This window comes from Natator depressus, chromosome 15 (genome assembly GCF_965152275.1).
Source record: "Natator depressus isolate rNatDep1 chromosome 15, rNatDep2.hap1, whole genome shotgun sequence".
Classification (NCBI taxonomy): Eukaryota; Metazoa; Chordata; order Testudines; family Cheloniidae; genus Natator; species Natator depressus.
In genome coordinates, this window is record NC_134248.1 from 4,143,294 (window position 1) to 4,213,550 (window position 70,257).

Sequence of the window (70,257 nt, forward strand, 5' to 3'; positions counted from 1 at the left end):
GTTCTTCGTGGGGAAGGTATGCAATTTGCTCCAGATGGCTAGCACGATTTATTACCTCATTAGTATTAACAGGTATGTATACACAGCATTCTGTTCCAATTAGAGCACAGGTCCTTCCTTTGGCTGCCAGTATTATATCTAATGCCCGACGGTTTTGGAGGGCCACTTGTCGGACCACTCCTGCTTCTTTGGCTAGAGCTTTTAAGCTCTCTCCTGTTTCATTGGCCATGATCTCAACCACTGCTTGTAACCTTAAAAGCCTTTTTGCATGGTGGATTACCCCCCCTACTGGGACTAAAGAAATGCCAACAGCTTCTTCCCAAGTTAGGGGACTTATGTTATCCACATACCATTTAGCATCTGGCAAGTCCCTCCTTTTTCGCCTGAAATTACGGAGGCGATTTCGTGGGAGGGATTGAAGCACCCGGAATTGTGGGAAAAGCTGAGCAGGATAACAGATACCTGACCAATTTGCTGGTAACACAGTGTAAGCATTTTCCCCACAAACCCAATGATGTCCCATTAAAGCTGGGAAGGGTTGACTGCAACCCTTTGACATGTAAGAATTTACGAAGGAGGAATAGTATCCCCCAAAGGGCACAGGATGATTTTCACTGGGAGAAGAGGTAGCATTCACACGACATTTGTAGATGGTGCTGTTTTTCTCAGGGAGGCTGTAGGGGGAGCAAGAGATTGAATCTTTGGTTTGATCCCAGGTTGAGAGGAAGTTTATCTTTCCATACCCGGTTCGCCATTCTCCAACCTTGTTTGAATAGTCCCATACACCATGGGACACGATGTATTGGAGACAGCTGCTCCTCCCTAGATTCAGCCCTGTCCCATTACACACCCAGCACCAGTGGCCCTTTCCTTTCACCACACTTATAAGTTTAGGAACATATGTTTTTTCCAGCCCCCAAGTGTCATTTTCCTTCCATGTCCTTTTAAGTGGATAGGGTTCTCCAGCAAGCTCTGAGGAATTCAAAGGGATTGCCATGGTGGGGATACTAGCTTGTGAGTGAGCTGGGATGTGGCTGCAGACCCAGCAATTAGAAATATTCAGGATCTGGGCTACCTGCACCTGTTGTTGGATGAAAGAATTGTCACTGTCACTCTGGATTCCCCAGACCCTCAGGACACAGTAGCTGAGGATTAAGCTTCTCAAAGGACACATGTTGGAAGCAGGACCCTTTCTGGTTCCGACAACCCCTTTTGAGGGAACCGCAGTCACGGTTTTATGTCCACCAGGCAGCAGGCGCTAGGCTCACTACTGCTTCTTGTTTGTTGGGTCCTGCTGTCTGCTTACCCTCTGCTTCTGGCAACCCTTACGAGAGCGCAGATTGTAAGGTATTGCAGGCTGTTCCTCTTTGTCTTCTGGGGTTGAAGCTGGTTCTGTGTGGTCTTGCAGAGGTGCTTGGTCCCCTTGAGGTGGCGCTGGCTTACACTGTGAGGCGTGGATCCATGCAGCGATGCCGGATAATTTCACTGCTGTCTGGGTGGTGAGCAGTACCTGGTATGGACCCTTCCACCGGGGTTCCAAGGCGTGCTTCCGAAGGTGGTGCCGCAGGTAGACCCAATCGCCAGGCTCAAGAGTGTGACAGGCAGCAGAGGTGGGTTCCCTCGGCCAAGCTGCTCGCACCTGCGAATGGAAGGAGCTCACAGCTTGCATTAACCCTTTGCAGTACTGGAGGAGTGTGCTGTGAGTTAGGTTTAGGTCTGGGGCTGGGGTAATAGTAGCCATTGTTCGCATAGGGCATCCCATGATGATTTCAAATGGACTCAATTTGTGTCTCTGGGATGGGGATGACCCAATTTCCATAAGGGCCAGTGGTAAAGCAGCTGGCCAGTTAAACCCTGTGGAACTACAGATTTTTGCCAGCTTATTTTTAAGCACACCATTTCGCCGTTCAACTGCCCCTGCACTCCGTGGATGGTAAGGGCAGTGCGACAGGTGGGTGACATGTAATACCTGGTTTAGATGTTGAACAATTTTTCCAGTAAAATGTGTTCCCCGGTCACTAGACAAAGTGGCAGGAATTCCCTTGGTAGGAATAATGTGGTTTAACAGACATTTTGCAACGGACAATGAATCAGCTTTGCGACAGGGAAAGGCTTCAATCCAACCCGAAAACAGACATATTAGAACTAAAATGAATTCATATTTCTGACACTTTGGCATTTGTACAAAATCAAGTTGCCAGTGTAGGAAAGGTGCTTGAGGCAAACCCCGGAACCCTTGTGTTACTTTTACAGATTTGCCTACATTGTGGCTTTGACAAGTAACACAAGCGGCACAGTGGCGGGTTGCAAAGGAGCTGAAATGGGGAGCCCACCACCCCGCCTTACTCATAGCAGAGACCATCCCCTCCTTGCCGACATGCGAAACACCATGTAGCAGGGCGGCTAGAGACAGGTAGAGTGAGAGGGGGGCTACAAAGGTACCGGTGGGCGATCGCCAAAGGGAATCAGAATGCAAAGAGCAACCCAAAGCACTCCAGGAGTCTTTCTCTGTTTCTGGGGCAGAATCCTGGAGCTGAGCGAGATGAGACAGGGATGGTGGTGTTACAGAAACAGAGAGGGGACCAAGAAATGCTTCTGGTGAAGGTTTTATAGTGGCGGCATGTTTTGCAGCAGCATCAGCAAGTGCATTACCTTTTGCCACCTCGGTGTCTGCCGCTGAGTGGCCAGTACACTTAACAATTGCCAAGGCAGACGGTAGTAAAACTGCATACAGGAGGGCGGCAATGTAGGGGCCATTCTTGATAGGGGTACCAGTAGAGGTAAGAAAACCTCGAGCCTGCCAGAGGGTGCCAAAGTCATGCACAACCCCAAAGGCATACCGAGAATCAGTAAAAATAGTGGCTGAGAGCCCCTCGGCTAGAAAGCAGGCACGGGTTAGAGCAATCAGTTCAGCCACCTGGGCAGAGGTCACAGAGGGTAAGGGCGCAGCTTCTATGGTCTCAGAGAGAGAGATCACTTACAGTCAGGACACATTCTCCAGTAGGGGACAGAGGTAATAAGGGAGCTAAAACTTTGTGAGGTTCCCCAGCATTCCGTCATTGTTGGGGTGAAAAATAGGGTTGGGGATCAGCTGGAGGAACCAGCGGGGGGGTTCACTTGATTTCCCATACAATTATTAGGTCGTCTTGGACACTCTTTTTTTTCCAGTGTCCAGGCTGTTTACAGTAGTTACAAACCCCAGATAATCCAGCCCCCCCGCCCCCTTCCGCAACCCCGTCCCTGTCCCCGGTGTGGTCTGCTTAGTCCTGAATAATGCTGTATCTGCAGAGCCATTAACTTTTGGGAGGACTGTTCCTCCTTTCCTTTTAAAGTGCGGTGGCAATGCTCTGCTACTGCCAGCAATTTGTCCATGGTTTCAGTCTCCCATCCCACACTTATTTGTTTTAACATGCTGCCTGTGGCAGGGAGAAGACCATCAACAAATGCATGTGCCAAGGCTCCCTGCCCATTTACATCGGGCTCTTGTACTCCTGAATGTTGTAGGAAAATATCAGTTAGCCGAGACCTATAGTCGCCTGGGCTTTCTCCTTGCCCTTGCTTACAGCAACGTATTGCTGTCCAGTTTGTTTTAGGAGACCACACTTTGGGAATGGCTTGATGCAGGCGCTTCCAAAGAGCCATACACCGGTCTCTGTATGCTGAATCTGGGCCAGTACTTTTTATGGTTGAGTGGCGTGCCTCAGCTGGCCAGTCTGCGGCAGCCAACCATTTTTCATAATAACTGGCAGGAGCTAACAATTTACACAGTTGGAGGAGATCTGTCTCAGAGGGTTCATAGGTTTCACAGATTAACAGAAACTCCTCAGCAAATTTGACAGAGTTTTCCTGTGGTTTGGGAAAACTTTTAACTATAGATAAAAGTTCCGTATGAGTCCAGGGCTTATAATCCCATATGGACTCACTTTCTCCCATCTTAAGGACTCGTAAGGGTGCCACAACAGTTTGATCAGAGTCTCTCATTAACCTCCCATCAGGTTCTCTTTTCCAAGAAGAGATGTCAAGAGAATCTTTGCAGTCTGCTTTGGATTTCTTCTTCATAATATTTTGCAGAGCTGCGAGGCCAATGAGGGTATCTTCTTCACTTTCATTATCTGTAGTCACTGAAGATTTTTCCTTTTCTGATTTCTTATTTGCGCAGGAGTATGGTGGGGGTCAGGTTTGATCCGGATCATTGCACAGGACTGGGCAAAGGGGAGCGCTCGGACTAGTGGTGGGAGAGACTGCATCCAATTGAACTGTTAGTTTTTTGATAGAATTTTTAAGAGAGGTGAGTTTTGACTCAGTCCATCTACGATTTGCCTCTTCCCACCACTGCATGAAGCAGTCTACTTCTCCTCTCTCCAATTTGGTTTTTGGGAGGACGAGTTTGCTTTTTAAAGCGTCCACTCGATCCTTGTCCCAAGAACCTAACAGTGGCCACTGTAATTTGGGGTTCTCTAGAGCTAATTTGGACCATTTTTCAAGAAACCTACAAGAGTCCGGACTCCTCCTAAAAATACATAAAATAAGCTGGAGTTCCCTTAGGGAACTGTTCTACCTTAGACTTCTGATTACCCATCCAGGAGGACTTCACACAGCACTCACACAAGAAGGAAATTCGGGCTCAGCAGAGCGGTACCCAGTGCAACACACAGAAAGGAGCCCACAGGCTACTGCCTCAACTGCCCTTGCTTTCACACCAGGGGTTATACCCAAGACGTGGTGCGGCTGCAGCTGTGCAGATTCCACTTATTCAGACCGTGGGGACGGGGACCCCTTGGTCAGCCAGTCTCCGGACAGAGATGGCTCCCAGATTCACACACACACCACGGGGAAGACGGATAGACACAAAGACAAGACAGTCCTCAAACCGGTTAAAGCACAAAAATAATAATTACCTGAGACGTCTGATTCCAGAAGCTGGATCCAAAGACCCCTACCCGAACAGAGTGGGAACCAACAAGTTCAATGGCGTAGACTGCGCTGCTGCTGTGTACCTTTCTGTCTTGTGGAGGATCGCTTGGACTAAGCGTCCAGGCGCCGGCTGCCACGATCGTCCTGCTAGGCAGTCAGGGATCACACAGCCTCAGTGAAGTCGCTTGCCATCTCGGTGGGACCTCCAAATTGTCAAAGTTTGACTCAGACTCACAATTTATCAGACCACTCTGTTTTATTAGCAAAGCTGCTCTGCTAATACATTTAGAAGTGAGCCCCCCGAGTGGGGCTTGTGTCTCTTAATTTATACAGTTTTTTGGAGAACAAGTTACAGAGAAGTTACAGACAAAAGAAGAAAAAGATTTTAGTCACCACCCTTCGAGATCCCTGAGACCAGTCACGTATCTTCAATTACCTGCCACCCTTAACAATCTCCTTTAACAGCTTCCAGTTAACTTAACTAATTGCCCTTCACACCTTCCATTCTGATGCCTGCTTCTTAGATGTGCTGGCTCTATCTTAATTGCTTCTCTATTCAAAAGCTAACTGTCCCTACGTGTGCTCCCTCAGATACTTTGTAACATGTTTTGGCATGCCCTCTCATATACAATGTATCCAGCATGTCCCCTTATACAACGTTATACTTATACAATGTTATACTTCCACACACTATAGAATTAGAATTTATAATCCCTATTCCATGATGAGATACTTTTAATTAAGATAGGTTTTTCCCTCAAAAATCCGATTTAAATAAAAATCTGATTTTTTGATTGTTTTTTAAAAGTCATTGATTTTTATCCACCCTGACAGCGGGGCACGGTGCGGGAGAAGGATTGGTCTCCAGCTGGAGTGAGGCAGGGGCCAGGGGCAAGAGCACAGTGGGACATGGGGTGGAGGATTAGTCCCTGCTGACTGGAGCAAGACAGGGGCCGGGGGCAAAAGTACAGCGGGGCGGGAGCTAGGGTTGGTCCCTGGAGCACGGGAGGGGTCGGAGGTAAACTGCAAGCGCAGCAGGGCTGGGGAGGGGGTAACAAGGATCCCCCCTGCCCCTGCCCACATAGAGTGGGTACCTATCTTCTCCCTGGTTCTAGCCCATTCTCTTAGTCTCTCTCTGCGCTGAGATGAGGGTGGGGGTGCACTGAGCACAGGGCTGGGGGTGCAGGGTCTGGAAGGGAGTTAGGGGGCAGGAGCAGGCTGGGGTGCAGGGTCTGGCCAGGAGCTAGGGTGAGGGAGGGGGCTCAGTGTTGGGGCAGGAGGTTGGGGTGTGGAGTGCTTACCTGGGGCACCTCCCATTTGGTGCTTAGGTTGGGGGTGGGGATGTGGGGGGGGGTGCAGGAGTCAGGACTGGGGGCTGGGTGTGTGTGAGGGGGGTGCAGGAGTCAGGGCATGGGGTGTGGGGGCGCTGGGGATGTGTGGGGGGTGCAGGAGTCAGGGCAGGGGGCTGAGGGTGTATGAGGGGGGTGCAGGAGTCAGGACAGAGGGCTGGGGGTGTGGGCTGGGGTTGTGGGTGTGCTCCCTGCCCTGAGCAGCTCACAGCAGGGGGCTGGAAGGGTATGCCCCGATTCCACCCCCTTCCCCAAGGCCCCGGCCCCGCCCCTTCTCCACTTCCTCCCCCGAGCAGCGAGCGCTGCGGCTCTGCTCCTCCCACTCTCTTGCACTGGCAAACAGCAGTTCGGCAGCAGGGGAATCACAGGGAGGGGGAAGGGCAGGGGCAGGAACGCAGCATGCTGGGGGAAGAGGTGGGGGAGGAGCTTGGCTGCCGACGGAGCCTGCCCTGCTGCAGCAGGAGCCTGCAGGACCAAGCTCCTGCCTGCGGCCCCGCAGGAGAGAGCGGGGGGCGGAGAAGAGCAGGCCAGGCTGGGGTGCCTTTGCAGCGTGGGCCCAGTACCATGGTAAATCTGGTACTGACAGAAGAACTGGTTTAGCAGAGCAGTTGTCTTCCCAGGAGGCCACATACTAGGGGCTTTTGGTCATGTGTTGACGCTGGCAGGATGTCACCTGACAGAGGTGAGTAAAATTTATACACAGGGAGGAGCTGATCTTCCTGGGGTCTTTGGTTCCTCACTAGCTCAAGAGCAGAGGGAGCAGCCACCCAACATGGAGAAGCCTGATGAGGCAGGGGAAACCCTACCTGCCTTCCTTCCTGAGCCCAGGTGGCCCCCAAGACTTCTAAGAGAGGGGTGAGCTAGGGAGTGGCATTGTGGGTAGGATAGTTGGTGTGTCGAAGTGATTTGTACTCTTTGTGCTTTATCTGTTGCGTATAAAACAGCAATTGTGTTAGGTGCTTGTCCAAGTGTCTGTGTATTTGCTTCATAACTGCTTGTGTGCCGCTGAGAGAGAGAGAAAGTGTAAACCAGAAGCTTGCCGCCTTGGGGTGGAGTTCTGGGAAGAGGGTGTGTTTAAGTACAGGGGAGTGTGAATGGTCAACACTGAGGCCAGGGGCGAGGCAGCTGGAGAGCAGGATCCAGTTCTGAGAAGGGAGCGTTAGACGGCAGATCTGCATGGCAGCAGCATGCCTACGGACCCCAAGACTGGGGCAGTGGCTGGACTCTGTTCAGGCTCTGGAGGCTTAAAACACCCCGGGATTCAGGGAGAGAGGCTTGGATTCCCTCACAGCAGAGCAGGGAGTGACTGGAAGCGGCAGCCCAATCAGAGCTGTGACAGAAGGTAACACAGGCGTGTGGCATTGATACCAGGTTATCTTGGGATTCCCTAGGACAAAGTGAGGCTACGTGAGGCTTCTCGGTGTGAGGGTACCCCCACAGAGCATCCAGGGGTTACACTTTAGATGTAGGAGGGACAGACTCTGCTAACATTAATTTTAGGATGATTTTCTTACTGTAAACCAAACACAAGAGGGGTAGATATGTTTTCTGTGAAAGCTCTCCGGGGGAGACAGCCAGGCCTTAAAGGCCACAGGACAAACCCATCAAGGTGCAGCAAAGCAGCCATTAAAACACTCGGACAATAGCCCCAACCATCACCAGTGGCCTAGCCCAGTACCGCTCCGAGCTGGATGGGCTGGGTTTGGAGAGGAGCCAGCAGGATCTCTCCAGAGACGAAGGAGGACTGTGAAATAGGAAATGGAGTCTCTCCTTGGGTAAAAGGCCGTTTGCTCTACTGACGAGTGACACTCTGAAAGGCATGGGGATGGTCCCACACAGGAGGGTGGGTGCTGAAAGACTGCTGGGCCAGACCAAGGAGGTCAGCTCTAGCCTAGATTCTCTGGGGCAGGACATGGACAGAAGGCTAATCTGTCAGCTGGATCATGTCAGAACTTTCCTTGTCTTCCTCCTTTTCTGCAACGAAACAGGAAAATCACTCTTCTAAAATTTCAGCTAACATTTGGATAGGAGAAAAAATGATTTATGTTTATTTAGAAATGTTCCTCTCTTTCATTCCAAATACAGCTTGTTTAACTGAGAGATCTGCTGTATGTTTGGAAAGATTCAACCCGTTCTTCTGTCTCTGAGGAGAAAACATGCAGAAACCTTGCACAAAGGGGTCTACAAGGTACTGATGGCCAGGAGCCTAAGACCCCTATTTTGTCTAGAGGGTAGAGGACAGAAGGATCTGCTCCCCCAGACTGTGAGTAGGACGAGAGCAGGTAGATCCCAAGAAGAAATGCTGAGAGACCAAGGAAGAGTGAGGTAGAGGTGGCCTAAAGGACACAGTGATGAAAAGCTCCTCGTATCAAACCAGCTTTATGTTGCTGCGTAAGTAACAAAGGTAAGACTATGTTCACACCCCAGACTGGCAGTGGCAGGAGCACAGGTAGCTGTTAGCGGGATCTCCAGGCCCTAGCTGGATTGCTCCAAGTCCTGTACAAGGTAAGGGTCAGTCTCTTTGAGACTCTGGTAGAGTTCTTCTTGGGCCTGAGCTCCTTTCCTCTCAACCAGCTGCAGTAAGGCATCATTCATCACCTTTCGTCTGTTCCGCATACTAAGCAGCTCCTCCTCTTCATCACTGTTCATTGCCTCTATGTCCCGTAAGCGCGCCAGGATGGGATAGATCACTCCCATTCGATTACGGAGCTCCTCCCGGTGCTTCTTCACAAAGGACACGCCTCGAGCTAAAGGAGACACCAGCCCTGCATTACTCTGCTGGGTACGGGAGGTACAACACTGGGTTATTACAGTCCCACTAAATGACCCCATGTCACTGTGGGGTGCAACAGCTTGCCCTGTACTGTAGGGGTGTTCTACTCAAAGTGTGTGGTCAGTTGCATGAAGTCCTTCATGTTGGAATAGGGGGGTTTGTAAAGACCCATCCACGCTAACACCTGCAAGGGGCTGAGGCTCTGATGCAACAGCCCGCACTGCTACACATTCCAGATCATCCCACCAGCCTGTCCCGGGGGTATAGCGAGGGATAAGGAGATGACACTAAGGAAAGGAAAGGAAAGCTTGGGATGGACCTCAGGAGCACAGCTCTCAACAGTGACGTACAGAGGGATCCCTTTGTGAGGAAGGGGTGGAATCTGGGAGTCACTGCAGTGGACAAAGGCAAACGAGAAGGTCTTTCTCCATGTCTAATGTCTATGCTTCAAGCAGGAGGACCGGGCGTGTTAGAGAAGAAATGGAATCCAACTAAAGCTTGTCAACATTTTTCAAACTTTTTTCCAAGTGGTTTTTTTTTTAAATACAAATTCAGTTTTTATTCTGAAATTGTCCGCTTTTTTTTCAACAACCTCCTTCCCCCTTGAAATTAACAATCCAAAGAGTTTTCCCTCTTTGGTATTTTACTCATCCCCTCCCCACCCCCTGCCTTCCCTTCACTCAGCACCTATTTCTAATTTTGCCACTGAAAAACGTGTGGGGGGAGGGGAGGGAGAGGAAGGGGTAATACTGGACAGCTTTAAAGTTTGGGGTTTCCAGGTTGAAGAAAATCAGAAAATTTTCATGTAAATGTTTGAAGAAAACCCCTAGAATTAATTGTTTTTTCATTGAACAAACTGTATTCTGACCAGCTTGAGACTGAGGAAACTGAAAGCTCTGTTAAAATAATACTGACCTGTGAGTGTTTGGGAGGATGCTGCAGGAATTTTAACGTCCCCTAAAAGAGAAAGGGAAGGGATCAGTCAAACATCCTGTCACTTCTCTCATTAGCAGGAGGGTCCAGCAACATTAAAGACCATCAGAGGCTAAGGGCAATCAGAGAAGCTCTGCATTCCCAGAGACCTTCTCCTCCTGTGCTAGCAGGTGTCTCAGCCTTCTCTAAAGTTATACTGGAGTGTCTCCACCTCACAAGGAATCTTGAAATACTTGGTTAATTTCCTGAAGATAATTTCTGAAATCTCCAGAGGAGCCATGATCAAAGATCCTAAAAGTACATTTAAACCACAGGACTTTTTTCAGTGGATTAAGATTTTTGCCATGGATAATGAAGATGGCAGAGCTGAGACACCTGATTTAATGTACATCTCCTGCCTCTGTCTGCCCCCAACACACCTAACTTCGATACCTGGGAAGTTATCTTGATTGAACAACCAGTTTGCACCTAAAGGATAATAGGGTTATAAGGGACAGCCAGCATGGATTTGCCAAGAACAAAGCATGCCAAACCAACCTAGTTTCCTTCTTTGACAGGGTAACTGACTTACTGGATAGAGGGGAAGCAGCAGATATGCCATATCTTGATTTTAATAAGGCTTTTAACACAGTCCCTCATGACATTCTCATAAGCAAATCAGGGAAATGCGGTCTAAATTAAATTACTATAAAGTGAGTGCACAAGTGGTTGAAAGATGATACTCAAAGAGTAATTATCAATGGTTTGCTGCCAAACTGGGAGGGCGTATCTAGTGGGGTTATACAGGCGTCAGTCCTGGGACTAGTCAATATTTTCATTCATGACTTGTATAATGGATGGGAGAGTATGCTTATAACATTTGCAGATGACACCAAGCTGGGATGGGTTGCAAGAACTTTGGAGGACAGATTTAGAATTCAGAACCACTTTGACAAACTGGAGAATTGGTCTGAAATCAACAAAATGAAATTCAATAAAAACAAGTGCAAAGTACTCCACGTAGGAAGCAAAAATGAAATGAGACCTATATAATGGGGAATAACTGGCTAGGTGGTAGGACTGCTGAAAAGCATCTGGGGTTATAGTGGATTGCAAATTGAATATGAGGCAACAATGGGATGCAGTGCCAGTTGCAAAAAAGGCTAATAGCGTTCTGGGATGTATTAACATGAATGTTGTAGCACTGATGAGGCCTCGGCCGGAGCACTGTGTCCAGTTCTGGGCACCACACTTGAAGAAAGATGTGGGCAAATTGGAGAGAGTCCAGAGGAGAGCAACAAAAATGATAAAGGTTTAGAAAACTTCACCTGTGAGGGAAGGTTAAAAACTGGGCCTGGTTAGTCTGGAGAAAAGACGACCGATGGGGTAACCTGATAACAGTCTTCAGATATGTGAAGGGCTGTTACAAAGAGCACAGGGATCAATTGTTCTCCATGTCCGCTGAAGGTAGGACAAGAAGTAATTGGCTTATTCTGCAGCAAGGGAGATTTAGGTTAGACATTAGGAAAAACTTTCTAACTATAAGGGTAGCTAAGCTGTGGAACAGGCTTCCAAGGAAGGTTGTGGAATCCCCATCATTGGAGGCCATTAGGAACAGGTTGGACAAACACCTGTCAGGGATGGTCTAGGTTTACTTGGGCCTGCCTCAGCACAGGGAGCTGCACTTGATGACCTCTCAAGGTCCCTTCCAACCCGACATTTCAGCGATTCTATGAGTTTCAGTCACCATGACCAGCTGCCCAGAAGTTCTGCTTCAATGTCTTACATGTGATCCTACCTGGCCTCACAAACGTCTTCCAAACCAATTTCCCATCTTTTCTGTCTTTCATGTGAAGCTTGATTTCCTTCTCCATATCCGTCATGTAGAGCTCAATATATGACTGCTGGTCTGCAGGGCTTCTATAGCAAAGCTCCAGTTGCTGAGTAAAGATAAAATGACTTATGAGAGTCTCCCACCTCCGCCAAGAGCAGGAGTGAACGATGCTCATTGTTTGCTGTGTCCATTGTGGTCTCTTGGCTTATACTTAGATTGGAAGCTCTTTGGGGCAGGTCCATCTTTTTGTTCTGAGTTTGTACAGCACCTGGCATAAGAGGGTCCTGGGTGACAACTGGGTCTCCTAGGCACTACCACTATACAACTAATGCATAATAATAATTAATTGTTCAGCTTGTTTTGATGCCTCAGTGGAAGTAGAGGACAATCCTACTTACGTCAGGTGTTATCTTTAGCTCTGATGTACCAGACACCTCATACTGAGATCCAAAGTACAGCGCATTGGTCTGAGGAGGTTTGGGAATGTGCTTTGACTCCCACTTCGTTTCTTCTTCTTCAATGGCCTGTAAATTTCAAGCATTGTCATTTCTGAGAGACACAAACAGGAACCCCTGACAAACAGCTCTGCCTTCATTCAGAGCATCTTGAGTCGGAGAGGGAAAAGGCCTGTTGGGTCAACTTGTCCATTCCCCAGCCAAAGCAGGCACCTTCCCTACACTACGTTCTGCTGGGATCTGGTCCAGCCCAGTCAAAAATAACGCAGGTTATGGGGCTGTCACCATTTCCCGGCTGGGAACCTCTTTGAGAGCCTACCAGACCTCACTCTCAGGATGTGTTTCCTCAGACAAACCTGATCACCACTGAAAAGATGGAGGCCTCTGCTTCTGCTTAAAAATACGATGTGATCAAGTAAGGAAAGACTCTCACAATACATACAGACAAGGGAGCAGAGAGAAGGTTGCAAACCGCAATCTTAATTCTGGCATTCTCCAATTAGTGTATGATTGACTTTGCAACCTTAACATTGTTCTTTTAATGTGTGTGTATTTTCCATCGTGATTATAGGCTATAGGATCTACAGACAATGTGGGGGTAGCTCCTGGGGTTCTTACAGTGATCATGTGGTCGCAGCCACTGTAGCTAATGTTGAGTTCTAGCTGCCAACCTAATCCCCTCATTCCCTCACTCAGAGTTTTCATTTTAACCTGGACTCTCCCGTGCCCCAAGGTGACATTTTGTAAAGAAGATTTTTCACTGTTCGGAAGCTCAGTTATACATGGAATATCCCAGGGTGGGGAATGAGGCTCTGGAGAGAACAGCACCTCTTAGTGGGTGCTGGGAGGACCTGGCCTTTAGCTTCAGGAATCACTATGCTGCTGCGTGGTGTGGATATCACCACGATATCACCATGGTCGAACGTATCTTTCTCCAAAGCACGCCGAGCTGGGAGAAGCTGGGATTCTCCAGGACAACACGGAAGACATGGATTCTCGCTGGAGTTTCCAGGGTCATGTGGCCAGCTTCAAAATGGGCGATTTTGCATGAACTTAAATCCCCTCCGTCTGCAGATGGGATAGCGAGGAGAATGAGATGGAAACACCCTGAGCTGGCAGCACCTGTACAATGACTTACACCAACACACAACAGCCATCCCAGACGCCTTACAAGTATAATCAACCGCAGGCTGTGCGCAGCCCTGCCATCGAATCGGGTGCAGAGAGACAGATGGAGTGAGGAGAAGGGGAAGGGAAGCAACAAGAGGGAGGGGGAGGAAGAACAGACTGTGAGAAAGCCAGGTGAGGGCTGGGAGAAGGGTACCCAGGGAAGGGGTCACTCAGGAGGCTTAAGAGACAGGAGAGATAACAAAAGCACAACAAAAAGGAAACCAAACTATTTGCCCCCTGAATAGGAGAGAGAAGGGGAAGCTGTGGGTCTGGGCACAGGGGCAGAGGCAGGGCATGGCCAGCGAGGAGAGATCAGGAGAGCTGGAGGAAGGAAGCACGGAAACAGCTGGGAGCGCTCCTGGATATCACACAGAAGAGTTCCCCTGAAGGAAACCACCGGCCCAGGGAGTGATGGCGGGAAATGAAGCTTGCGAGATCCAGACAGGAAAATGGAGAGGTGGAAGGCCAGGGAAGGGAGAACCAGGGACAGGGACACAATGGCCTGAATCCATTGGCCTGAATGGACACAGAACCCCGGGGGTCTGCCACAGGCTCCCCCCATCCCCCTCCTCTGCTGCCCCAGGGGGTCCTTGCACTCCTGTGTGACGGGCACTTGTCTGACACTCAGGTGTTGGAGGATCTACCCACCATCCCCTGCAGGGGAGCCACACTCTCGTCAGGGTGCGGGATCTACACCCAAACTGGGCCGGACTGTGCTTGGCCCTGCACAGCGAGGAAGAGGAGAGAGAGGCAGCCAGGAGCCTTCCTCTCGGCTGCCTGCTCCCCAGAGCAGGGCCAGGCAGAGTCCCTGCTTGTGCTTCTGTTTCTCACAGACCAGGGTGACAAGCGCTGGCAGCGCAGACGGACCTCCCCCCACCCTAGGGGACCACTGGAGGATGTGCCTCAAAACCCACACTCGCCAGTGGAGCCGAACTGGAGCAGGAGCCAGGAAGGGAGCGGAGGGCACAGTGCAGAGGCCCCCTGCAGCCCGCACTCCCCCAGTGCTCCAGGAGCTGCTGCTGGAGCTAGACCCCCCCAGCCCCACTGGCTGCAGACTGTGGTTCAAAGCCACCATCAGCCCCTGACTCCAGCATCTAGCCCAGTGACGCCCCGTTTCTGCCCTACCTGCAAGGCACAGGAAGTGGGGGAGGTGCACGGCTCGCACCGTGTCGGGCTTGGCCCTGATGTGGAACAGGGGGCCGGCGACCATCCACTCCTGCCTGGCAGATGGGCTCAGACTCTCCGCCCAGGAGCCGTATTCATACTCGATGGTCACTGCTGTGCTCACCTCAAAGCCAAGCCCCGTTTCGGAGCAGTGGAAGGAGCCAGCACTGGGGATGCGAGCTCTGGGGGGTACAATGAAAACGCAGAGGTCAGGCTTGGACAGGGCTTCTAGGGCCACATCCTGCAGCACCCTGGAGCTCCTACCTGTAGACAGTCTTGTTCTCCTCTGTGCCTGGAACAATCTCTGGCGTTACCTCTGGAAGGATCTGAAAGACAGCAAGTTCCAGTAACTAGGGACTTCATAACGGTTACTTCTTGTGACAAGAGGACTCTGCCAGTTACGGTAACGCACCGAGTTCCCTGTCCCATCGCTGCAGAGCCTGGCAATGTGTTAACCAGCTGGATTCTGCTTGTCCCAGAAGCCCCATGTGACATTTCTCTGCTGCTAGATGCTCCCAGGCTGGCGGCTGGCTCAACAAGCGGGGAGGGTCTCACAGCCCAGGCTGAAGTCCCAGCCCAAACATCTGCACTGCTATTTTTAGCCCCGAAGCCCGAGCCCCATGAGCCCGAGTCAGCTGACCTTGCTCTGAGAGTCGGTGCCGTGGGTTTTTGATCACAGTGTAGATGTATCCTTAGGATGTAACAATTCATGATACTGGCAGAACAAAGCTCAGACTGAAAATGGAATAGAATTGCAAGGTAGAAGAGTTGCAGCCGTGTTAGTCTGTATTCGCAAAAAGAAAAGGAGGACTTGTGGCACCCTAGAGACTAACCAATTTATTTGAGCATAAACTTTCGTGAGCTACAGCTCACTTCGTCGGAAAGCTTATGCTCAAATAAATTGGTTAGTCTCTAAGGTGCCACAAGTACTCCTTTTCTTTAAGGTAGAAGAGGTGTCCAACAATCCAGCCTGAGTGAGGCCTGAGCATAATCTAGGGCAGGTAAATGTTAGATGGACACTGGAAGGGCTGATGGGGAATTGGAGAAGAATTACCGAAGACAACAACCAAGAAGAAATCCTTGAAGATGCTCGAAAGCAGGAAGCCTGTGAAAGTCCAGTGAGTCACCAAAGTATCAGGAAGTTGGAGCAATGTTGGACGTTGGAACAGTAAGAGAAACCATGGAGAAATTGAATGAATTCCTTGCATCACCCTTCTCCAGAGGGTTTTATCTGAGAGTTCTGAAGGAATAGAAGAAAAAATTGGCCAAGCTACTAACAAAAATATGGGATCTATTATTTATTAATACACAGGAAACTTGGTTGTGAAACAAAGGAACAGCTCCACAACCTCGAAAAAAGGGGGCCGAGCGTATCATTTCCTTGCTGTTGTGGGTTTATGTCAGGTGTGTTATGTGCGTAGCAGACTTCAAAGCTTCACAATCAAGATTTTTATGTATTAATTTCCTAGGTTGTTGCAGTATTTGAACAGGGGTAAGGGGGAGACTTCTGGAGACGGTTTCAACCAATGGATGGATGGATGCATAGATGGGTGCCAGAGCTGTGCCACGGAAGTTCAGCAGCTGCTGCTGAAGATGGTGAAAATATTGAATAGCTGCTCCTTAAGCGCCATGTGTTCTGTGCACTGAATAAGGCAGAGGTTCGGTGGAAAGAATAGCATGTGATCATGGAATTGAAGACTGTATCATAATGGACATGCACAAGGGGGGTGAATTACGTTTGCACAGACAACCTTACTTCTGGCATTTCCTAAGTAGCTCCAAAGGCCGAGGTGCTAGAGCTGTTCAAAGAAAAGGTCGCCAGAATTTTTTAACATTGGCAAATCAACATATATTCCCCTAGCCTTGTTCTCGGATATGGCTGAACCGTTAAAAAAAAGAATTCAGCCTGAGGCAAACACAGGGGATGGAAAATTTCAGACCAAACGGTTAAGGTTTGGCACATTTCTAAGCTGTAACGGGGTGTTACAATGGGAAGTTTTAGGCAACCTTAATACTGGATTGAGTTATCAGCCCTGCCTATCGCACTGATTGCTATAGAGAAGCTAGATCAGGAATTTCTGTTCTCTCTGTCTCATAACACAAGAAGAAGGGACATTCAATGAAGTTAAAATGTAGCAAATTCAAGGGTGATAAAAGGAAAGACTTTTTCACACAATGAGTGGTTAGCTTGTGAAACTCCCTGGAACAGGAAGTCACTGAGAACAAAAACTTAACGGGATTCAAATATGGAGTGCACATTTATATGGCTATCAAGAATATCCAGAGCTGTCATAATGAATGACAACAAAACCAAAAAAACTTCAAAAACAGACTCCAGGGAGAGACTGCTGAATTGGAATTAATTTGCAAATTGGATACAATTAACTTAGGCTTGAATAGAGACTGGAAATGGTTGAGTCATTATACAAAGTAAAACTATTTCCCCTTGTTTATTCCTCCCCCACCCCCAGTGTTCCTCAGACGTTCTTGTTAACTCCTGGAAATGTGCTGGAAATGGCCCACCTTGATTATCACTTCAAAAGGTTTTCTCTCCTCCCACCCCACTCTCCTGCTGGTAATAGCTCATCTTAAGTGATCACTCTCCTTACAATGTGTATGATAAACACCCATTTTTTTCATGGTCTGTGTGTATATAAATCTCCTCACTGTATTTTCCACTTTATGCATCCGATGAAGTGAGCTGTAGCTCACAAAAGCTTATGCTCAAATAAATTGGTTAGTCTCTAAGGTGCCACAAGTCCTCCTTTTCTTTTTGCGAATACAGACTAACACGGCTGCTCCTCTGAAACCTAACGAAAATCTTGTCTGCTCTGTCGGTCCCAGGATATTAGAGAGATAAGGTGGGAGAGGTAATATCTTTTATTGGACCAACTTCTGTTGGTGAGAAAGACAAGTTTCAAGCTACACAACTCTTCTTCACGTCTGGGACAAGAACTCAGAGATAACAGCTAAAAAGAAAGTGGAACAGATTGATTAGCATAAGTACTTAGCACATATTGTAAGGGACCATTCCAGGTGGAGTGACCCGTCAACACCTATGCAGTCATAGGACAAAAGAGGGGGGTTAATGGGTTACAAATTGTTGTAATGAGCCATAAAGCCAGTGTCTCTGTTCGGTCCATGATTTTTAGCTTGTTTCAAAGTACTCAATTTAAGCTCCCAAGTTCCTCTTTTGAAAGGGTCGTGCAGGTTTCCTTTGAGGATGAGGACTGAGAGGTCAGCTATGGAACATTCGCTTTGTGAAAAGTGTTTGCCCACAGGTCATGTGGTGTTTTTGTCTTTTATCATTTCATCACTCGATCATCATCATTTTATCAAGACTACCCCTCACTGGAGCTGAATTGTCTGTACTCTAACCAAAATGACTAGTTAAGGAGGCCAACCAACAACTCTCCGACACCATAAAGAAGACCCCACACCAAAATTTACCCAGGAATTTGAAGATATAATCAAACTCTTCTCCTAACAACTTGAAGAGAAACTCTACAAACTTATCCCCCAAGAACCCACCCCAGGACCTTCTACGAGCTTCCCAAGATACACAAACAAGCAGGGGCAGCAAGTTATATGGGTCTGTGGTGCCCGTGCTCCAGCAATATTCAGGGCCCAGGGGCCCGGGTCCACCAATGTTCGGGGCCGGGTCTCTCCCCCAGCCCCGCCTGTCACCCTCGGAACCTCCCCCAGCCCCACCTCCTGCCCCGTGCACCTGTCCCGGAGCGTCCCTGCCTGCGCCCTGGGCAGCGGGCAGCTGCCCTGCCACTGCGCTCCCTCGCTGGCCACTGCCACGGCCAGCTACAAAAGGGAGTGACTCCAGAGGCAGGCTGTGGAGGTTGGGTGGAGGTTCAGAGGAGCCTTGGTCTTGCTTAGAGCAGGGAGTGGGACTAGATGACCTCCTGAGGTCCCTTCCAACCCTGAGATTCCAGGATTCTGTGAGAGAGTGAGTGACTGCAGCAGCTCAGGGAGCCCCAGGTGGCTGCTCAGCTGCTCTGGGCTTTTTCTGTCCCTTCGTCTCCTCCGCTTTTCTTTTCTTTTGCTAGTTTCCCTTGTGTGTGGCTATAGCCAGGGCACTCTGACACCCCCCACCCCACGCTTTCTCCTCCCCATCTCCACTTCGGGGGGGAGAAACAGGCTGTTTTCCTGTCTCCTCGCTGCAAACAACTTCACCGCTTCTCCTCCCCCCCCCACCCCCACTGAGCCACCTGCTTTCCCCTCTGTCTCCCTGGGTGCAATGTGGCTTCCTGCTACCCCATGGCCAGCCGGACTCCTCGCTGCACCTCCCGCACATGAGTGGCTCCTTTCAGGGCTTTTCCCGGGGTGCAGCGTGACGTCTCTCCCCGCCCCCAACTCTCTCCGGAGTTGAGGGTGTGGAAAGGTTTGTTGATTGTCAGTTTTCCCTCTGAACTCTTGTCACGCTTGTTTTTGAATGAGGGTTTCTTGCTCCGGGGAAGTGTAACCCCTGGACCTGAGAGGGGCCCTTGGAGCACGTGCAGTGACAGTGGTGCGGGTTGAGTGTCCTGCTGGAGGGAGAGGGGGGCTCTTCCCCCAGAGCTCGCTGCTGCTGGTGGGGAGAGGGCTGGGGGGAGTCCTCTTCTCTGGCCCCAGCCCCGGGACAGCCTGCCTGCACCCCAAACTCCTCATCCCTGGACCAACCCCACAACCCTCACGCATGCACCCCAACCCTCTGCCCTAGCCCTGAGCCCCTCCCACACCCCAAAACCCTCATCCCCAGCCCCACCCCACAGCCTGCACCCCCAGCCAGAGCCCTCACTCCCCTGCACCCCAACCCTCTGCCCCAGCCCTGAGCCCCCTCCTGAACCCCTCATCCCCGGCCCTACCCTGCAGACCTCATCCCCACACCCCAACCCTCTGCCCTAGCCCTGAGCCTCTCCCACACCCCAAATCGCTCATCCCCAGCCAGCGCCCTCATCCCCCCCCCCACTCCAACCCTCTGCCCTAGCCCTGAGCCCCCTCCTGAAACCCTCATCCCTGGCCCTCCCTGCAACCCTCACCTCTGCACCCCAACCCTCTGCCCTAGCCCTGAGCCTCTCCCACACCCCAAACCGCTCATCCCCACCCCCAGCCAGAGCCCTCATCCCCCCACACCCCAACCCTCTGCCCTAGCCCTGAACCCCCTCCCAGACCCCAAACCCCTCATCCCCAGCCCCACCCCAGAGCCCTCACCACCAGCCAGAGCCCTCATCCCCCCCCCACAACTCCACATTGTGCAATATAGGGAAACTGTTAAACACTTACTGTTTCCAGTCCATTTTTACATTATTTTAAAAAATATATATCGGCTTACAAGGCAGGTGTTGGGGGTGGAGGGGTGGAACTTGGACCCGTTCTGGGCACCACCAAAAATTATACAAACCCGCTGCCCTGCAAACAAGGGAATCCAGGCAGACCCATCATATCTGGCCACGGCACTCTTACTCTTCGGGGGGCTGGGGCACATGACTTACGAGGAAAGGCTGAGGGAACTGGGCTTGTTTAGTCTGCAGAAGAGAAGAGTGAGGGGGGATTTGATAGCAGCCTTCAACTACCTGAAGGGGGGTTCCAAAGAGGATGGAGCTCGGCTCTTCTCAGTGGTGGCAGATGACAGAACAAGGAGTAATGGTCTCAAGTTGCAATGGGGGAGGTCTAGGTTGGATATTAGGAAACACTATTTCACTAGGAGGGTGGTGAAGCACTGGAATGCGTTACCTAGGGAGGTGGTGGAATCTCCATCCTTAGAGGTTTTTAAGGCCCGCCTTGACAAAGCCCTGGCTGGGATGATTTAGTTGGGGATTGGTTCTGCTTTGAGCAGGGGGTTGGACTAGATGACCTCCTGAGGTCTCTTCCAACCCTAATCTTCTATGATTCTGTGAAAGAATATCAGGACTCAGAGGAGTCAACCTCAAACCACTCACCACACAAAGAGCCAGCTTCCTCCAGGACACAACCGACTTCCTCCACAAACTCAGCAACATTAACAGTCTCCCTCAGAACAGCAGCCTTGCCACCATGGAAGTCACTTCCCTATAAACCAACAGCCCTTGGAATGACAGCCTAGCTGCCTGCCTCAAATTTCTACATGACAATGGACAGCCCTCAGAGATCCACCCCAAACACATCACCAGATTCATCCATTTCATCCTCCCCCAGAACAATTTTACATTCCACAGCAAACACTGTACAAACCATGGGAACAGCCATGGTGTGAGGATGGCTCCCCAATATGCCAATCTCTTCATGCATTTCTGGACAAATGCATCACAGAACCAATGATAGACCTGAGACACATCAATGATATTTTCATCCTCTGGTCAGACAACTTAAACTCCCTAATAGATTTCCACCACAACTTCAACAACCACCACCCCTCCATTAAACTCTCTCTGGAACAACTCCACACCAGCATCATCTTCCTGGACATCACGATCAGCTTCAGCAATGGAACCCTACAGACAACTGTATACCCCCGGATCACTGCACCTACCTTCATAGATCCGGTAATCAGCTGCAACACACCAAGATATGTGTTATCTACAGCAGGCATTCAGATACCACAGAATATGAGCCGAGGAGAAAGTCTGGGATATACACCTTAATACACTCAAAAGCACCTTCACCAAAGAAGCACACTCCGCCAGAGGAACCATGATCAAAGATCCTAAAAGTGCATTTAAACCACAGGACTTTGTTCAGTGGATTAAGATTTTTGCCATGGATAATGAAGATTATCCCCCAAAAGTGTCCCCCCACAGCTCCTGCCTCCCAGACCCTGGGGTGAGGGCTTAGGGCCCCACACAGCCCCCCTGCAGGGGGGCTGCATAGGGCACTCAAATGGCTAGGGATGGCCCTGCCTATGACCCCACACTGAAAACCATGCGGGGTATCATCAAATAACGACAACTCATACTTGATGGGGACCCCATCCTGAAAGAAATCTTTCCGGAACCCCTACTTCTAGCCTTCAAACCACCCCCCCACTTCTCCAGGCTCATCCGCAGAAGCAAGTTCCCCACAGACCAGGACACGCCATCTCAAAGTGGCAACAGACCCTGCCAGAACAACAGCTGCAAAACCTGTAGACATCTCCACTGCTTCAATGATCAACACCCCACACAACACACCTTTCAAGATCCATACGATTGGCATGTGTAGGATCCAACATGTGGTGTACCTCATCCAGTGCACTAAATACCCCAATAACAGCTATGTGGGTGACACCAGACAATCACTGCACTCTGGAGAGAACTTACACAGGAAAATGATAAAAGACAAAAACCTCCTCTCACCTGTGGGATCACTCTATATCTGATCTATCCGTCCTCATCCTCAAAGGAAACCTGCACAACACTTTCAAAAGACGAGCCTGAGAGCTTAAATTCATTACTCTGCTGGACACTAAAAATCATGGACTGAACAGACACTGGATTTATGGCTCATTACAACAATCTGTAACCCACTAAAACCCCCACTTTTATCCAATCACTGCGGAGGTGTTAAAGGGCCACTCCACCTTGAAGGATCCCTTACAATAGGTGCTAAATACTTATGGCTAAACAATCTATTCCACCTTCTTTTTAACTGTTACCCTGCTCTGAGTTCTTTGCCCAGACCTGAAGAAGAGCTCTGTGCGTAGCTTGATAGCTTGTCTCTCTGACCAGCAGAAGCTGGTCCAATAAAAGATATTACCTCCCTCACCGTGTCTTTCGAATAAAAATATTGGCAGGGATATTAAACCTTGTGCTTCAGGGCTTAGACCAATCTCTCACTGTTAGGGACCAGGATGCGTCCTAATGTGGGGGCAGATTACCCCACAACTGCCTCCTGTGGGGTTCTTCCTCCTTCCTCGGGAGCACCCGGCAGTGGCCATGCTCAGAGACAGGATCACTCAGGTCTGATCCAGGTTGGCAATTCCTGTTCTCCTGACCTCTATTATTGTCACATTTCCTTTGTGTCCCGCAGTGGGAACTGTTAAACTAACTGACATGTCTTTGACTGTGAGAAAACAGCCCCTTACCACTCCAAAACACCTGTTGCATTTTCCCTTTAACACGACAGAGTATCGAAACGAAGCCACTGCTCTTCTTGCTCGTCCTAGAGAGGGAACACAGATAACATCACATATTGAAAACTGTGTCTGTCGGGTGATATTTGTGTTTCTAGAGCCAGTATAAGGCCGTGGCGTTCACACGCTGGGCGCTGGAGCTCAGCACAGCACAGGACTCCCCACCCTGAGCTGGCAGAATTTCCTTAGAACAGGTTTTACATGCAGAGTGGGGTGTCTGTTAGGACAGACTGGGGTTGCAGCCACTCGGCTCCCCCACAACCAGTGCGCCTGCCCCACTCCCCATGAGCTCGTTCTGCTGGGAGAGGCTGGAGTCGGATTTGGGCTGGGATGCTCTGGGTCGATGCCCCAGTCCCTTCCCTTGTGGTGGAATCTTGTGCTTCAAAATCAAACTTTTCATTTAAAATAGAAAATCAAGCCTCTAGCACCCGTGGTTACAAAGATCAACTTCAAAACATGGCCCAGGTGAACCCAATGCTGTGATGTCTGCCTGAATCTGCCGACAGCCTGAAACAACAGCTCTGAGAGGGGCAGGAGTTCCATGTTCACATTCACAGGAAGGGGGGCAAACGGTGAAGCTCTCAAGATGACAATTTAAAGGGTTGACACCAATAACCATTTCACAGCTCAGGAGGGGAGAGGGACAAGCATACAAGGAAGAGCTGCACAAACTATACGACTGGAAGACCATTTTAGTCTCACAGCTGGGTGGGTTTTGGTTGTGGGAAGCGGTGCTGGAAAGCGGGGGGTCATGGCCCCCTCCTTTTAAAAATGAGAAGGTCATGCCCCCCTTTTTAACATGGGCTTGTAGTTTGGCTGGGCAATACCACCCACTTCCTCCCAAACTACGCCATGTTAAAAAGTGGGGGGACATGTCCCCCTGATACCACCCAGTTCCAGCACCTGTTGCCCCCCCCCCCACTTCTACAAAGATTCTGGTGCTCTTGGTTGTGGGTGGAGGATGGTAGACTATCACAGTCTACCCTCACCTCGCAATGAACCCTGAAGGTAGCAGGGGGCTCCCCACAGCCAGTGTTTCTACCACCCTTCTGTCTGGGAGAGGCTGGGACTGGAGTACCTGGGGGCTCCCTCACAGCCAAAGCTTCTGCAGCACCTCCTACTGGGAGAGCCTGGTACTGCAATCATAGGAGGCTGCTCTGCAGATCCTGTCATATTCTCTTGCTAGCATTTCATTGTTTTCTCTGGAGGTTTTATTTCTGCATCGCCCAATTATAATTTCTTGAGGCCCCTTACGTGTTTGTTCCTCAAGTTCTGCTTTGTCTGGAGATGACGAATGTGGCTGGGCTTCCTCTCTGCCTTGTGCAGTTCCAGCAGGAAAGTTGCGGACTGGAATGACAGGGAAACCACGATCACTTGAGATCATGTTCTGGGAAATAACCCAACACAGACTGGACACCCAGAGAGCAGTTTGCACCCTAGCACCCAGCGTTTCTGTTGGTAACGCCAGTGCCATCCCTGATCCCACCCCATAACTCCTCTGCCCTCCCACAGCTTAACATTGTATTGCCTTTCTGCTGCACTAACGCCACCGTCAGGGCTTGGTCTAGGATGCTGTCTCCATTTGATAGATGGGGAAGCGAGTAGAGGTGAGACGCAGTGACACACCGAAGGCCATACTGCAATTCACTGGCAGAGTGGGGAAGAGAGCCCATTTCTTGACTCTGTATTCAGTCCTCTAGATTAGAACACAGCCAGGCTTCCTCAATCTGTCCCTGCAGACCCAGGATCCAGCCTGTTGCTCTCTGCCTGAGCAGCTGTTTTAAAGGGAAAACATTTCAAGTGGAAAAATACAGCGGCTCTTCTTACCTGGAAAACCACCACCACCGCGCACTGCAAAACAAACATCAGAGAGTGAGATAAGGACCCTCAGCCCCCTGAGGAGAAGTATCCCCCTCCCACCTTTTCCCCACTGTCCCAGTCCTGCTCTCAGCCCCTTTAGAAAGAAGCCTTTTGCTGTCATATTATGTCCCAGATGGCTGTCCCCCTCTCCTCCACTGAATGGTGCTGGGGCTCTGCTATTTCTAGCCTGCTGGGACAGGAGGGTGAGACCCGTAAAATTATTACCCTGCAGATTTGCTGCTCTGTTACTGGATAGAAAGACTATGGGGTGGGCTGCTGCGTGTTAGATGTGAAAATAGTATCTAAGCTCCTCCTACTAGAGAACAAACCCCGCCCTTCCCTTGGTAGAACTCGAGTGTCTATTCAATCCCACCGTCTCCTTATACCTCAGCAGTATAATCCATTGGCTCTTCATTCAGCAATCCTGGTTATGCTTTCTTTTGGTTCAGCTGATCCGTCCTCTTTGTAAAGGCCGTCACCAGCCCCTCATAAGGACAACATCACCCAGCTTCCCCCTGTGACACTGCACCTCACATCTGAGATTTCCTGGGATTTCAAACTAACATGTAAACAATGGCGTCGGCTTGCAAAAAGCAGAATCATTCATAGACATGTGACTTGCCCAGGTGGCTACAGACTCCACCTTGTCGCTGTGATGTTGCACAAGAGAGAGACTATAAAAGGCCCTGGAAACCCCTCCATTTTGTCTTAAATCCTACTTTATACAGAGTAAAACGGATTTATTTGGGGTTTGGATCCCATTGGGAACTGGGTATCTGGGTGTTGGAGACAGGAGCACTTCTTAAGCCATTTTCAGTTAAGTCTGCAGCTTTTGGGGGACGTGGTTCAGACCTGGGTCTGTGTTTGCAGCAGGCTAGCGTGTCTGGCTCAACAAGACAGGGTACTGAAGTCCCAAGCTGCCAGGGAAAGCGGGCTCAGAGGTAGTCTCAGCACATCAGGTGGCAGTCCCAAGGGGGTTTCTGTGATCTAACCGGTTGCACCCCCCAGCCCCCAATCATTCACTCTCCTGGCCACCTGTAGCGGGCCAGTTAGCCCGCTCCTGGGGGGGGAAAAAAAAAAAAAAAAAAAAAAGGGTACGCTGATTGGGAAAGCAGCCACAGCTGGGGCTATGCCCCAATCAGGCCACAGCTAGCCCTCTAAAAGGGCTGGAAGAGTCTCTCTCCAGCCTTGACAGGAGAAGGACTAGGCTGACTAGGAGCAGGGCAGGGCAGGGCAGGGCAAAGGCCAGAAGATCTGGGGAGCTCCAGCCTGGCTAAAGGCCAAACAGGTACTGGGGTTGCAGAGGCTGTAGCCAGGGGTTAGGAGGAGGCAGCTGGTCTGACCCCCACCTCCTTGCCAATGATGAATGGCCTTTTACAGACTGCAGTCTGCCCCAGTGAGTGGGGGCTAGATAATGACTGGCAGTAGCCACTGAGGCAAGGTGGGGATTGAGGGTTGGGGGTTCCCCTGGGAGGGTACTGAGGAGGGCAGAACTCCAGGGTAAGGGGCACCGGGGTCTGGGAGGGACACTGGGGCCTGAGGTAGTTGAACCACCGGCCAGCAGAGGGCGCTCGGAGCTGGACTCGAGCTAATTCCCAGGATAACCAGCAGGAGGTGCCGCAGTGGTGAGTCTTCACTTTGCTACATCGCCCCATCCAGCCCCATCTCCTGCACTCTTTTCCCATCCTCGCCCAGCACTTACCGCTCAGTACCAAACGGACAGTGCCGTGATTGGTCACCCCTTGGTGCTGCAGACTCCCGGCATCTTTCAGCTGTTTGCTTCCGAATATCAGTCTCATCTGGTCAACAGTGCCATTGAAAATATCATTTTCAATCAGCTTCCTCTTCAGATCCGCCCCGGTGTCATCCCAGCAAACATCCAGGGCACTCGTTGTGCCAGTTAACTCTTTAATAAAGATTGTGCCGTGTGCCCCGCCCACGGCTGCAGAGCTCTGGGTGGGTCTGGGCTCCATAATGTCTGAGCCCTGCGTTATGGAGAGATGCACAGACCCGGAGAGTGGATTCCTCAGAGCCCCCCGCTCCTTTCTCTGGATTTAGGGATCTTCTCTGCCCCCAGCAGAGCCCCAACTCCCAGGGACTCTGCCTGAAGCAAGCCGTAGGCCGGCCGGCCTGCCTTTCCCTCCACGCCCCAGCTCAGCTCTCAGCCGCTTCCGGAGAAACTGAAACTCCCAGCTGGCCAGGAGCCCAGGCCTCGGAGCCTGGCGGGTGTTTCTGCAGCTGCGCTGCCCAGGGCTGCCAGGGGGATTGTGGCTTCAAACAAAACCCGGGGCTGCTGGCATTTTCTCCTGTGTTGCACAGCCCCCGTTTTTGTAATCTGCCCCACATAGGCCCCTCTTCATTCCCCACTTCTCATGTTAACCCTCCCTGATGTCTTGCCTCTGCTCCTCTCTCCTGCTTCCTAGAGGTTGTTGGGTTCTCTTTTCTCTCCCTGCTCTCTCCCTCTCCTCTCCTCTCCTCTCCTCTGGCCTGCAGAGGCTGAGAAGTAATTTCCTTCCTCTTCCCCCTCCCTGAAATCCCCCCCTCAGTTCTGGTCCCCTTTCTCCTCCCCTCACCAATGTTCCCCCCCGTTCCCCCTTCATCTCCCCCAGGTCTTACCTTTGTTCTCATTTCCTCTCCCTCCTTCCACTGTTGTCTCATCACTGGCCCGACGGCAATGTCCAGTGTTATAGCAGCGTGTGGGCTGAAGGATATTGGAGTGCCGGGCGTGGGACGATGTTAATCTCTTATATTGGACCAGCTCCCGTTGGTGCGAGAGACAAGCTTTCGAGATCACAGATTCAGGGCTGGGAAAGGTACTCAGGGGGTCACAGCTAAACACAAGTTCAGAGAGTTCAGGGGAAGGGACCTTTCCCCTTTTGCTCCTCTCCCGCGTTGGGCCAACTGAGGGACCCCTCCTCCACCCTGTGCAGCTGGGAGGCTGAGCTCTCAGGGCCACTGATAAGGAGACAGTGGGGGGCCCTGGGGGAGGGGCAGCTGCAGGAGCCTGGCTGCCTGTACCAGCTACCCGCCAGCTCCTGTGATCAGGACCCTGGCTGCACTCAGGCACGCCAGGCCCAGAGGCTTCTCTTTAATTACCTTCGTGATCCCAATACCATAAGGGCGTTCGCAGTGCAGCGGCTGCAGTGCCCTATAGAGAGCCAGTGCCGCTGGAGCCCGGGCTCCTGAGGGAGCTTGCAGCACTTGCAGTGATAGTGAGGGGGGAAACAAACATCTGTCTAAAACATCAATTAAATTTAACCTGTGGCTGCAAACAGTAAAATGCCTTAATAATATCTAGGTGGTGTTTGCAGGGTGTCCCTGCAGGGCAGAGTTAAGGCTGTCAGGCTGCATTTCCAGTGTTTAACACATTTGGATTCCTTTAAGTTCCACCTTGACTCTGAATTTCCATGTTTATAAGGCTTGTTTGCAGATAATTGCAACATCTCTGTAAGATATTTTCCCTTAAATTGCTAACATGCTCTCAGCCTTTATTGCATTTTAACATTATTTTTCTCTAGGATTAGGGGAAATGCTTCAAAAGTAACAATGCACATAAATACACCAATTGCACTAAGGTTTCTCCAAGCTTGAGAGACTTCTCTAAGCTGACAGCCCCCCGGCCCCCAGAAATCCAGGGTTCTGTCTGCCATTTGGGAACAAAATGACAAACAGTATATTTAAATCAGGAAAATGCACCTCCCCTGCTTTAAATGAATCTAGACAATTGTGGGGCCCGTAATTCCAGGACCATTATCTCAGCAGCCTGTCCAGAGAGGACCCATAACTCTACCTCTCTATTTAATATCACTTCCTTGATTCCAACACCCCATAGCCCCTGGGGCTACATGACTGAAAGACCTGAAGTTGCAGGGCATCTGGAGGGGACCTAAAAGTCTGAGGTTTGGGCAGGTCTGGCTCCCAATAGCGCTTCACCCAAACACTGAGACAACATGTGGATGGTTTTCCCTGCCCTTTGGGGCATTTCTATTGATGATGCTGTGGCCCTTTAAGGCCACCATACTGCTGTAATTTGGAAATCCAGGTGGAGGATCCTCTGTGCATGTGTTGAGGCTGGCAGGATGTCACCTGACAGAGGTGAGTAAAATTTATACACAGGGAGGAGCTGATCTTCCTGGGGTCTTTGGTTCCTCACTAGCTCAAGAGGAGAGGGAGCAGCCACACAACATGGAGAACTCTGAGGCGGGGGACACCCTACCTGCCTTCCTTCCTGAGCCCAGGTGGCCCCCAAGACTTCTAAGGGAAGGGTGAGCTAGGGAGGAGCATTGTGGGTAGGATAGTTGGTGTGTCGAAGTGATTTGTACTCTTTGTGCTTTATCTGTTGGGTATAAAACAGCAATTGTGTTAGGTGCTTGTCCAAGTGTCTGTGTGTTTGCTTCACAACTGCTTGTGTGCTGCTGAGAGAGAGTGTAAACCAGAAGCTTCTCGCCTTGGGGTGGAGTTCTGGGAAGAGGGTGTGTTTAAGTACAGGGGAGTGTGACGGGTCAACACTGAGGCCAGGGGCGAGGCAGCTGGAGAGCAGGATCCAGTTCTGAGAAGGGAGTGTTAGACGGCAGATCTGCATGGCAGCAGCATGCCTACGGACCCCAAGACTGGGGCAGTGGCTGGACTCTGTTCAGGCTCTGGAGGCTTAAAACACCCCGGGATTCAGGGAGAGAGGCTTGGATTCCCTCACAGCAGAGCAGGGAGTGACTGGAAGCGGCAGCCCAATCAGAGCTGTGACAGAAGGTAACACAGGCGTGTGGCATTGATACCAGGTTATCTTGGGATTCCCTAGGACAAGAAAGCCCTGCCCTCTACAAGGTGGGGCTTCTCGGTATGAGGGTACCCCCACAGAGCATCCAGGGGTTACACTTTAGATGTAGGAGGGACAGACTCTGCTAACATTAATTTTAGGATGATTTTCTTACTGTAAACCAAACACAAGAGGGGTAGATATGTTTTTTGTGAAAGCTCTCCGGGGGAGACAGCCAGGCCTTAAAGGCCACAGGACAAACCCATCAAGGTGCAGCAAAGCAGCCATTAAAACACTCAGACAATAGCCCCAACAATCACCAGTGGCCTAGCCCAGTACCCCTCCAAGCTGGATGGGCTGGGTTTGGAGAGGAGCCAGCAGGATCTCTCCAGAGACAAAGGAGGACTGTGAAATAGGAAATGGAGTCTCTCCTTGGGTAAAAGGCCGTTTGCTCTACTGACGAGTGACACTCTGAAAGGCATGGGGATGGTCCCACACAGGAGGGTGGGTGCTGAAAGACTGCTGGGCCAGACCAAGGAGGTCAGCTCTAGCCTAGATTCTCTGGGGCAGGACATGGACAGAAGGCTAATCTGTCAGCTGGATCATGTCAGAACTTTCCTTGTCTTCCTCCTTTTCTGCAACGAAACAGGAAAAACACTTTTCTAAAATTTCAGCTAACATTTGGATAGGAGAAAAAATGATTTATGTTTATTTAGAAATGTTCCTCTCTTTCATTCCAAATAGAGCTTGTTTAACTGAGAGATCTGCTGTATGTTTGGAAAGATTCAACCCAGTCTTCTGTCTCTGAGGAGAAAACAGAAGGATCTGCTCCCCCAGACTGTGAGTAGGACAAGATGAGAGCAGGTAGATCCCAAGAAGAAATGCATGAGAGATGAAGGAAGAGTGAGAGGTCGAGGTGGCCTAAAGGACACAGTGATGAAAAGCTCCTCGTATCAAACCAGCTTTATGTTGCTGCATAAGTAACAAAGGTAAGACTATGTTCACACCCCAGACTGGCAGTGGCAGGAGCACAGGTAGCTGTTAGCGGGATCTCCAGGCCCTAGCTGGATTGCTTGAAGTCCTGTACAAGGTAAAGGTCAGTCTCTCAGACTCTGGTAGAGTTCTTCTTGGCCTGAGCTCCTTTCCTCTCAACCAGCTGCAGTAAGGCATCATTCATCACCTTTCGTCTGTTCTGCATATTAAGCACCACCTCCTCTTCATCACTGTTCATTGCCTCTATGTCCCGTAAGTGCACCAGGATGGGATAGATCACTCCCATTCGATGATGGAGCTGCTCCCGATGCTTCTTCACAGGGACACGCCTCAAGCTAAAGGAGATACCAGCCCTTTATTACTCTGCTGGGTACGGGAGGTACAACACTGGGTTATTACAGTCCCACTAAATGACCCCATGTCACTGTGGGGTGCAACAGCTTGCCCTGTACTGTAGGGGTGTTCTACTCAAAGTGTGTGGTCAGTTGCATGAAGTCCTTCATGTTGGAATAGGGGGGTTTGTAAAGACCCATCCACGCTAACACCTGCAAGGGGCTGAGGCTCTGATGCAACAGCCCGCACTGCTACACATTCCAGACCATCCCACCAGCCTGTCCCGGGGGTATAGCGAGGGATAAGGAGATGACACTGAGGAAAGGAAAGCTTGGGATGGACCTCAGGAGCACAGCTCTCAACAGTGACGTACAGAGGGATCCCTTTGTGAGGAAGGGGTGGAATCTGGGAGTCACTGCAGTGGACAAAGGCAAACGAGAAGGTCTTTCTCCATGTCTAATGTCTATGCTTCAAGCAGGAGGACCGGGCGTGTTAGAGAAGAAATGGAATCCAACTAAAGCTTGTCAACTTTTTTCCAAGTGGCTTTTTTTAAATACAAATTCAGTTTTTATTTTTCTGAAATTCTTTTTTTCGCCTCCCAACAACCTCCTTCCCCCTTGAAATTGGCAATCCAAAGGGTTTTCCCTCTTTGGTATTTTACTCATCCCCTCCCCATTCCCTGCCTTTTCTTCACTCAGCAACTATTTCTAATTTTGCCACTGAAAAATGTGGAGGGGAGGGAGAAGGGGTAAAACTGGACAGCTTTAAAGTTTGGGGTTTCCAGGTTGAAGAAAATCAGAAAATTTTCATGTAAATGTTTGAAGAAAACCCCGACAATTGTTTTTTCCTTGAACATACTGTATTCTGACCAACTTGAGACTGAGGAAACTGAAAGCTCTGTTAAAATAATACTGACCTGTGAGTGTTTGGGAGGATGCTGCAGGAATTTTAACATCCCCTAAAAGAGAAAGGGAAGGGATCAGTCAAACATCCTGTCACTTCTCTCATTAGCAGGAGGGTCCAGCAACATTAAAGACCATCAGAGGCTAAGGGCAATCAGAGAAGCTCTGCATTCCCAGAGCCCGTCTCAGCCTTCTCTAAAGTTATACTGGAGTTTCTCCACCTCACAAGGAATCTTGAAATACTTGGTTAATTTCCTGAGGATAATTTCTGAAATCTCCAGAAGAACCACAATCAAAGATCCTAAAAGTGCATTTAAACCACAGGACTTTGTTCAGTGGATTAAGATTTTTGCCATGGATAATGAAGATGGCAGAGCTGAGACACCTGATTTAATGTACATCTCCTGCCTCTGTGTCCCCAAATCACTTAACTTTGATACCTGGGAAGTTTTTTGCCAAGAACAAAGCATGCCAAACCAACCTAGTTTCCTTCTTTGACAGGGTAACTGACTTACTGGATAGAGGGGAAGCAGCAGATATGCCATATCTTGATTTTAATAAGGCTTTTAACACAGTCCCTCATGACATTCTCATAAGCAAATCAGGGAAATGCGGTCTAAATTAAATTACTATAAAGTGAGTGCACAAGTGGTTGAAAGATGATACTCAAAGAGTAGTTATCAATGGTTTGCTGCCAAACTGGGAGGGCGTATCTAGTGGGGTTATACAGCCGTTAGTCCTGGGACTAGTCAATATTTTCATTCATGACTTGTATAATGGATGGGAGAGTATGCTTATAACATTCCCAGATGACACCAAGCTGGGATGGGTTGCAAGAACTTTAGAGGACAGATTTAGAATTCAGAACCATTTTGGCATATTGGAGAATTGGTCTGAAATCAACAAAATGAAATTCAATAAAAACAAGTGCAAAGTACTCCACGTAGGAAGCAAAAATGAAATGAGACCTATATAATGGGGAATAACTGGCTAGGTGGTAGGACTGCTGAAAAGCATCTGGGGTTATAGTGGATTACAAATTGAATATGAGGCAACAATGGGATGCAGTGCCAGTTGCAAAAAAGGCTAATAGCGTTCTGGGATGTATTAGCACAAGTCTCGTATGTAAGACACGGGAGGTAATTGCCCCAGTCAACTTGGCACTGATGAGGCCTCGGCTGGAGCACTGTGTCCGGTTCTGGGCACCACACTTGAAGAAAGATGTGGGCAAATTGGAGAGAGTCCAGAGGAGAGCAACAAAAATGATAAAGGTTTAGAAAACTTCACCTGTGAGGGAAGGTTAAAAACTGGGCCTGGTTAGTCTGGAGAAAAGACGACCGATGGGGAACCTGATAACAGTCTTCAGATATGTGAAGGGCTGTTACAAAGAGCACAGGGATCAATTGTTCTCCATGTCTGCTGAAGGTAGGACAAGAAGTAATTGGCTTATTCTGCAGCAAGGGAGATTTAGGTTAGACCTTAGGAAAAACTTTCTAACTATAAGGGTAGCTAAGCTGTGGAACAGGCTTCCAAGGAAGGTTGTGGAATCCCCATCATTGGAGGCCGTTAGGAACAGGTTGGACAAACATCTGACAGGGATGGTCTAGGTTTACTTGGGCCTGCCTCAGCACAGGGAGCTGCACTTGATGACCTCTCAAGGTCCCTTCCAACCCGACATTTCAGCGATTCTATGAGCTTCAGTCACCACGACCAGCTGCCCAGAAGTTCTGCTTCAATGTCTTACATGTGATCCTACCTGGCCTCACAAACGTCTTCCAAACCAATTTCCCATCTTTTCTGTCTTTCATGTGAAGCTTGATTTCCTCCTCCATATCTGTCATGTAGAGCTCAATATATGACTGCTGGTCTGCAGGGCTTTGATAGCAGAGCTCCAGTTGCTGCAGTAAAGATAAAATGACGTATGAAAGTCTCCCACCTCCGCCAAGAGCAGCAGTGAATGATGCCCATTGTTTATTGTGTCCATTGTGGTCTCTTGGCTTATACTTAGATTGGAAGCTCTTTGGGGCAGGTCCATCTTTTTTTTTTTCTGTGTTTGTACAGCACCAGGCACAAGGGGGTCCTGGGTGACGACTGGGTCTCTGAGGCACTACCACCATACAACTAATGCATAATAATAATTAATTGTTCAGCTTGTTTTGATGCCTCAGTGGAAGTAGAGGACAATCCTACTTACGTCAGGTGTTATCTTTAGCTCTGATGTACCAGACACCTCCTACTGAGATCCAAAGTACAGCGCACTGGTCTGAGGAGGTTTGGGAATGTGCTTTGACTCCCACTTCATTTCTTCTTCTTCAATGGCCTGTAAATTTCAAGCGTTGTCATTTCTGAGAGATACAAACAGGAACCCCTGACAAACAGCTCTGCCTTCATTCAGAGCATCTTGAGTCGGAGAGGGAAAAGGCCTGTTGGGTCACCTTGTCCATTCCCCAGCCAAAGCAGGCACCTTCCCTACACTACGTTCTGCTGGGATCTGGTCCAGCCCAGTCAAAAATAACGCAGGTTATGGGGCTGTCTCCATTTCCCGGCTGGGAACCTCTTTGAGAGCCTACCAGACCTCACTCTCAGGATGTGTTTCCTCAGACAAACCTGATCACCACTGAAAAGATGCAAAAAGAAAAGGAGTACTTGTGGCACCTTGGAGACTAACACATTTATTTGAGCATAAGCTTTCGTGAGCTACGTGGATGGCATGCATCCGATGAAGTGAGCTGTAGCTCACGAAAGCTTACACTCAAATAAATTGGTTAGTCTCTAAGGTGCCACAAGTCCTCCTGTTCTTTTTGCGGATACAGACTACCATGGCTGCTACTCTGAAACCTGAAAAGAGGGAGGCCTCTGCTTCTGCTCAAGAATAGGGTGTGATCAAGTCAGGAAAGACTCTCACAATACATACAGACCAGGGAGCAGAGAGAAGGTTGCAAACCGCAATCTTAATTCTGGCATTCTCCAATTAGCAGGAGATTGGCTTTGCAACCTTAACACTGTTCTTTTAATGTGTGTGTATTTTCCATCGTGATTATAGGCTATAGGATCTACAGACAATGTGGGGGTAGCTCCTGGGGTTCTTACAGTGATCATGTGGTTGCAGCCACTGTAGCTAATGTTGAGTTCTAGCTGCCAACCTAATCCCCTTATTCCCTCGCTCAGAGTTTTCATTTTAACCTGGACTCTCCCGTGCCCCAAGGTGACATTTTGTAAAGAAGCTGCTCGGAAGCTCAGTTATTCATGGAATATCCCACGGTGGGGAATGAGGCTGCTGGAGAGAACAGCACCTCTCAGTCGGTTCTGGGGGGATGTGGCCTTTAGCTTCAGGAATCACTATGCTGCTGAGTGGTGTGGATATCACTCTGAGCTATTCCTACCTGTCCGCTGCTGCCTACAGTGCCCTGTGAAGCTTGGTCACACCAACAATATAGTTCTCTTGATTTTCGCTTCCTGCTTGAGCCTCCCCCGACAGATAAGGTATCTGTGCTGTGAGACCCCCTATCCATTGGGGTCCCACCCACATGCCTCATGTTAGCTAGAGCTGTGCCTCCCTCTGGAGCTCAACTCTCTCTCCCTGGGTACGTGCCCCTGCCCATCACGCACCACTATTAAAAACACAGGAAAACCTGGCTGCTGAGGTGCCTTCTATATCAGTGACAGTCAGCGTGTAGGCCTCTCCTCTCTGAATGATGCCGTGCTGCCTGGCGTTTCACTATGTGCTTGGGTGTGCAGTGTTACCAGCTTTGCCCATTACTTCGGGGTACGCTCATTTATTAGGGTTACTCTTCTGGGCAGTGGGGTTTTGTAATTCTATCAATGTACTGCTTGTGTCATGTGTGTTTTCATATGAGCTTTATTCCTCCCTTCCGCAAATCCCCTCCCAATGGAGCTATCCTGCAGGACCTAGGTTCCCCAGGGCTGGGTTCCTCCAGCCCAGAACCAGATGAACACGCACACACCCACATTAACAGAGCAAGTCTGAGCGGACCCAGTCGATCAGCACTTTCAAGCTCTCACCCTTATATGTCCCTGGCCTCAGTGGTCTGGGTCAAGCAGCACTTTCAAGCTGTCACCCTTATATGCCCGCCCCTGGGCTCAGTAGTCTGGGTCGAGCAGTACTTCCAAGCAGCCACCCTTGTATGTCACAGGTTCAGCACGTCCCTATCCCCACTTTCACATCACAATTGTACTGGCAGTAACCTACCTGATGAGCAAACCCCACAGTATTTTTGGGCGCTACAGGGATCTTTAGCTTAGGTAAAAGAAGTGTTGCTGCAGAGTAAATGGGGGAAGCTGAAAACACCAAAGGGTAAAGTTCAGAGAGAGAGAGAGAGCGAGAGAAGCAACCAGCTTAACCATAAAAGTTATTCATTGAATAATAGTGATAACTACACAAGGAGAGCCTAAACCAACATAACAGTTACATTACTAAGGGCTTGGATACACTTGCGAGTTAGAGCGCATTAAAGCAGCCCAGTGTGCTCTAACTCACGACACGTCCACACTGGCAAGGCACGTAGAGCGCTCTGAGTCCGAGCCTAGAGCACTCCTGGTAATCCACCTCGGTGAGTGGAATAATGTTTGATGTGCCCCCTCTGGAGCACCGTGGCACCAGTGTGGACGCCCTGGTCTGTTAATGTGCTCTGATTGGCCTCCAGAAGTGTCCCACAATGCCTATTCTAGCCACTCTGGTCTTCACTTTGAACTCTACTGCCCTGCCCTCAGGTGACCAGCTGTCAGACCCGCCCTTTAAATTCTCTGGGAATTTTGAAAATCCCCTTCCTGTTTGCTCAGCCAGGCGTGGAGTGCTCTCAGCGCATCTTTCCAGGTGACCATGCCTCCACGTGCCCGGCGAGCCCCAGCATGGAGCAATGGTGAGGTGCTGGACCTCATCAGTGTTTGAGGGGAGGAAGCTGTCCAGTCCTAGCTGTGCTCCAGCCATAGGAATTATGATACCTTTTGGCAGATATCAAGGGACATGATGAAAAGGGGCCATGACCGGGACGCACTGCAATGCAGGGATAAGGTGAAGGAGATGCGGAATACCTACCGCAAAGCCCACGAGGCAAAACGCTGCTCTGGTGCTGCCCCCCTGACCTGCCGTTTCTACAAAGAGCTGAACGCAATACTTGTGGGTGACCCCACCTCCACTCCGAGGACCACCATGGACACGTCAGAGCCCAGTTCAACAAGGAAGGAGGAGGAAAGCGGGAGCGAGGGTCCTGAGGAGGAGGAAGACACCCCAGAATCCCTAGATGCGTGCAGCAAGGAGCTGTTCTCAAGACAGGAGGAAGGTAGCCAGTCGCGGTGGCTGGTGCTTGGGGAAGGACAAACACCAAAGGAGGTGCCCGGTAAGCGGCTTTTATTTTGGGAAGGAAGTTATTTGGTGCGGGCTGTTGGGGGCGAGGAGGGTTAGGGCTGCGTGCATGCTTAGATGTGGAATAGGGTGTTGAGGTGCTCTCTCACATCGCGGTAATTGGCCTCAGTGATCTCTTCAAAGGTCTCATCCAGAAGTTGGGCAATGCGCTTGCGCAGGTTCCTTGGCAGAGCTACTGTGCTTCTTGCCACTAAGGCTAACATGTCCGTGCCGTGTGGGCCATGGAGACCAAGCTGCATATGGGCCAGGGCAGAAGCCGCATTGTAGTAGAAGACCCTCCCTTGCTTCCCAGATCACCCTCAGCAGCGAAATATCTTCCAGGATGAACTCCTGTGGAAAATGTGGAGACAGTGTTCAGTATAGGGGCCCCCTGCAGCTGTTGGCTCTCCCCAAGGCACAGAAACCCAGAGGACAGTACGGCCGTGAAACAATCAGTCACACTTGACCCTGTGCTTGCTTACCATTTTGGGGCTCCCATGGGTTATGTGCGCTCACTTTGGGACGGGCAAATTATGCTATTGTGTAGACTGCGCTTGCCGTTAAGTACAGGGGGATCATTGCTCTGTCTGGTGTGAACAATGCTGCCTCTGTTAAGTATTGCATTTTGCCTTTACAGATGCAACCTTGAGATCTCAGCCGTCCATGTTATCACCGGCTGAAAGACTGCAAAGAATCAGGAAGAGGCCATGTAGAAGCAAGGAAGACATGCTGCATGGAGTAATGCAGCAGTCACTTAAAAAGAATCTAAAAGTGCAGGAGTGGAGGGAGAGTGAAAGGAGGATCCGCCAGCAGAATGAGGAGCGCCGGCTCAAAAGCGCGGTGTTCCGGCAGCAAAGCATGGATCGGCTGATAAGCATCATGGAGTACCAAGTGGACTCTATCCAGGCGCTCGTAGCCATGCAGGCAGAGCAGTACCTCACCTGCCCCCCCCGCAGCCCTTGTCCCAAAACTCTTTCCCTTGTGCCCCCATGTCACCTCCAACCCACTATCCCCAACATCCGGGTTCTTATCGCCACCAGCTGCCTCCAACACCTGTAGCTTCACCACCCAGCCCTGAAAACTACGACCCTGACCCACTGCACTCAACCCCCATCACCAGGCAGTATACCTATCCTGAAGTGCAGCACTCATTGCACAGCACTCCAGACAGGAAGGCTGAGTATGATAACAGGACAGATCTAAATCTGTGATTGTACCGTTCCCCACCCCACCCCCTTGCCCTTTGTGTTTCCCAAGCAGTTGTGTTTCTTTTCAATAAATGAATTTTCTTTTCAATAAATGGATTTTTTGGCTTTGAAAACATTCTTTATTATTTATTGCATAAAGTAAAAGATACCTTCATCCAGGAAAGCAACAGGGACTGCAAGTCAGAGTAGCAAACACAGATTCCTACTAACATTGGAACCACTGCACTTCACTCCTGTGCAGGGCACCAAACATTACTGGTGGCTTTCAGCCTCAAATTGCTCCCTGAAGGGATCCCTAATCCTTGCAGCCCCACACTGGGCCCCTCTAACAGCCCTGCTCTCTGGCTGTTCAGATTCGGTCTCCAGGTGTTGAACCTCCGATTTCCATGCTTGAGTGAACCTTTCACCCTTCCCTTCACAAATGTTATGGAGAGTACAGCACGCGGATATAACCGCGAGGATGCTGTCATCGGCCAGGTCCAGCTTTCTATACAGAGAGCACCAGCGGTCCTTTAAACGGTCAAAAGCACACTCCACAGTCATTCTGCACTGGTTCAGCCTGTTGTTGAACCATTCCTTGCTGCTGTCAAGGCTCGCTGTGTAGGGTTTCATGAGCCATGGCATTAAAGGTAAGCGGGGTCTCCAAGGATCACAAAGGGCATTTTGACTTCCCCTATGGTGATCTTCTGGTCTGGGAAAAAAGTGTTCCGAAACATGCGTGCGTCATGCACCTTTCCGGGCCAGCCTGCATTCATGTCAATGAAACGCCCATGGTGATCCACAAGCACCTGGAGAACCATTGAGAAATACCCCTTCCGATTAACATACTCAGCGGCTACGTGGGCTGGTGCAAGAATTTGAATATGCGTCCCATCTATTGCCCCTCCGCAGTTAGGGAAACCCATTTGTGCAAAGCCAGCCACAATGTCATGCACGTTACCCAGAGTCACGGTTCTTCTGAGCGGGATGCGATTAATGGCCCTGCAAACTTGCATCAACACGATTCCAACGGTCGACTTTCCCACTCCAAACTGGTTCGCGACCGATCGGTAGCTGTCTGGAGTTGCCAGCTCCCAGATTGCAATAGCCACCCGCTTCTCCACCGTCAGGGCAGCTCTCAATCTCGTGTCCTTGCGCCGCAGGGTGGGGGCGAGCTCCTCACACAGTCCCCTGACAGTGGCTTTTCTCATCCGAAAGTTCTGCAGCCACTGCTCGTCATCCCAGACGTGCATGACGATGTGATCCCATCCCTCAGTGCTTGTTTCCCGAGTCCAAAAGCGGCGTTCCACGGTGGTGAGCATGTCCTTGAATGCCACAAGCAATCTCGTGTCATATGCGTTACTCGAGTCGATATCGTCGCAACCCTCACAGTCAGTTTGGATCTTAAGGAGGAACTCGACTGCCAAACGTGACGTGCTGGCGAGACTCGTCAGCGTACTCCTCAGCAGTTTGGGCTCCATTCCCGCAGACCGAAAGGGAAGACAGAGCGCGCAGCACAAAAACCGTTGAAAGATGGCGCCAAATGTGGATGGAAGCACAGGGCTTGCTGGGATCTGAACCGATGCATCACGGGGCGTTGGGACAGGACCCAGAATGCCCTGCACTCCCCGCCCCCTTCCCACAAGCCACAGCGCCTGAATGGGAAGAGGTGCTCTGTGGGATAGCTGCCCACAAGGCACCGCTCCCAATGCCACTGCAAGTGCTGCAAATGTGGCCCCCCCGCCAGTGCACTGTCAGCTGACAGTGTGAGCACACGGCAGCGCTTTCCCTACTGCGCTCTCCGAAGGCTGGTTTAACTCACAGGCTCTACATCTGCAAGTGTAGCCATGCCCTAAAGGTTAATACCTGAGGTAGAAAAGAAAACAGAGAGAGAAAGAGGGAGGGATCTCATCCACTCCATGGGGCTTGAACTGGTCGGAGTTCCTAGGTGATGGAGGTAGCTCAGGGTCCTGAGTGCTGCAGACAGGCAGAGCCCCCAGCACGATCAGTCAGGAGAAGATGTAATCCCAGTGGAACTGATGCATAGTTCGGACTCAAGCATCAGAATACTTACTTGAACATAGGTAGGGGTTTTTGTAGAGAAACGACAATGGTTCAAGGGAGAACACTAGATTTGTTTATGGGTAAACTGATGACTCAAGGGTTTTCTTTAGGCTAGACAATAGGAGCTGATCACTCCTAGCTATAGGTGATGTTTTTTGCAGGGAGTTCACAATGCACTTAGGCTGCTTCATTATTTTGGATATAAATCAAGGATTCATGACTAGAATTGGTCTGATAACTGCTGAGCTGGGTGTGTGTTGGCGTAGGTTCATTAACATCTGGAGCAGAGATCCCCCATGATGCAGTGCTTCCCTGCTTTTCTGGTCCCAGAGTTCAGTGCAGTTCTCTGTTCTCCAATCTGTATGCTAATGGAGATGCCTTAATCTTGTCACCCTTGTCAGGAGGGGTCTAGGTGTGTCTCCCAACGCCCTTCACTGCTCTCTGCAAGCCTTTTCTCTGATCAGTTTTGGTTCAAGCAGAGACTGGTGGGGGGGTGTCTTTCGTGAGTCAGACAGGCTAGATACTGCGCCCTGGTTCCCCAAGAACTCAGAGCTGACAGGCCTCAGTGGGTCTGTCTATGTGGTTCATTTTCACTCCTGTGACTGTGCAGCCAGTTATGGTAAAGCTCCGAGTTCCCCGTCCCATCGCTGCAGAGCCTGGCGTGGGCAGAGGACATGTGTTAACCAGCTGGACTCTGCTTATCTCAAAAGGCCCCTGTGATATTTCTTGACTGCTAGATGCTCCCAGGCTGGCAGCTGTGGGGGACTCTAGCCTAGGAAGCAGTGGGATGGGGTGCTGTAAGTCTGGCGTCCATAGCAGGGACAAAGTCGAAGCTAAGGTGTACGCGCCTGTGGGTGGAGTGTGTGTGTGTGTGGGGGGGGGGGTTGTCCTGTTTGGTGACTTACCAATTAGCTTCCTTGCTGTTGGGGTTTTGTGTCAGGTATTCTATATGTGTAGCAGCCTTACAGCTTCTCCACAAAGCTGTCTGTGTATTAATTTTTCAGTTATTATATTTTTTAAACAGGGGGAAGAGGGAGACCTGGGGGGTAATTTCAGCTGATAGATTCCATGGAAGTTCAGCTGATGAAAATTTTATCTGCCCAGTGAAGGAGAAAATGTAGCTTGCTTGAGACTGCAGCTGCTGACTCGCTAAAACTTCTGTGTGCCTCTGCACAAAGAACCTTCTCTGTTGTAGGATGTAAGCTGACAAACAAGTGCCGCTGCTGATGGAAAATATTTTGAATCAACAGAGTAGATGTTGCTTATGGTGGAGTAGTTTTTACTTGCTGAAGACCAGCAACTGCTGGATCAGATTTTATCCATCAGCACCTGCATCTCTCTGGCAGATCAGTGCTTCTCTGTGAGCAGCTGCACAGTAAAAGCTTCACCACTGTAGGACAAAATTGAGAGAAGTGGGAACATGACACACACCTTGTCAGTAGGTTGTATGTAAGGCCCTACTTGAATCATGGGATGATTGTCAAATAATTGCGGCTGAGTTGCGGAGGAGACATGGAAAATTGCGGAAAAGTAATAATGGACATATATTAACAGCAGTAATTTAGATAAGCCAGGGTAGACTTATTTGTTTAAGAAAAATTTGCTGGAACGATATAGACACTCAAGTATTATGTTATGCCTGCTAATTTTTTTGATAACCAGACATTTTGCTGCTACTATATTACAGTCATTAAAAAACCAAAAGTGACCGGTACAGTATAAAATTCAGAAGACTAAAAGTCTTAACACAACTGCTGAAGAAATCAGGTCCAGTCACTCTAGCCTTTTACATTTTACAGGCATTGAATGTTTATGCAATTAGTACTGCACTCTCCAAATGTATGCAAAATTGTGGACAACGCAAAATAAGCTAATTAAAATCAAAACTGCGGTGGAAGCCTAATATTGTGGGATCCGCAATTTCCACAATATCGCAAATGAAGTAGGGCCTTAGTTATATCACAATATGCCAGACACCAGTAGAAAATGGAAGATCAGGACTCCTGAGATCTATCCCTGGCTCTGGGTGGGGAGCATAGTCTAGTGGATAGAACAGTGGTTAGCAGAAGGTTAAGAAAAGCACTTTGTCATATTGAAGACATGGGATCTGTTCCTAAGTCTGAGAGACATGACTTTGACTTTGGAGTTGGGGGAAGCTCAGCACAGTGCAGGGCTCCCCAACTTGAACTGGCAGGATTTCCTTAGAACAGGTTTTACATGTAGAGTGGGGTGTCTGTTAGGACAGGCTGGGGTTGCAGCCACTCGGAGCTCCCCCCCCAGCCAGTGCTCCTGCCCCACTCCCCATGAGCTCGTCCTGCTGGGAGAGGTTAGAGTCAGATTTGGGCTGGATTGATGCCCCAGTCCCTTCCCTTGTGGTGGATTCTTGTGCTTCAAAATCAAAATTTTAATGTAAAACAGAAAATCAAGCCTGTAGCCCCCGTGGTTACAAAGATCAACTTCAAAACGTGACCCAGGTGAACCTGATGCCGTGATGTCTGCCTGAGTCTGTCGACAGCCTGAAACAACAGCTCTGAGAGGAGCGGGGATTCCATATTCACATTCACAGGAAAGGGGGGTTAACGCTGAATCTCTGAAGGTGACAATTTAAAGGGTCAACACCGATAACCATTTCACAGCTCAGGAAAGGAGAGGGACAAGCATACAAGGAAGAGCTGCACAGTCCATGCAAGTGGCAGCCCACTTTAGTCTCACAGCTGGGTGGGTTTTGGTTGTGGGAGGAGGATGGTAGAAGATCACATTTCCTCTCCGCCCCCATGAAGCCTGGAGGTAGCAGGGGGCTCCCCACAGCCAGGGTTTCTACCACCCTTCTGTCTGGGAGAGGCTGGGACTGGAGTACCTGGGCGCTCCCTGACAATCAGTGCTCCTGCAGCACCACCTACCGGGAGAGGCTGGTCCTGCACTAGCAGTGGGATGCTCTGGAGCTCCTGTCATATTCTCTTGCTAGCATTTCATTGTTTTCTCTGGAGGGTTTTATTCCTGCATCTCCTGACTTGTAATTTCTCACAGCCCCTTATGTGTTTGTTCCTCAGGTTCTGCTTTGTCTGGAGATGACGAATGTGGCTGGGCTTCCTTTCTGCCTTGTGCAGTTCCAGCAGGAAAGTCACTGACTGGAATGACAGGGAAACTACAATCATCCGAGATCATGTTCTGGGAAATAACCCGACACAGACTGGACATCGAGAGAATGGTTTGCACCCTAGTGCCCATCATTTGTGTTAGTAACACCAGCGCCATCCCCGATCCCACCCCATAACTCCTCTGCCCTCCCACAGCTTAACATTGTATTGCCTTTCTGCTGCACTAACGCCACCGTCAGGGCTTGGTCTAGGCCAGTGGTTTTCAAACTGCAGGTCGCAACCCAGTTCTGGGTCGCGGAATGGAAGGCCCTGGGTCGCGGCGGCTCTGGTCAGCACCACCGACCAGGCCATGAAAGGTCCCATCGGTGGTGCTGCGGGTCTAAGGCAGGCGAGTCCCTATCTGTTCTGACATCGCGCTGCACCCCAGACACGGCCAGCAGCAGGATCAGCTCCTAGGGAGGGGGGCCACAGGGCTCTGCATGCTGCCCCTGTCCCAAGCACCGGCTCCGCACTCCCATTGCCCGGTTTCCAGCCAATGGGAGCTGGGGTGGGCAGTGCCTGCGGGTGAGAGCCACATGGAGCTGCTTGTGCACCTCTGCGTCGGACCTGCTGCTGGCTGCTTCTGGGGCACAGCGCAGTCCGCGGTGCCAGGAGAGGCAGGAAGCCTGCCTTAGCACCCCCGCTGCAACGCTGTCCGGGAGCCGCCTGAGGTAAGCCTGTGCCCCGCGCCCCAACCCCCTGCCCCAGCCTTGAGCGCCCCCAAACCCAGAACCCCTTCCTGCACCCAAAACCTCTCATCCCTGGCCCCACCCCAGAGCCTGCACCCCCAGGCCAGAGCCCTGACCCCCTCCCGCTCCCCAACCCCCTGCCCCATCCCTGAGCCCCCCCAAACTCGGAGTCCCCTCCTGCACCCCAAACCCCTCATCCCCGCCCCACCCTGCAGCCCTCACCCCCGCACCCCAATCCTGTGCCCCAGCCCTGAGCCCCTCCAAATGTGGTGTCCCGTCCTGCACTCCACACCCCTCATCTCTGTGCCCCAGCCTTGAGCCCCTCCCACACCCCAAACCCCTCATCCCCAGCTCCGTTGGGTCATGGGCATCAACAATTTTCTTCAACTAGGTCGCTAGAAAAAAAGTTTGAAAACCACTGCTCTAGAGCATGGCCAGCCTTCCCCAGCCAGTGTCTCCAGACCCAGGGTGCAGCCTGCCGCTCTCAGCCCTGAGCAGCTGCTTTGAAGGGAAAACATTTCAAGTGGAAAACACGGCAGCTCTAACACAGCAGCTCTCCTCACCTTGTGGAGGGAGGAGCACTGCACCAGCAGCGCGCACCGCAGAACATGCAGCAGAGGGGGAGATCAGGACCCAGAGCCCCCTGAGGAGAAGTAACCCTGTAGCAGGCGTCATTTGGGGGCCAGAAGGCCTAGTGGGCAGACTGTGGCTTGACAGTCGGCAACGTCTTGGGCTGGTCTTGCTGGGTGTTCCATGGGCCTGGCAGCTGAGTTACGATCCATCGTTCCCCAGTGCTTCCCGGGTTTTCCTGGCTGGATAGGGTGGGGGGACCCAGGCCCTCCCCACTGAGTCCCAGCCCAGGGCCCAGGGGAGAAGGAGGTGAGGAGAGGAGCGTCTCAGGGCTTGGCTACACTTGCGAGTTAGAGCACATTAAAGCAGCCCCGGGCGCCCTACCTCATGACACGTCCATACTGGCAAGGCACGTAGAGCGCACTGACTCCATGGCTAGAGCGCTCCTGGTAATCCACCTCGCTGAGTGGAATAACGTTTGATGCGCCCCTGCTGGAGCACTGCGGTGCCAGTGTGGACACCCTGGTCTATTAATGTGCTCTGATCGGCCTCCAGAAGTGTCCCACAATGCCTGTTCTAGCCACTCTGGTCTTCACTTTGAACTCTACTGCCCTGCCCTCAGGTGACCAACCATCAGACCCACCCTTTAAATTCTCTGGGAATTTTGAAAATCCCCTTCCTGTTTGCTCAGCCAGGTGTGGAGTGCTCTCAGTGCATCTTTCCAGGTGACCATGCCTCCACGTGCCAGCCGATCCCCAGTATGGAGCAGTGGTGAGGTGCTGGACCTCATCAGTGTTTGAGGGGAGGAGGCTGTGCAGTCCCAGCTGCGCTCCAGCCGTAGGAATTATGATATCAAGGGACATGATGGAAAGGGGCCATGACCGGCATGCACTGCAGTGCAGGGGTTAAAGTGAAGGAGCTGCGGAATGCCTACCGCAAAGCCCACGAGGCAAACAGCCGCTCTGGTGCTGCCCCCATGACCAGCTGTTTCTACAAAGAGCTGGATGCGATATTTGTGGGCGACCCCACCTCCACTCCAAAGACCACCATGGACACTTCAGAGCCCAGTTCAACAAGGCAGGAGGAGGAGGAGGAGGAAAGCGGGAGCGAAGGTGCTGAGGAGGAGAAAGACACCCCGGCATCCCTAGATGCGTGCAGCCAGGAGCTGTTCTCAACCAGGAGGAAGGTAGCCAGTTGCGGCGGCTGGTGCTTGGGGAAGGACAAACACCAGAGGAGGTGCCTGGTAAGCGGCTTTTATTTTGGGAAGGAAGTTATTTGGTGCGGGCTCTTGGGGCGAGGAGGGTTAGGGCTGCATGCATGCTTAGATGCGGAATAGGGCGTTGATGTCCTCTCTCACATCGTGGTAATCGGCCTCAGTGATCTCCTAAAAGGTCTCATGCAGAAGTTGGGCAATGTGCTTGCGCAGGTTTCTTGGGAGAGCTACTGTGCTCCCTGTCCCAGTAAGGCTAACTTGTCTGCACCACTGTGCCGTGAGTGGCGGGGGGACCATTGCTGCACACAGCCAAGCTGCATATGGGCCAGGGCAGAAGCCGCATTGCAGTAGAAGACCCTCCCTTGCTTCCCAGGTCACCCTCAGCAGTGAGATCTCTTCCAGGACGGACTCCTGTGGAAAATGTGGGGACAGTGTCCAGTGTAGGGGCCCCCTGCAGCTGTTGGCTCTCCCCAAGGCACAGAAACCCAGAGGACAGTAAGGCCGTGAAACAATCAGTCACACTTGACCCTGTGCTTACCATTTTGGGGCTCCCATGGGTTATGTGCGCTCACTTTGGGACGGGCAAATTATGCTATTGTGTAGACTGCGCTTGCCGTTAAGTACGGGGGAATCATTGCTCTGTCTGGTGTGAACAATGCTGCCTCTGTTAAGTGTTGCATTTTGCCTTTACAGATGCAAGCTTGAGATCTCAGCCGTCTGTCTTATCACTGGGCGAAAGACTCCAACGAATTAGGAAGAGGCCATGTAAAAGCAAAGAACACATGCTATATGAAGTCATGTAGCAGTTCCTTAATGAGAATCAAAAATTGAAGGACTGCAGGAGAGTGAAAGGAAGATCTGCCAGCAGAATACAGATCACCAGCACCAAAGCACAGAGCGACTGATAAGCATCATGGAGCGCCAAGCGGACTCGATCCAGGGGGCTCATAACCATGCAAGCGGAGCACTACCGCGCCCACTGACCCCCGCGGCCCTTGTCCCCAAACTGTTTCCCTTGTGCCCCCATGTCACCTCCAACCCACTATCCCCAACATCCGGGTTCTTATCGCCACCAGCTGCCTCCAACACCTGTAGCTTCACCACCCAGCCCTGAAAACTACGACCCTGACCCACTGCACTCAACCCCCATCACCAGGCAGTATACCTATCCTGAAGTGCAGCACTCATTGCACATCACTCCAGACAGGAAGGCTGAGTATGATAACAGGACAGATCTAAATCTGTGATTGTACCCTTCCCCACCCCACCCCCTTGCCCTTTGTGTTTCCCAAGCAGTTGTGTTTCTTTTCAATAAATGAATTTTCTTTTCAATAAATGGATTTTTTGGCTTTGAAAACATTCTTTATTATTTATTGCATAAAGTAAAAGATACCTTCATCCAGGAAAGCAACAGGGACCGCAAGTCAGAGTAGCAAACACAGATTCCTACTAACATTGGAACCACTGCACTTCACTCCTGTGCAGGGCACCAAACATTATTGGTGGCTTTCAGCCTCAAATTGCTCCCTCAAGGCATCCCTAATCCTTGCAGCCCCGTGTTGGGCCCCTCTAATAGCCCTGCTTGCTGGCTGTTCAGATTCAGCCTCCAGGTGTTGAACCTCCAAGTTCCATGCTTGAGTGAATCTTTCACCCTTCCCTTCACAAATGTTATGGAGAGTACAGCACGCGGATATAACCGCGAGGATGCTGTCATCGGCCAGGTCCAGCTTTCCGTACAGAGAGCACCAGCGGCCCTTTGAACGGCCAAAAGCACACTCCACAGTCATTCTGCACTGGCTCAGCCTGTTGTTGAACCGCTCCTTGCTGCTGTCAAGGCTCCCTGTGTAGGGTTTCATGAGCCACGGCATTAAAGGGTATGTGGGGTCTCCAAGGATCACAATGGGCATTTTGACTTCCCCTACGGTGATCTTCTGATCTGGGAAAAAAGTCCCGGCTTGCAGCCTCCTGAACAGGCCAGTGTTCCAAAAGATGCATGCATCATGCACCTTTCCAGACCAGCCTGCGTTCATGTCAATGAAACGCCTACGGTGATCCACAAGCACCTGGAGAACCATAGAGAAATACCCCTTCCGATTAACGTACTCAGAGGCTAGAGTGGGTTGGTGCCAGAACTGGAATATGTGTGCCATCTATTGCCCCTCTGCAGTTAGGGAAACCCATTTGTGCAAAGCCAGCCACACTGTCATGCACGTTACCCAGAGTCACGGTTCTTCTGAGCAGGATGCGATTAATGGTCCTGCAAACTTGCATCAACACGATTCCAACGGTCGACTTCTCCACTCCAAACTGGTTCGCGACCGATCGGTAGCTGTCTGGAGTTGCCAGCTTCCAGACTGCAATAGCCACCCACTTCTCCATCGTCAGGGCAGCTCTCAATCTTGTGTCCATGCGCCGCAGGGTGGGGGCGAGCTCCTCACACAGCCCCCTGACAGTGGCTTTTCTCATCCGAAAGTTCTGCAGCCACTGCTCGTCATCCCAGACGTGCATGACGATGTGATCCCACCACTCAGTGCTTGTTTCCCGAGTGCAAAAGCGGCGTTTCACGGTGGTGAGCATGTCCGTGAATGCCACAAGCAATCTTGTGTCGTATGCGTTACTCAAGTCGATATCGTCATCGCAACCCTCACAGTCAGTTTGGATCTTAAGGAGGAACTCGACTGCCAAACGTGACGTGCTGGCGAGACTCGTCAGCGTACTCCTCAGCAGTTCGGGCTCCATTCCCGCAGACCGGAAGGGAAGACAGAGCGCGCAGTACAAAAACCGTTGAAAGATGGCGCCAAATGTGGATGGAAGCACAGGGATTGCTGGGATCTGAACCGATGCATCACGGGGCGTTGGGACAGAACCCAGAATGCCCCGCACTCCCCACCCCCTTCCCACAAGCCACAGCGCCTGAATGGGAAGAGGTGCTCTGTGGGATAGCTGCCCACAAGGCACCGCTCCCAATGCCACTGCAAGTGCTGCAAATGTGGCCCCGCCAGTGAGCTGTCAGCTGACAGTGTGAGCACACGGCAGCGCTTTCCCTGCTGCGCTCTCCGAAGGCTGGTTTAACTCACAGCGCTCTACATCTGCAAGTGTAGCCGTGCCCTCATTCTCCTCTTGCTGATACATCAGAGCAGCCTCCCCAGGGCCCCTTCCTACCTGCCCCGCTCTCGCTCCAGCTGGGGCATGGTCCCAGCGCCCTGCCCCCGTGGGGCGTTCCCGGTGCCTCCCACCAGCTCAGAGAGTCAGTGGTGCTTGCCAGCTCCCTTCTCAGGGCCCAGCTAGTTTCCCTCGTCCAGGAGCAGGGGAGGGAAAAGGGTCAGGCTCCTGCTTGGCTGGGTCGGACCCACAGTCCAGACCCTTCTCCTGGGATTGCTGTCCCAGGGCTATCTCCCTGCAGCCAGCCTCTCCTTCTCCCCCTGCCCCCGCTGGCTTTCAGGCCCCTTTGGGGCAGGACCTCTATTTGGAGCATGCTCTGCAGCTGCGGAGGAGGGGAGGTGTCCTTCTTGGCCCAGTCCTGCTCCATCGCTCCCTTAGCCTTTGCGTGGGGCCTGTAACCCCATCACCATCCCCCTCCCACCCATTCCCCCAGCCCTGCTCCTGCTCTCACCCCTTTTGCTGCCATGCGATGTCCCCAGATAACTGTGTCCCTCTGCCCCATTGCACGGAGCTGGGACTCTGGAGTCTCTAGGCCACCACCGGCCCCTCGTAAGGCATCAGCCACCCTTCCCCCACCACCCACGCGTCTGGCCTCTCCACCCAGTCCCGGCTCCTGCACTCCTCTCCCTGCTCCCCCTCCCATCCTTGCCCTGCAAAGCCCGGCACTTACTGTGCTGAACCAAACAGGCAGTGTCATGCACACCTTGTGCAGGGCTGCTGCTAGCAGGTCGGGTCTCTGTACCAGACAGGGACTGGCCACAGAGCTGCCTTCCTAGAAACACCCACGCGTGTTCACTGTAAGATCCCGGAATGCCCTGCCAGGCATGGCTGAGGTTGGCTTAAATAAGGTATAAATCAGACGGCAAGACAGTGGATGTGTTAAATTGTGCTGATATGTCATTCCTGGGAATGCTAATTAGTAAGAATAGACTCAGGTGGCTTGGCCGTGTCAGGTGAATGCAGGATCTCGAAGCGTGCTGGACTCTGAAGCTCGTGCAGGGACTAGCAAGAGAGGCAGACCGCTGTGCAGATTTCAGGGTGCTTGCAACTGTAGGCAGGGTCTGAATGAGCTCACCCCTGACATCTAGTGGTGAGCTGGGGAAGAGAACTTCAGGAGCTGATCTCTTTTGCAGGGGCACACCCACCCTGCCTAGGGGCTCAGCGTGACGGGACTGCTTTGCTCAAATGATCACTTTTGGCTGGTGTTGAATCACCAGTCTCTGTGTTATTGGGGCAGGGGTAATAAGGGTTGTTATCCTTGTTGTGTGACTCAAGGGCAGCAGAACTGTGCTTGTCATGCACTGGTTGAGGGACTCCCCCTCAACCTAACTGCACTCGCTAGGCAGAGGACATGGGTGCCAAAGCCCAAAGAATTGAGAGAAGGTGGTGGATAGGTATTTGTATTTGGTTGTGTGGGCCCTGTGTAAGGGTCCTAGACAGTATTTGACCCTTCCTGTCTCCTCTGTGTAATAAGGGTCAATTGAGAGTCTTGTTACATACCACAGAGTTGAAATCGCTGATGATGAGATCTAAACATTAGACCTACTTTGGGACAGTGTCTCTGATGAGTTTTGTTTCATGGTCTCTGTGTGTATATAATGTCTTCTGCAGTTTCCACAATATGCTATGCATCCGATGAAGTGAGCTGTAGCTCACGAAAGCTCATGCTCAAATAAACTGGTTAGTCTCTAAGGTGCCACAAGTACTCCTTTTCTTTTTTCTTTTTACGAATACAGACTAACACGGCTGTTACTCTGAAAGACTGCCCAGTGTGCACCAGCGGTGCACTGAAATCACTGAGAGCTGTGTTAAGTGGTGGAACTTGAAGGCAAGCTGGTGGGGGGGCTGATGAGGAGGAGAGTGGCCGGTGGAGAGGAGCAGCGAGGGGCCAGCAGGGTGGGTGAGCACCTGGACAGCAGAGCGAGCAAGGTGCCACCTTGCCCCGCCCCACCCTCCTCTAGCCAGGGTGAGAGGTGAACTCTGCAGATGCACTCTGAATTCTGGGTCTGCACTGACCAAAGACAACACTGTGAGTGGGGTGTGGAGAAGGGACAGGTATGTTAAAGGAACTTTTGGTTGCTGGACTTAAGAACCTGAGGCAAAAGGACACTGCCTAACATACTCTGGGGTGAGGCTTTTGTTTATGGTTTTATGTTTATGGATCCTGCTTGCGGTGTTTTCCCAAATTAATGCCGGTGACTTCCCTCCTTTTATGAGAACTTTCTTTTCTACACTCCGACTCTGTGCTTGCGAGAGGGGAAGTATTGCCTCTCAGAGGCGCCCTGGGGTGGTGTGTAATTGTCCCAGGTTCCTGGGTGGCGGCGCAAGCTGGTTTTGTGTTGTATTGTTGACAAGGAACCGCTAGATATTGAACTCAGGCCTTGTTGCTCCCAACTCCAATGGGCAGAAGAGTGACAGTGTAGTGCCCTTTGGAATCTCTGTGGATGGTTGGGAAGGGAGTACAGAGCGCTGCTCTGGCTGGCAGAGTCGGCTTGTGGATGGAGCGAGGCATCGCGAGGCGGCCTGGATCCAGCTTTGTGATGACTGGCGACAGAGGAGGAAAGAATCTGCTGCTCGGATTCATAGCGTTGCTCGTGCATGGGTGTGCCCTGCCTGTGGACGGGACTGTGACTTGCACATTGGGCTCAGCAGCCGTCAAAGAACTTTAATGGGCGCCTGTACCATATAAAGAGTGAGGGTGCCATTGAGCGGCCCACAGAGTCATCTAGTGGCTGAACAGTATCATACACAGACAAGGTGCAGGAGCTAAAATATCTTTTATTGGACCAACCTCTTCTGGTGAGACAGACAAGATTTGGAGCTGCAGAGAGCTCTGTAATACAGTTTAGCATTCCTTTGCAGAGAGCACAGTGATACCAGTGTGTCTTGGGCTCCGCTCATCTCTCAGCCCTTGGCCATCGAATATCAGTCTAATTTAATTGATCTGGCCTTGGTGAATGTTTTCTTCTGTTAACATCCTCCTCAGATTCCCCGGGTGCCATCCCAACACACATCCTGCCAGTTACGGTTTTAACAAAGATGGGGGCCTCTGCCCTGTCAGAGCTCTGTGGTGGTCTGCCCTCTGTGCTGTCCTTGAGCCCCACAGGGCTGCCTCTGCAGAGACTGTCCTCATATATCTGGGCAGTTAGAATCATAGAATCATAAAATCATAGAATATCAGGGTTGGAAGGGACCTCAGGAGGTCATCTAGTCCAACCCCCTGCACAAAGCAGGACCAATCCCCAACTAAATCATCCTAGCCAGGGCTTTGTCAAGCCTGACCTTAAAAACTTCTAAGGAAGGGGATTCCACCATTTCCCTAGGTAACGCATTCCAGTGTTTCACTACCCTCCTAGTGAAAACATTTTTCCGAATATCCAACCTAAACCTCCCCCACTGCAACTTGAGACCATGACTCCTCGTTCTGTCATCTCCTACCACTGAGAACAGTCTAGATCCATCCTCTTTGGAACCCCCTTTCAGGTAGTTGAAAGCAGCTATCAAATCCCCCCTCATTCTTCTCTTCCGCAGACTAAACAATCCCAGTTCCCTCAGCTTCTCCTCATAAGTCATGTGTTCCAGTCCCGTAATCATTTTTGTTGCCCTCCGCTGGACCCTTTCCAATTTTTCCACATTTTTCTTGTAGTGTGGGGCCCAAAACTGGGCACAATACTCCAGATGAGGCCTCACCAATGTCGAATAGAGGGGAACGATCACGTCCCTCGATCTGCTGGCAATGCTCCTACTTATACATCCCAAAATGCCATTGGCCTTCTTGGCAACAAGGGCACACTGTTGACTCATATCCAGCTTCTCTTCCACTGTAGCCCCTAGGTCCTTTTCTGCAGAACTGCTGCCTAGTCTGTAGCGGTGCATGGGATTCTTGCGTCCTAAGTGCAGGACTCTGCACTTGTCCATGTTGAACCTCATCAGATTTCTTTTGGCCCAATCCTCCAATTTGTCTAGGTCTCTCTGTATCCTATCCCTACGCTCCGGCGTATCTACCTCTCCTCCCAGTTTAGTGTCATCTGCAAATTTGCTGAGGGTGCAATCCACACCATTCCCCAGATCATTTATGAAGATATTGAACAAAACCAGCCCGAGGACCGACCCTTGGGACACTTTGATACCGGCTGCCAACTAGACATGGAGCCATTGATCACTACCCGTTGAGCCCGACAATCTAGCCAGCTTTCTATCCATCTTATCGTCCATTCATCCAGCCCATACTTCTTTAACTTGCTGGAAAGAATACTGTGGAAGACTGTGTCAAATGCTTTGCTGAAGTCAAGGAACAACACGTCCACTGCTTTCCCCTCATCCACAGAGGCAGTTATCTCGTCATAGAAGGCAATTAGATTAGTCAGGCATGACTTGCCCTTGGTGAATCCATGCTGACTGTTCCTGATCACTTTCCTCTCCTCTAAGTGTTTCAGAATTGATTCCTTGAGGACCTGCTCCATGATTTTTCCAGGGACTGAGGTGAGGCTGACTGGCCTGTAGTTCCCAGGATCCTCCTTCTTCCCTTTTTTAAAGATGGGCACTACATTAGCCTTTTTCCAGTTGTCCGGGACCTCCCCGATCGCCATGAGTTTTCAAAGATAATGGCCAATGGCTCTGCAATCACATCCGCCAACTCCTTTAGCACTCTCGGATGCAGTGCATCCGGCCCCATGGACTTGTGCTCGTCCAGCTTTTCTAAATGGTCCCGAACCACTTCTTTCTTCACAGAGGGCTGGTCACCTCCTCCCCATGCTGTGCTGCCCAGTGCAGCAGTCTGGGAGCTGACCTTGTTCATGAAGATAGAGGCAAAAAAAGCATTGAGTACATTAGCTTTTTCCACATCCTCTGTCACTAGGTTGCCTCCCTCATTCAGTAAGGGGCCCACACTTTCCTTGACTTTCTTCTTGCTGCTAACATACCTGAAGAAACCCCTCTTGTTACTCTTAACATCTCTTGCTAGCTGCAACTCCAGGTGTGATTTGGCCTTCCTGATTTCACTTCTGCATCCCCGAGCAATATTTTTATACTCTTCCCTGGTCATTTGTCCAATCTTCCACTTCTTGTAAGCTTCTTTTTTGTGTTTAAGATCAGCAAGGATTTCACTGTTAAGCCAAGCTGGTCGCCTGCCATATTTACTATTCTTTCTACACATCGGGATGGTTTGTCCCTGTAACCTCAATAAGGATTCTTTAAAATACAGCCAGCTCTCCTGGACTCCTTTCCCCCTCATGTTGTTCTCCCAAGGGATTCTGCCCATCCGTTTCCTGAGGGAGTCAAAGTCTGCTTTTCTGAAGTCCAGGGTCTGTATTCTGCTGCTCTCCTTTCTTCCCTGTGTCAGGATCCTGAACTCGACCATCTCATGGTCACTGCCTCCCAGGTTCCCATCCACTTTTGCTTCCCCTACTAATTCTTCCCAGTTTGTGAGCAGCAGGTCAAGAAGAGCTCTGCCCCTAGTTGGTTCCTCCAGCACTTGCACCAGGAAATTGTCCCCTACACTTTCCAAAAACTTCCTGGATTGTCTGTGCACCGCTGTCTTGCTCTCCCAGCAGATATCAGGGTGATTGAAGTCTCCCATGAGAACCAGGGCCTGCGATCTAGTAACTTCCGTGAGTTGCCGGAAGAAAGCCTCATCCACCTCATCCCCCTGGTCCGGTGGTCTATAGAAGACTCCCACAACGACATCACCCTTGTTGCTCACACTTCTAAACTTAATCCAGAGACACTCAGGTTTTTCTGCAGTTTCATACTTGAGCTCTGAGCTGTCATACTGCTCCCTTACATACAGTGCAACTCCCCCACCTTTTCTGCCCTGCCTGTCCTTCCTGAACAGTTTCTATCCATCCATGACAGTACTCCAGTCATGTAAGTTATCCCACCAAGTCTCTGTTATTCCAATCACATCATAATTCCTTGACTGTGCCAGAACTTCCAGTTCTCCTTGCTTGTTTCCCAGGCTTCCCTGCATTTGTGTATAGGTACCTGAGATAACTAGCTGATTGTCCCTCTTTCTCAGTATGAGGCAGGAGCCCTCCCCTCTCGCGCTCTCCTGCTCGTGCTTCGTCCCGGTACCCTACTTCCCCACTTACTTCAGGGCTTTGGTCTCCTTCCCCCGGTGAACCTAGTTTAAAGTCCTCCTCACTAGGTTAGCCAGCCTGCTTGCGAAGATGCTCTCTTCCCTCTCTTCGTTAGGTGGAGCCCGTCTCTGCCTAGTACTCCTCCTTCTTGGAACACCATCCCATGGTCAAAGAAGGAGGGGGATCAGGGCTGGAACAGGGGGTTAGGGTGCGGGGGGAGGGGGAGCTCAAGGGTGCAGGCTCAGGGTGGCGCTTACCTCAAGCAGCCTTTGGAAGCAGCGACATGTCCCCCCTCTGGCTCCTAGGCAGAGGTGCAGCCAGGTATTTCTGCGTGCTGCCCCGTCCGCAGGCACCACCTCCGCAGCTCCCATTGGCCGCAGTTCCCAGCCAATGGGAGCTGCGGGGGCAGCGCTTGGGGCTGGGGCAGCATGCGGAGCCCCCTGGCTGCCCCTACGCATAGGAGCTGGAGGGAGAACATGCTGGCTGCTTTCCAGGAGCTGTGCAGTGTGGAGACTAGCAGGGACCCTGCCAGCCCTGCTGCACCGCGCTGCCATCCAGACAGTCAACGGCCCACTCAGCAGTGCTGACCAGAGCCACCAGGATCCCTTTTCAACTGGGTTTTCCAGTCAAAAACCAGATACCTGGTCACCCTAGGTTGGCATCTTCTTGACTTTCATCCTATCCTGGCCTGCATGCAGCTCGCCTGCAGCGATCAGTTCCTAGGCATGCTCAGAGCATTCCTAAAGCATTGGGCCCTGCTGGTGAGATAGGTGTTACCCCACCGAGGTTGGGGCAGAGTGTTGGGGTGCAGGAGGGGGTATGGGGTGCTGGCTCTGGGAGGAGGGTCAGGGCTGGGGCACTGTGTTGGGGTAGAGGAGGGGGTGGGGGTGCTGGCTCTGGGAGGGAGTCAGGGCTGGGGCTTGGGGTGCAGGAGGGGGTTTGGGTTGCTGGCTCCAGGAAGGGCCTCAGGGCTGGAGGTTGGGGTGTGGCCCCTTGCCGGGCAGCACTTACCTTCGGCGGCACCCGGTCGGTGGCGCAGTGTGGCTGCTGCTGCTAAGACAGGCTCCCTGCCTACCCTGGCCCCACACCCCTCCTGGAAGGAGCCAACACGTCCCTGTGGCCCGTGGGATGGGGGTGGGCGGCACGTGGCTCCGTGCACTGCCCCTCTCTGCAAGCACTGCCCCCATAGCTCCCATTGGCCACAGCTCCCCAGTCCCAGCCAATGGGAGCTGCAGGGGCAGTGCTTGCAGGCAGGAGCAGTGTGTGGAGGGAGACCCCTGCCCCCCCCCCCCCCAGGGCTGCGGCCAGGAGTGGCATGGGGCCGGGGCAGGCAGGGAGCCTGTCTTAGCGGCAGCCCCACTGTGCCGCCAGAGATCGCGATCAACTGGTTGGTGACCACTGCACTATGGGATAGCTGCTGGGCCTATCCTGAAGGCACTGATTCTGTGCATGGGCTGGCATGCCCCTCACTGCTTGCGCCTGTAGTCCCTCAGGAAGGAGAGTGTCAGCTAAGGACTCCAACCCTGGAACAGGCTATTCAGGATGTCCCGACTTGCTCTGCCTTCCCCTCCCCAGCTGAGGCCTCGCCTGTGTTACAGGTTGCACTGGTTTAACCAACAGTGTGTTTAAACTGATTTGGTATCACTGGTGCAAATCCCTGTGTGGATGCCCTTAATTCAATTTAAATCTGGATTATATGGATTCTGTGCTGAGCGAAGCTAGCTTGATATGGCAGGGGTAGATTGATTTAAGAGGGCTTGACAAACCAATGTCAAGTTAAGCTCATGCAACTTGTACTAGAGGCAAACCTTCAGTGAGTCAGAGCAGCCACCGCCCTCGTGGGGAGAAATATGGAAGCACTTAGACTTCGGATGAAAGATGCTGGGAGTGTGACTTGGGCAGGCCAGGAGAAAACACAGTCCCATACCACCATTCTTCCCAGATCATCACAGGAGCCTCCTTCTCCTGCTGTTAATACAGCCACCGAGCTCCTCCTCCTCCCTGGGTCCTGTCTCCAGGCCTCTTTTCAAGCTGCCCCCTCTGATTGGGAGAGTCACCCTCTTATTGCCTCCCAAACCACTGCGCACTCTGCGTCTTGCTCCTCCTCAGCACACACTGGTCTGTGTAGCCGGTCAGCAGCCACGCACCAGTGCAAGGATTTGAAGTGCTTTGAGATTGGACCCTCCTACCCCAGTGCAGTATTTTCTGTCCTGAGCTGATTGTCCTAACCGGACAGGGAGTTCCTTGGGGCAAGGAGCTGCTGGGCAGAGCCCTGTGTTCAGAGCTGACTACCACCAGCTCAGCCCGTTAGAGAAAGTTGTTTATAAAAGTCAGCAAAAGTTGGAGACAAATAAACTGGGACAAGCCAGAGCGTTTCAGTTAAAGAGCTGTGCTAAGGGTCCTGCAGGGCTCCTGGGAAGGGCCTGGGTTGGCATGGCAATGAGCTGAAAGAGTCTAGAAACAGGAGACAATGTTTAGAGTGAAACTGGGGTGTGTCTATGGGGTGAGGCTGCTGCCCCTTCTGGGACACTTTCTCTGGGGGTCACGCCGGGGGGCATGGGCTGGAAGGAGTGTCAGCCTCAGGGCTACATCCCCCTTTCATCTCCTGTCACCCTGATCCTGGGCTCTTGGGGGATTTTCTTTTTGTTCTGTCTGGGTAGCGCCGAGCACCGGGGGTCCTGGTCTGGGGCTTGAGCCTCTGGGGGCTACTGCAGTTCAAATGATAAATAACAACATCTGGAGAACAGGGGCATCATTTCAGAAAAATGCTGTGGGGCGCAAAGCTGTGTCAGCACAGAGAGCATTGGATGGGATTATATTGTATCCTGCACAGTCGGGGGTGCGGGAGTGGAAAACATAGTGGAGAGTGTAGACCTAGGAAAAGTCAGAGGTGGGGGGCAAACCAAGGTCTGCTCCCCTTGCCCCATAGCAAATGACACCCCTGCCTGAGAGACGTCCCAACCAGACAAGCCATTGTCCCCTCCACTGGCTTTGGCTGAATCCTGAACAGCTCTCGGGAAGGGAAACTTGGGTTCCTGCTGCCACCCCCAGCTGTAATGCCACCTAAAAGACTGGCACACAAGGAGGTTCCCTATAAAACTCTCGCCAGCTAAAGGCCAAGAGAATCAGGAGGAGGGTTAAAATACAAGTCTTCATGCTTTACATCCCAAAGGCTTTCCCTGTATCTTTTGTAAAAGGCAGGGAGAACAGCAGGGCATGTGCAGGGGTGATATTTCACGCATGTGAGGGGTAAAATATCCGGATGGAAGAGAAAATGTGATTTGAACCCCAAGAACTCTGTAAGGGCCCATTGGGTTGCTAGGGGGCACCCCAGACCAGCAGCAGTGGGAGCAGGGCTGTTGGAGGAGGGAGTGGGGGGGCTTGCCAGCCGGAGGGGAGAGAATGGAGGTGGATGTGAGAGGTCCTGGCTGCTGAGAGGCTGGCGGTGAGCCCAGCTTGGGAGAACAGCAGACTCCATGGTTTATGAACAGGAAGCCTGAACTGACTCTTTCTGCTCCTGGCAGGGCCAGGGGCACTTTGGACTGATCGCTACCAGACTTTGTTCTCCTAGGTGTTAATTCAGCCCAGAGTGGGGCTGTGGGGAATTGGGGGTTCATGCAGCGGGTTGGGAAGAACACCTACCCTACACACCAGGGGGACTGTGCTCCTGGGGATGGGGTCCTTGTAGCAGGGGAGCAGAAGGAGGTAAAATTGCTAAGTGAGAAGCTAGGCGTGGCCTCAGGCTGTGCAGAGCTGTGACACTGCATCCCAGGACACCCAGAACATGACAAAGGGTGTACTTTTCACGGTACTGGTTACCGTTGGAGTTGCCAGTGATAACTGGGCTGACCTGTTTAACACTGTAACACTGAACAGGAGTTCTGTTAACAGCTTGACCCTTGTTGGGCCTGAGATCCAAGCCTGCTTTCAACGCAACGGACTGTGTCTTCCACTGTGTTTTACCAAGCCCTGAGCAGCCCGGCAAATACAAATTTATAGTGTTAGAGATTGGGGGGCTGAGTCCCCTCTCGCCCCAATTTTGTACCAGTGTCTAACTCCAGGGGCTTCAGGAGTTACTCTGAATTTACACCAGTGTTAGCAAGCTGAGAACCTGGCCCTGGGAGTGCTGCTGCGGTGGCAAAGTTAGGGCACATTGGCTCTGAGCCCTGCATTGTGCATCTCCATCTGAGATCAGACTTCCCCTGGGATCCCACATACACAGGGAGAGCAAAACGTTAGTCCAGCCTGCTGCTATGCAGATCTGAGAGAAGAATTTAGCTCTTAATGAAGAATTATCTGACAGGCTGTCTGTGACAAAGGGCAATACATTGTAGCATGGAAAGTCCCTCTCCCACATACACAGTTACTCCTGTATTTTATCAGCGCTTTTGCAGCCTCTTCTCAAAGGGAAAATAAACAAACCATAAACCCAGGTCAGCAGTGGGCACCACACTGAGAGCGTGTGGAGAGAGAGCCTTCACTGGGATTTAACAGAGCGTGAGCTCCAGGCCTGAGCTAATGTTGCAGAAAAATAAAATGAACATAATAAGTTTGAAAAACAAACCTTTGTATTCGACTGATTTGCAAAACACCAGAGGAAAACAGAGGGTTTGCGTTCCAATTACTTGCCAGCAGAAACATGTTATGGGCATTTGAAATCTGTAGAACCCTTATTTTAATGAGAATCATGTTCTGTACCTACTTAAAAAAAAATCACAATAGCAGTAAGAAAGACCCTAAATTCCTAAGGCTCTGAGTTTGAGTTTAGGCTGCAGTCATAAAACTGGAATCAGGGCATGAGAAACAGAGAACAAGAGATTGTAAGCTCTCTGGGATGCCATCCTTGTCTTTTTACTGGTCATAATGACTTTGGGGGGTTATATGCCTATAACAGTGATACTCAGACGGAGGCTCACGAGCTGCAAGTGGCTCTTTGATGTATCCCCTGCAGCTCTTTGCAGCATATATGAAAACCCTGTGTGATTTAATTAGTAACCAATTGATATCATTAACCAATCAGGATGCCTTTACTATGTTATTAACCAATTAAGTTATCAACTTGCACTAAGTTATTAACTTATTTGCTGTGAGAATTTTCTCTATATATATCTCTCATTATAGTAAATTAAACAATGAATTCACATGACTGTGGCTCATTCGGGTAATGTTGATCACTAATTTGGCTCCTGAACCTCTGAGGTCTGAGTATCACCAGCCTATAATAAGAAATCCTGAGCTATCTGCAGGACAAATTCTATCGCCATGAATGCAGTTAACCACTAGATGGCACACTTGTTCCAGACAGAACACAGGGAGCTTGGATTGGTGCAATCCATCTGGAAAGCAGGGACTGCATCAAGGAAAGGGCCAGGCAGGTCCTATTTATTTAGAGACTTAAAGGATTTTCTGCTGCAGAAGCAACAGTATACAGAGCTGGCCAGGTAGCCAAGCCAGGGAGCTGTGCGTTGGCCAGGTGGCAATTCCAGCCACCCAGAAGCGAGGCAGGCCCTCAGTTTTAGCTGTGTCCAGCAGGTTGCAAGACGACAGCCCTGCAGATGACTGGTGGCTCTTTCATTGTGTGGCGATTGTCCTGGCAGAACGAACCCACAGGGCAGCGGAGTCTCTTATTCCTAATGATCAGCAGTTACCAAAGCACCAGCTGCTTTTACCCACTGATTACATTAAAACCCCACAAATCCAGGCTTCCCAGGGATTCCAGAGGTGGAAACCCACCAGAGTAAAAGCATAAGAAGCCAAAGTGGGAACTGTGGCATGGTGTCCTCCAAAGATCACCAGTGACAGTGCAACAATCCCCATCCCACCCTAGTAAGTGTTAGAGCTTGAACCTAACACACAGCACTAAAGCACCAGCTGCTACCATTTGTGCTAACATAGAAATGCTGCAAGAAGGAGTAGGCTGTTATCCTCTACTGAACCAGCCGCTAGAGGGCAGCACCACACACCACGTTTGTCTAGCTGTCCTTATGCAGCCCCCCCGTAGCATCTGAGCCTCTCACACTCACTAGTGTTTTTACCATCACAAGCCCCTGTGCAGCAGGGCAGAGCTTTAACCCCATTGTACAGAGGAGACCTGAAGGCCAGAAACGAAGTGACTTGCCCGGGGGAACCTGGGGCAGAGCAGGTCACCCAAGGTCCAGGTTAGCCCCTGGGCCAGCTCATTCAGTAGGTTATGGGGATGCATCTCAGAGTCGGCAGCAAAAGAGATGAGGCTCCCACATGCCAGCAAATTCCCCTAGCATCACTCCACTGGAACTGAGGGAGTGTTTTACTTGTAGCAAAGCGTGTTCCTTTCCTTCGCATTCATCTTGTCACTTTGCTGGCACTCTGCCCTCCTGAAGCGCTGCTCCCTGGACAGAATTGTCTCTGTCTTACTCAGTCTTATGTCTGGAGTCGGAATGAGCCGCCAGGAGGGAGAGTGCTAGCAGCAAACCGTGTTTGTCTGTTGTTTGTAAACCTGACCACAAATGTTCTACAGTGTCAGGGAGAGACTCAATCTGTCGCGCTGAGCATTGCTGCTTCTCTGCCCCCAGACGCACCGGCAGCCTGGCAACCTCCCAGAAAACATGAAGAGCTGGGCAGTATTAATAATAATTACTATTAATAGTACTGGATGGCTTGCGAAGCTGCTGTTTTTTGGCTCTGCAGCACACTCCCCACAGGAGACAAATGCAGCTGCTTCCTGCTGTGGATTGGTGGGAGAGAAAAACGTGGCGACACCTTTACAATATGGAGCTTTGGCCAGCGGAATGCTAATGCACCCAGAACGGAGTCTGATGCGTAGGGAGCATCCGTAATGGAAAAGCTAGATACGAATTCCTCCAAACGGTTCAAAGAGTCACCAGAATACATGGAGAGTCTGTACCTGGATTTGAGCTGTTAGTGGCAGATTGTGGCTCTGTGAGCTAGGGAGTGGACAGAGCAGAGCGCCCTGGGTACGCACTGGGGTACTGTCTTTGAGAAGAACTCAGGGTGCCACAGGAGACTCAGGAGACCTGGCTCCTCTCCCCAGAAGTGCTGCTGGCCTGCGGAGTGTTCTTGGGCAAATCACTGCCCTGCTGTGTGCCTCAGTTTCCCCACCTGCCCAGCTGGGGATACCAATGCTGACATCCCTCCTAAAGCACTTGGAGATCCATTCCTGAAAAGCACCGTCTATGAGCTAGGTGGTGTCACTGTCACCCCGGGTGTCCATGCACCAAGCAAAGAGCCACTCACACTCCACGAGCACCTCCAGCAGGAACAATGTCACATGCTCAGTCTGGGACGACAGAGCCCACTGCTGGGCTAGCTGCCTCGTGGCACAAAAGCCCCAGACAGGTGTAACCCCCACATGGAGATTGTCAGCTCCTGGAGCGCCAGGCTGAGCCCCACAGGACTGCAAGGCTACTGGCTACCTGGGCCCTCTGACAGAGCTGCCCAGCATGCTTGGAGCAGGGCCTGGAAACTCCTGCTGAGGTGGGTTGGCAGGTGTCAGCACAGGGTGATGTGGGCACTGACAAGCAGTGTGCTGGGGATGTGAGAACCTGCCCACCTGGGGGCAGCGAGATGTTCAGGTGCCAAGCGCTACCCAAGTGTGCAGTGTTGTTATTACCCTACCTGTGTGTCAGCGGGACGCTCACCGCGCCACACACAGCAGGCAGCCTCGGGGCTGGAGGAGCACGTGGAGTACCAGGGACATGGCCTCGGGTGACATGCTCTGGGTACTAGCGATGCCCTCTGGCCCTCTCCCTACTACAGCCCCCAGGAGGCCCCCCTGCGTCTGCCTGCTGCTGCCGTCTGAGCGGGATGGGGAGGTGCGAGTGGCTTTCTGTCCCCTGCTCGTTAGTGTGAATCAGCGAAACTCTGGTGCACAAATAGCCTAGTGGTGGGCGCCAGACAGACTCCTCCTCTACACCCAGCCCCCAGCACCATGGTCAGAGACATCAGAGAGCTGGGTGTGACAGGGAGCCATCCCCAGGACACCGCTGTGGAGCATAGCCTGGCCTTGCAGGGGTACTGCCCATTGCTCCCCCATCTGTCTCTCCCCAGAAGCCACCCAGGCTGGAGGAACACTCTCACCTGAAATTCCCCCTGCGGGGTCCCATTTGTTACGTTTCTCACAGTATGTCAAATTAGTCCTAGGCCCTGAGTCCAACCCTTGTTTGCCGGGGACCCTAGTGGGGTCTGGGCTGATAACACAGGCTGGCTGCAGCCCTCAGTCAGCTTTTCTGAGCTCGCTCCTTTTAATCCTGTCCTTCCCCGAGGGCCGGGAGAGGGCAGCATGCCCAGAGCCCAGAGTCCTCTCCCTAAGGCGGGTCTCTTTCAAGCTGTTGGCTCCCACTGGCTCTCAGGAGGCTTCTCTTGTATCGCTGGGGGTGACCTGTTGTGTGGCTTCCCCATTCCCCGTGGAGAGCAGAGCTGTGTGGGGCACTGAGGGCTGGTCCCTAACTCCGGGGAGGGGCCAGTCGCCCTGTGATACGAGGCCTGGGCTACGCTCCCACCACTGAAGGTCGGAGTGGGGCTATGTCACCCCGTTAGCACTGGTGTGAATGACAACAGAGTAAGGGCTGGTCCAGGCCTGGTCCATTGTCTCTGTGGGGCCTTGGGAAGGGGGCAGTTTTGCTTGACTTGGTGTGGCTAAGTTTCCAGGGTCACTGGTTTGTCTGCCCAGTCAGGCTCCCAGGGTCATGGGTCCTCAGTGAGGCTGAACCTCATGGGCTATGGGCCCTTGGTTGTTCTGAGATCCCGGGACAACAGCCTTGGGCTAGGTTGGACTTCTGTGGTGCAGCTGTACACCCGGGGTCACGATTCCCCAGCAAGGTGGAACTCATGTGTACAGTTAATAACCTTCCCTTCCTCTTTGGTTAGCGAGCGATTCAGCAAGCTGGAGACACTGCTAATAACCATCCAGCTCAGGAGGAGCAGCCCTAGCCCATCCATTTAACTGGTGCTGCACAGCACCTGGAGAGAAAGCCCAAGCCCTCTCTGGGATCACTGAGTCAGTGTCTGTGACTCATGACTTGTTAACACTCTGGTCACCGCACACCAGCTATGGGGAGTGGAGAGCTGATGAACCTCCCCAAAGCCAGCCCATTAGCTCTGCCCTCCAGCACAGTGAGGGATCCAGCCAGCCATGTTATCTCTGTGGCTTTGCTAGTCTGATAGGAATCCTGCACCAAAAAATTAACAATTCTGCGCACAATATTTCAAAATTCTGCATATTTTATTTGTCAAAATAAGACAGTATAATCATGCCATTTTTGATTATTTTGGTAATCTGTTTCAAAATACCTGTCAACAAGTGTGCCTGTAACAATAAACAAAAAAGATTCAGGAAATGTTTTTTGACAAATAGATTCCTTAGTAGGCATATTAATACAGAACTCTGAGTAATAATTCATTTAAACTACAGTACAGAAATGTATTTCCTGCACCCCTCAGAAGCAGCGCAAAGGCTTGGGGGAGTCAGGGGTAACAGAGGAGCTCAGGGAGAGGGAAGTAATTGCTGGGAAGGAGCCTGGGGGTGAACTTGGAGGGTTGTTGGGTGTGGGTGGGAGAAGTATGGAACAGGTTTTTTGGGGGGTAGAGCGATTGTTAGGGAGTTGGGGTGCCTCCCCCATGTAGACCCTGACTGACCCCTAGCCTCTCCCATTCAGTCAGGTACATCAGACCCTGTCCCCTTGTGTCCCTGCACCCTCACTGTCCCCATCCCCATGTGGCCTGGCACCTCCCTCCCATTCAGCCCCTCGCTCAATGCTCTCACCCCACTAGCTCCTGTGCCCCTGCCCCATTCTTCCCCCCTCACTAGCCCTTCTGAACCCCAATCTGTGAGTCCCCCCATCAGCCCTGTGTGCCCTGTGCTGTCCGCCCCCCCCCCCCCATCCCATGCCTTCTCACCTGGCCCCACCAGCAGGACACTGAGGAAGGCAGCCTCCCTCTCCCTCTCGCTCTCCGTGGCTGGCTGCTCTGGCCCCTGAGCCAGCTGCTGTCTCTTCTCATGCCACCTGTTGGGAAAAAGGTGTAATGGCAGCTTCTCTTTGCCTCCCCATAGGAAGCTGCAGGGGAAAAAAAATCTGTGGAGGACATTAATTCTGTGCTTGCCCAGCAGCGCAGAATTCCCCCAGAAGTACTTTGCACGCATGCCTGTCAGCTCATTAAGGACCCTCCACATTCCACGGGGCATTTAGCTCAGGCTGCCCACGAATGAGGGGCAGCGGGGACATTTGGAAATTAGGGTTGCCAGGCTAGAAGGCAGCGGAGCCAAGTTGCAGAATATTGATCTTCCTGTTGTGGTGCACGAGCTCCCTGATCTAAAGTGCCATGCTCAGCTGCTGGCAAATCATTAAAGGAAAACGAATGGGCTGCAATAAGGAGCAGGCCGAGGGCTCTTCAGTCTGCATTAGCCAGTGGAGGCTCCCTGCCAAAGCAACATTTAAGAAGCTCCCCTAAAATTAAGGCTCTTGTAAAGCTGTAATGTAAAGTCAAATTGTCCTTTATTTGTGCCATGAATCATATTAGGGTAACAATCAAATCCCCACTGCAGCCCAAGCTGCCGCGTGTGCTTTATTGCCTAGGCAAATGTGCTTTTGTCTTGGTAATTATTTTGTCATAACATTTCCTTTCTTTGTATTTTTTATTAGTCAATTTCATTCTTCCAGTTGTCAGTCTCTCCGGTAACAACGGGCAGGGAACCAGGCCCCAGCTCCCTCTGCTGGAGGAGTGTACGATCGGAAGGAATGCATTCCCCTTAGCCAGGCTCAGTAGCTACCCTCCACTTGCTGGGGACGTGGGGAAAAGGGCAGCACTTCCTGACTTGACCACTTGCTGATTTGGAGTCCCTCTGTCAGGTAGGATGTGAATCTCTCGCTGGCAGCCCAGCTTCAGTTCGCTTCAGATAATTTGTCTTCTCGTTTGTTTGATTGAAGAGCTTCTTTGGCAAAGCACCAAACTCTGCTAGTGGATACGCAGCCATGGGGTTTAGATGTCAATGCACTGCACATGGATTTTACCAGTTTAGTGTGCGACACAAACCACAGGGAAATGGTGGTTTGTGTGACGACAATTCCTTCTCTTTGCTTGTATTGATTGTTTACAGGAAATCTATCTTCCATACTTCTATATCCTCCATCGCTGCACCACCTGAGGACCTGACACTGGTTAACACATGTGCAGTAGGGCAGGGCTAAATGACTAGCCCAAGATCACCCAGGCAGTCTGTAGCAGAGCCAGGGCTTGAAGCCAGGTTTCCTGTAGCTGAGGCGGCTGCCTAGCCACTAAGCCTTTTGCTCACATTGCTGCTGAGGTATAGAATCATAGAAGATTAGGGTTAGAAGGGACCACAGGAGGTCATCTAGTCCAAACCCCTGCTCAAAGCAGGACCAACCCCAACTAAATCATCCCAGCCAGGGCTTTGTCAAGCCGGGCCTTAAAAACCTCTGAGGATGGAGATTCCACCACCTCCCTGGGGAACCCATTCCAGGGCTTCACCACCCTCCTAGTGAAATAGTGTTTCCTCATATCCACCCTAGACCTCCCCCACTGCAACTTGAGACCATTGCTCCTTGTTCTGTCATCTGCCACCACTGAGAACAGCGTAGCTCAATCCTCTTTGGAACCCCCCTTCAGGTAGTTGAAGGATGCTATCAAATCCCCCCTCGCTCTTCTCTTCTGCAGACTAAATAAGCCCAGTTCCCTCAGCCTCTCCTCGTAAGTCATGTGCCCCAGCCCCCTGATAATTTTTGTTGCCCTCCGCTGGACTCTCTCCAATTTGTCCACATCCTTTCTGAAGTGGGGGGCCCAAAACTGGACGCAATACTCCAGATGTGGCCTCACCAGCGACATCTTCTGTCAGCAAAAAGACCTGCACCCAACTTCCAGCTGCTGCAGTTACAGCTGGCCTCCACCAGTCACAAGAGTCTCAACTCCATGAATCCCAAATTTCTGTGTGAACTGGGATTGGGAGCAAGGAACCTGTGTGTGTGTGTGGGGAGGGGGGAGAGTCACCAGCCTCAGGGCTGGGTTTGTCTTGATGAATCCCCGCTGTGTCTGCAGCTCCTCAGTGATGTGGCCTCTCCTCTGTGGGCTAGTACGCTGGGACAGGTGGCCTTGCTGTCCCAGGGCCCTGGTGCTGCACAGCAAACAAGCGGCTGACTCTAGAAGGGGGAGAGGGGTTCCCTGGGTGGGACGGCCTGGCTCTCTGCAGCAGCTGTTGTTGGACTCACTGTCACCTGATCCGGTATTCTCGTCTGAAGCACCAAGCTATGTTTCCCTGTTCATGGTTCCGACCCTTCACCGAGCAGGGACAACGTGACCTGGCTCTGGAGCTACATGGTCAGGGTCTGCCTGGGAATGCCCAGCTGCTGCCTCAGACCGCGAACTCCTCAGGGCAGAGCTCCTCGTTCTGGTGTGTGCAGTGCCCAGCACAGCGGGTTGGTCCGTGACTGGGGCCCGCTGCTGTGGGGCTGCCCTGTGCCCGCTCTGCACGCACGGCCTGCTGGAATAGGGCTGTGTTTTGCACACGGACAGCAGCTGCTCTTCTCTCTCAGTTCTGAGCCACCATGGCCCACCTGCCAGCAGACCCACAGCATGGCCCCATTGTGGCCCCCGGTCCCCTACCCATCACAGAGCCCCTCCAGCACAGGCTAAGGGCGGGAGAGACTGGAAGCCAAGGCTGGGAATGCAGAGCAATGAAAGGCAGGTGTCCTAGCAGCCTGGTTACTCGCCCCCTGCCCCTGCCTCCACCGCTCCAGATACCCTCCCTATCAGACTCCCTGTCTCTCCCATCCCCCTCCCAGCCACTCACTCCCACACTGCTCCCCCTCCCTGGCATACACCCCCCACCTTCCCTTCTCCCATCAATTGACTAAATTCCCATCAGCTTCTGCCTAAAAGCTGCTGATGGCATCTGAGCACCCAGCTTCTGTTGGAGACCATCGACGTTTCGAAGGAAGTGACACCAATCAGGCACCGCGATCCCCGCACTTCACAGGAGAGAGACCAGAGCATGTCGGGTGGATGGCTCAGCTTCCGGGCGTTCAGAGCCCATGGTTTGTGCACTGCCTGGGCTCAGAGACGATCCTGGCAATGCAAGGCCAAGTTCAATCTTCAGCATATTTCCCGTGGGGGTGGCAGAGAATTACAGTCCTGTTATGGGGCTGCCCTAGTGCTGGCTTCCCCAAACTGCACCCTGCAGCTCTCTCATACAGCCCATCTGTTGTGCGCCAATCCCAGGGGTGCCTGATCTCCCCTTGGGGCAGGGGAGTCAAGCGTTGCAGAGGGGCACGGTAAGTAGGCCGGGTCAGAGAGGGAGTGCTGGTTCTTTGGGTAACTCTGGCCTTGGCTTTGTAGCTAGTGCCCAGCACCTGGCAATGGATTGGCGGGCAGAGCACGGTCAGAACATAGGTGCAGTCTGCTTTCACTCATCCTGCCCATCCAGGGCAGCTGCAACCTCCATGGTCAGTCAGGACAGGGCTGGCTGTGGGACTGGTTTGATTAAATGGGTTTTTTCATTGAAAAAAGCTGATGAGGCCACATTGCAGCTTTTTGTGCCATCTTGATGAATTTCCTGCCTTGAAAATTTTTTGAAAAAAGAAGTTCAGAATTGTCAAAATGTCCCATTTTTGACATTTTCTCCACAAAAGTTTCCAGTTTTCTGGTTCAAATGGACTTTTGAACTTTGAAATTTGAGCTAATTAGGGAGAAGGTTTTTAAAATGGCTGTCCATCAAAATTACACTGTTTAAAATTATAGAAAGAAAGCATTTTGATGGATCCAAAATGAAAAATATTTGGCTTTTTCGGTCACAAAACTTGTTGAGAGTTTGACTGTTTGTCCCAATTCAGGATGAGAAAACATTTCAAAATTGCAAAATGTTCATGGGACAGGAAAAGCCTTTCCCAGCCAGCTGTGGTTGGTAGGAGCAGCGGTATTAAGGTCTGTGCGAGCGAGGTGAGGTCTGCACGGGAAAGGAAAGGGCATGACCGCTTGCTCAGAAACAGAATCAGCAGCCCGTGTCTCTCCAGCCATTGTGTCAGTTGGGGAGAAGCAATGAGTCAGTAGGACTCCCAGAGACAGGAGGACTGACAACGGAAGAAGCCCTCAGCTGTTGGAGGGGTTGGATGGATAGGCAGCCAGTGAAGATGGCAGTCTATGTGGAGATGGTGGAGGGTTAGAATGAGACAGTCTGGTGAGAGCGGACTGAGGCATGGCTGACTGGGGAGATGTGGAGTGGGGGGGACAAAGGACAGAGGTGATGACGTCTAGCTGTGGTACTTCAGAGTCGGGCCACCAGAGAGAGCTGCTACGGGTTGAAGACACAACTAAGGATTCCAGCAGGTGCAGGTCAGAGATGGGACCGAGCTACGAAGTTTAATTTGTAACAAAAAGTTGCATTGCCTATGACAGGGCAAATGTGGGTGGAGCCCAGTGTTAGCGTCCTACTTGCTCCAATGCGGGATGCACAAGGCTATAAAGAATCTCAGCTTCCTTGGATGCTTATGGGCTCCTTATAAACATCCAGTTGGCCCTAGGTACCTAGGTACCTGCCGTGGTTTGGGATCATCTGCTGCTTTTTGCCTGCTTGGCTTCACGGCTCCTGGCTGGTTTCATGGCGTCATGTTGCACCACGCTGTGATAACGCCTGTCTCAGTGTCACGGTGACCCTGCGTTCAGGCCTGACAGTGCGGATACGCCACCACCACGCACGTGTCTTCCCTCGATCAATTCACAGGCGAGGCAGCCCTGAGCAGCCTGCACACTTACTACGAGCAGTAGTGCGACAGTCAAAGCACCCAGGACCCCTGAGGACGGGCTGTACGGGACCGGAGAGGTTGCACCTCTCACCAGCTTGGACAACCAAGGTGACGGGGCGGAGAGTGCGAAGTGCTGACTTCCATGGGGGGAGTGAGTGGCCTAATCCTGTGCAACCCTGCAGTTTCACTCTGAAAGAGGCAGTGGCTAGGGAGAGTAGTGCTCCCCAGGGAGAAGGGGGCAGGCGGGGGATCTGCCTGGAGAATGAGCTCCTGGATCAAGGCACAGGGGAGTAATCAGACATGTCCTCATCTCAAGAAGTGAGTGATCTGCTACTGGGCATGTTCAGGAGGGTCCTCGTGGCACTGAATGCGGGGAGAAGAGTGGAGCAGTGGCCCTGCAGATACAGCTCCCCTTCTCCCAAGCCTCACCCTCTGAATGCATGACAAGCACCACTCTGGCCACAGTTGGGAGGGAGCGAGGCTGCTGGGGCCAGCCGTGGGACTCCCTCCTGCAACAGGGGCAGCCTTGCTCTCGGGAGCAACCGGCCTTTCTGGGCAGG

At 51.4% G+C, this 70,257-nt stretch overlaps 2 protein-coding genes across 3 annotated transcripts; one reads left to right on the forward strand and one right to left on the reverse strand.

Moving 5' to 3' along the window:
- The first annotated feature begins 6,705 nt into the window (after positions 1 to 6,705).
- LOC141999414 (uncharacterized) lies at positions 6,706 to 38,080 on the forward strand. Its single transcript, XM_074972793.1, has 4 exons — positions 6,706 to 6,945; positions 30,006 to 30,250; positions 36,462 to 36,846; positions 37,489 to 38,080. Exons 3-4 carry the CDS (start codon positions 36,474 to 36,476, stop codon positions 37,908 to 37,910), a joined length of 795 nt encoding a protein of 264 aa, XP_074828894.1. The 5' UTR covers positions 6,706 to 6,945; positions 30,006 to 30,250; positions 36,462 to 36,473; the 3' UTR covers positions 37,911 to 38,080.
- On the reverse strand, positions 8,332 to 26,680 carry LOC141999413 (uncharacterized). Of its 2 annotated transcripts, XR_012642006.1 has the most exons (10): positions 26,211 to 26,680; positions 24,476 to 24,499; positions 23,903 to 23,995; positions 22,601 to 22,677; positions 14,836 to 14,897; positions 14,533 to 14,753; positions 12,181 to 13,305; positions 11,747 to 11,888; positions 9,952 to 9,993; positions 8,913 to 9,010 (listed from the first exon to the last, which is right to left on the reverse strand). XR_012642006.1 is itself a non-coding variant. In XM_074972792.1 (8 exons), the coding sequence occupies exons 1-8, from the start codon at positions 26,479 to 26,481 to the stop codon at positions 8,739 to 8,741; spliced, it is 1,062 nt and encodes a 353-aa protein (XP_074828893.1). In that variant the 5' UTR covers positions 26,482 to 26,680; the 3' UTR covers positions 8,332 to 8,738. The 2 variants fall into 2 exon arrangements, 1 of the variants encoding a protein (XP_074828893.1); XM_074972792.1 differs by lacking the exons at positions 11,747 to 11,888; positions 12,181 to 13,305 and having other exon boundaries at positions 8,332 to 9,010.
- Positions 38,081 to 70,257: the final 32,177 nt, after the last annotated feature.

Excerpts from the sequence above, each read along its gene's own strand:
- LOC141999414 (XM_074972793.1), top strand. The coding sequence starts at position 36,474 with ATGATGAAAAGGGGCCATGACCGGGACGCACTGCAATGCAGGGATAAG. Across the intron at positions 36,847-37,488 it reads AACACCAAAGGAGGTGCCCG|ATGCAACCTTGAGATCTCAG; the intron begins GTAAGCGGCTTT and ends TTGCCTTTACAG.
- LOC141999413 (XM_074972792.1), bottom strand. The coding sequence starts at position 26,481 with ATGGAGCCCAGACCCACCCAGAGCTCTGCAGCCGTGGGCGGGGCACAC. Across the intron at positions 23,996-24,475 it reads CGGTGGTGGTGGTTTTCCAG|TCCGCAACTTTCCTGCTGGA; the intron begins GTAAGAAGAGCC and ends CTGTCATTCCAG. Across the intron at positions 22,678-23,902 it reads AGAACTTGAGGAACAAACAC|GACGAGCAAGAAGAGCAGTG; the intron begins GTAAGGGGCCTC and ends TTCCCTCTCTAG.